The 72,089-nt window shown below is 32.9% G+C and overlaps 2 protein-coding genes across 2 annotated transcripts; one reads left to right on the top strand and one right to left on the bottom strand.

Moving 5' to 3' along the window:
• The first annotated feature begins 5,584 nt into the window (after positions 1–5,584).
• On the top strand, positions 5,585–8,202 carry LOC145293810 (uncharacterized). The gene has a single exon (XM_080140455.1). It carries the CDS (start codon positions 5,716–5,718, stop codon positions 7,222–7,224), a length of 1,509 nt encoding a protein of 502 aa, XP_079996581.1. The 5' UTR covers positions 5,585–5,715; the 3' UTR covers positions 7,225–8,202.
• A 36,970-nt stretch (positions 8,203–45,172) lies between these two features.
• Positions 45,173–47,132, bottom strand: LOC145283346 (uncharacterized). Its single transcript, XM_080132274.1, has one exon. It carries the CDS (start codon positions 47,078–47,080, stop codon positions 45,620–45,622), a length of 1,461 nt encoding a protein of 486 aa, XP_079988400.1. The 5' UTR covers positions 47,081–47,132; the 3' UTR covers positions 45,173–45,619.
• Between the last annotated feature and the right edge of the window lie 24,957 nt (positions 47,133–72,089).

The following is a 72,089-nucleotide window of genomic DNA, read 5'->3' as shown; positions in this document are numbered from 1 at the left end:
GTGGTGTATTACGTGTTCAGTTATATATATATATATATATATATATATATATATATATATACACTGTTAAACTAAGTAAACCAATGATTCATGTCGCGAAATTTTATTTTAATATATCTAAAAAATAAAATCCAAAATATAGAAATTATTTACAGCATCAAAACCGCATTTACTGCAGAATATATGCATAGAAAATAAAAAAAAAATACCTTTAAAATAACGTCTCCTTTTTGGATGGTTCAGTTTTAAACCATGAAAGCATATTCTTATCCATATAAAAGAGTTATTTTACGAGTCGCTTCGATTTATAAAATTTCAGCGGTGTTAGAGTTAGTACCTCGAGTAATATATATTTTTATATATCGGATAAAATTGGTGACAAGGAAATTACAGCACAAAATCGCCATTGGTGTCTATAAGACGCGCAAATACAAAAATCTATCAAAATACACCCGTTTTTGATAAAGTATACATTTCTAAAGACAAAAAATGAGAATTTACATTGACGTTTCTATAACTCGTTTTGTATTTAGATCTTTAAAATATTCCGAATATTTACACTTTCATATATATTAAGGAAATCTGACGTGTGCTAAGTAGTATTTAACTAATTAATACACGACTACATTTAAGGCGAAAGTGACGGGTTGCGTTCCTTTTACGTATTCGAAAATTGTCGTAGTAATGCAACAGTTGCATTCCACCCTTGCGTGTATAGAAAATGTCGATCTTCTAATTCAAGATTGACGTCATTTATACCTATATATCTACTTAGTATACCAGCTGTTCGATTGTAATCATATTTAGATAATTTTACAGAGTCTTTCTGATAGATGTTGACCATGTTGCTAAATAAACCACGTAAACCCATTCTTTGGTTGTTCGAATAGGAACACTCATCGAGTAAAGATCGGGCTTTATTTTCAAAGTAGGCTTTGATTGAATCAATGTAAAGTTCCGGTTCCCCGTCACGGAGAGTTCTAAGATAAGAAGCACAGGATTTTTTATCGTTAACCTCTGTTGGCAATAGCTTAGTGCGAAATTCAATGCCAAGCACGTCATTTTTGAACAGTAGGGTTGCGAGTACCTCTTCGCAAACCAGACCATCATCGTCCGCAATATCTTCTGCAATACGGAATAGCTTTTTACAAGCCTTGCGTAATACGAAGTAGTCAGTTTCGCTCGTTAGCTGGGTGCGCTTAGATTTTTCAAATTCTAAACCAAGAGTCGTCGGGGGAATATCAATATTAGCCCGAGCAGAACTTAGACGATCAACTAACTCTGTCTGACTTTCGTCCTGATATTCAATAAACATGAAACCGATTGTCTTGGAATGTTTAGATTGAAATTTGTCGATTGGTTTAGAAGATGAACCTAGTTTGTTTATAAATGAATTCTCGCTGTCCATTGAAAGGTACCAGCCATCAAAAGCATGAATAGGGTAAGAACATACGAAATCCTCACTAAAGCAAAATTGCCCAGTGATATATTTCTGTGGGAGGTAAAAACCAGGTATTGAAAGAGACAGCAATATAGCCCGACTGATTGGCATGTCGGGTGTTGTTTTGGGGTGACAGTAAATTGTGGGCATTTTCCCAATGTAATTCACAATAATGCACATCTCCATATTAGTATTTTGATATAATTGCCAGAAAGTTAGTTTGGAATCGTAAGACTTTGTCTCAAGAAGTGCAGTAAAATTGTCCAAAATTCTTTTACCAGAATTAACACCGAAATTCTTATAAAAACATATAGAAGCGTTAGAGTGTTCGTCTTTCTCCTCCAATACGATAGCTTCCAAATGTTTGTTAAAACACTTGTAAATATCACTAGATTCAAATCCCAAGGCCAGTAAAGCAGCTATTAACGCGCCGGTGCCGACACCGGCGAATCGTTTAACATTTTCCAATACACCAATTAGTTGCAAAACTTTCACAGCACCTGAATAAGCTAATGCTCTAGCTCCTCCATTGCCAAATGCAATATTTTCTATATCATAATTTTGCAAAAATAAGTCATATGCTGATAGAAGTTTAGTACCATCGGTTTCGTATACATTCTGTTCATTCGTCTCTTTTGATGAAAGGTTACCCATAATTTTTTAACAGAATTATTTAGAATTTACACATACTTTCATTCTTTTATATATATATATATATATATATATATATATATATATATATATATATATATATATATATATATATATATGCATTGATGCTCTCTACACAACATATTTTATGGCTTATATTTTAACATTATTACAATATATACTAAGGTAATAATATTAAAACTATTTTATCCGTGAACACAAAATAAACATTTTCAGTGTTCTCACCGATGTGCATGTAAGTTTGTAAGAAATTTAGCGCAGGTTCAAATCCTAGACGAGTAATTTTTTGGTAATTACATTTTCACCCCAAACAAGTCACGTTGCCATTTTAATGTAGGGTGCTACTATCGAGGACATACGCTACAGGGAAACTATGTAGGGAATTGGGCAGCAAGATGTCGGTTCACGTTACATTGTAACTTCTGCATGCCAATACAGTTAGGGAAACAGGGACCAGAAGAGAATTCCAAAGTCTAGCGGTGTTGGGAAAGAAACTACTGGGCTAGAAGCCTCTTTTGCATCTAGGGATCTCTAAAGTGAAGTGGTGGGATTTAGATGCTTGTGTGATTTGTCGTGGGTATTTACGTCGACGGGGTACTTGCAGTTCGCCAGAGGATGTACCGTAAAAGTTCTTGTAGAACAGGCAGATTGATGCAATATTTCGTCGATGGTACAGAGGCAGAAGTTTAGATGACAGTTCAGGACCTGTCAGATTAGCAACTCTCTTTTAAACATTGTCTAGGAGCGAGAAACTAGTAGCAGATTCACCAGCCCAAATATGACAACAATGATCCATACATTGGCGAATGGTGGCCTTATAGAGGTACAGGAAACTTTCGGGTGTTAGTAGCTTTCTAGCACGGTAGAGAGAACCCCCCTGCTTCGCAACAGTCCTAGCAATACTCTCAATGTATTTGTTCCAACTCGTATTTTCTGTGAAGGTTAGCCGAGGGGTTGTACTTTCAGATAAAGAGTCATTGCCCATTACTATTGGTGGCAGGGAAGATTTCTTGTAATTAAAGCAAAAAAATTTAGTTTTGGCAGCATTGAATGTGACCATCCATTTTTGTTCACATTGCATTAAAGATCGGAGGTCATCCTCTAGTGTTTCTGCCATTTCTTTAGATATGTGTTCATTTGTTTTCCTGTCGTGTCTGTTATAGAGTGTGGTGTCACCAGCAGGGAATCGGAGTCGGAGTCGGACGTTTTAGCTGTAGTCGGAATCGGATTTCTAGAAGTACAAGAAGTCAGAGTAGGAGTCGGAAGTGTCTATCCGATTCCGATCCCTTAAGGCCAATGAATTTATTTTTTTCATGATTTTCCTGTTTGGTTTTACAAGTGTTTTTTTTTTATTATTATTACATTTTCTAACCAAACAAGGCACATTGCCACTTTTTTGTAGGAGGCTACTATCAGGGACCTTATTTGCAAGGCTACTATGTAGTGTTTAGTAGCAAGATGTATATTTGCATTACGCTTGAATTTCTGCATGTCAGTACAGTTGGGGAAAGCAGGAATCCGAAGAGAATTCCAAAGTCTAGCAGTTATGACGGAGAAGCTATTAGATTAGAACGCTTTCTTACATCTGGGGATTCCAACTGTGTAGGGATGACACTTCGCTGCTCGTCGGGGTTGTATTTTCATTGAGGTGTTACAAGAGCTTGTAGTTCATCAGAGCATCAACCATTAAAATATTTATAAAACAAGCTGAGCGATGCAATATTTCGTCGCTGGGGCAGGGGCTGAAGCTTGGATATCAGTTCAGGACCTATCAGGTTGGCAACTCTCTTTTGAACACTGTCCAGGGGCGAGAGACTAGTAACAGATGAACGAGCCCGAATGTGACAGCAGTACTCAATACATAGACGAATGGTGTCTTTGTAGAGGGGCAGGATACTTTCAGGCGTAAGTAACTTTCTAGCACGGTAGAGAGAGCCCACCTTCATCGCAGCAGCCTTGGCAATGCTCTCAATGTATTTATTCCAACTCATGTTCAGTGTGAACGTTACACCGAGGAGTTTGAACGAAGTACTTTGAGGTAATGTATTATTAGCCATAGCTATTGGAGGTTGATAAGGTTTCATGTAGTTATTAAACGAAACGAGCTTTGTTTTGCAGCTTTGAACGTTACCATCTACGTGCTTGCTATATAGCGTGGTGTCATCGGCAAATATATTAATGTCAGAGAGAATTATATGAGGTAAGGATCGAGCCATGCGGTACACATGCATTTATATCATATTATTTTGGCCTACGTGGAAAACGTGGATTCTTCTCTCATTTAAAAAGGATTTAATTATGTTAAGCAATCGTCCAGTAATACCATAGATTTTATATTCATGAGAAGGCCATCGTGCCATACCCTGTCAAAAGCCTTAGATATATATATGACAACTGCCCTCCCTTCCCCTGCCTCATCCAGCGCTTAGTATATACGTTCAGAGATTACAGTTAGAATATCTGCAGTAGAACGGGCTTGTCTGAATCCTTATTTATGGTCAAACAGAAGTTTAGTAGCTGTAAGGCAGTGGACTAGAGCTTTATTAATTAAAGACTCAAATATTTTAGCGACAGGCGGGTGGAAGTTAATTGGGCAATAATTTAATTGGTCAGTTCGTAAGTCCTGGTAACTTACATCTAAAATTTCAATTTTTAAACCCACCACTGGCGGAGGAGTTAGATATAATTTTCTGGTTAATCTTTAAAGTTTGAGCTCTTGGCAGACGAATTTTTGCTCAAAAAGATCAAGACGCTGGCCACATATCTGAATAGCTTTTATGTAAAATTTTTAATGTTTAGACTCAAAATTGATGCATAGTTTGCTTGAGATGACAAAGGACAATTATGCTCAACTTTGAAAGTTGCAGCCAAATTTTCGGTCAAAACCGATTAAAAAGCTTTCCATTCGTTTCAATAAGCCTTATGTAAAATTTCATGTGGGTAGACCAAATATTGACTGAGTAATTTGGTGAAACCGCAGAGTGCAAATTTCTTTTATATTCGACCCCTAATTTGGACTCCTAACATTTATTGTTTTGGGGTATAATTCAATTTAATAGGTTTATCCATGTCCAAATAATCTCTATCTACTATTTCAAGTAATTAGACCCAAAATTGGCGGAAGGATTTGTTAGAGTTTCCGAAGGTAAAATCGTTGACTTTCGAGATCTTGACGAAAATGCCTGACTGAAAACTGACTAAAAATATTTCCCAAACCTTAATCCACCTCACGTAAAATCTCGTCTCTGTAGACTGAGTAGTAAGGTAGGAAAATATACACACACACAAACGCATACAATTTCACTCATATATAAATATAGATCAGCAATATTTACAGAGGTGATGAAATGTTTCATTCGATTACTATTCTTTATTTACTAAATTAAGTTTCAGATAAAATGTTGTACACCCCACAGTTACAAATCGTATGTTCCTTCTTAGTTTATATATATATAGCTCTCGATGCATAGTCAATATGCCGACCTTGGCTTTACTCTAGTAACCGGGTGGTGGACAAAAAACAAAATTGCGTATTATTAATTTTAAAATTTATAACTATTCCAGAAGTAAATAATTTTTTCGTAAAGCTGGTTTCTTTCGAGATGGGGCAATGTGCGTCAAAGAAGAATTTTGAGGATGATATTGATTTTGATACAACGGCCGGATTGTTACCAATCGAAGGATTAAAATGCAGTAATCTGGGCATAGAGAACTTAATATTTGGTGACGGCGGTGCAAAAGCCTTCGCTTACGTCGGTGCGTTGAAAGTGTTAGAACGTCTTCATATACTAAAAAAGATACGTCGTTTTGTTGGCGTCGGATCAGGTTCGCTAATCGCCGCGACATTGGCGATCGGCTTGAAGATCCGTACTGTGCAAGTATTCTTTCAAGAATGCTTAGAAACGCTCGATCTACAGGAGTATGTTAAGAAGAATAAAAACCGTATGCTCATAGACAGTCAGTATGGAATATTGTCCGGGGAAAATCTTATTTACCGTTTCGAAGATCTTCTTAAATCGCACTCTTTCTCTGTGGATCTAACATTTGGAGAGCTTTATAAACGAACAGGCCGAGAACTTTGTCTTATAGTATCAAACGTTAACTATAAAACAATTGAATACTTTCACCCCAAAACAACACCTGACTTCAGAATAGCGAATGCATTACTGATGTCCTTGTGTATACCTGGAATATTCTCACCGTATAAACACGATTTCGGTCAAGATGAATGCTATTATTTATCCGGCAATCTAATCTGCTCTTATCCTCTAAGCGTTTATGATGGGCCCTGGCTATCAATGGAACAAGGTAACGATTTACCACCAAAAAAACCTACATCCAGAAGACTATATCGGTCTGATAGTTTGGGTATGAAAAACGAGAAAAGTTTGGGACTTATTGCCTTTGATAAGCTCCAAGAGAGTAATTATCCAGAACTTCGTGACCGACTGTCTAAATACCAAGCAGATACAAGTACTCCTCGCACTCTACTAGGCGTAAAGTATCGGGAAAGTCTTGAAAAGTTGCAGGAAAGAGAACGTCAATATCTTCTAGTTCGTGAAGGTGGTTTTAAAATAATGAGATTAGCCGGAGAAATCGACAGAGATATTCTCAGAGAAAGAGAATTTGCACACATGATAATGACGAGAGATTCGATAACAAGAGAAGAGATCAATGCTGTGTTCTGCGCGGAGATAAATACGGAGGCCGAATGTGCACACGCCCTCAAAAAAATGAACAAATTCTACGACGAGCTGCACAAATCGGATCTATCAGCTCGAATAGAGGAACTGATACTATCAAAGTTAAGACAGCACTATGGCTCTGATAGAACAACGGTCACAAGTTTACACACGTTCTTTGGTGCTCTTACAAATACAGCACAAAGCTCGACTTTTGAGCTCGGTAAGGATGACTTCGAAAGAACAATAGGAATTCTGAGCAAATACGTATGCTGCTACAATGCAGCTCTTGAGGATGACGACCTCAGATATTTGTACAAACAGGGTTGGAACGCTACAGTAGCGTACGTCCTACACAAGAAAGACCAGCAAAGACGTACCGCATATTTAGAAAGAACAACTTCAGAGACAGCTACGACCAGCCTTTAATTTTTCATTTGTTAACTTGTTTTTTTTTGTTTATTGTTTTTTTTTACATAACTAATTTCTTTGAACTTATCGTTTTCCTCTGACAATGTCAATATATTGTCAGCTCTAATTTATTCTAACACTTTGAAACTAAATCGTTCCGCGTTGTACAATTAGTAATAGCCATATCTATTTTTGAATGCTTGAGTAGATTCCATAGTGACTTAAGAAACCTGGCGAAAGTAACACATTGTAACATTATGCAAATCCCCTTGCAGCGATATCTAATGCTGATTTCCTTTTTTCTTTTTCAAAAGAAAACTTTAACTATATTAATTTGATATAACCGAGAAATATGAATTCTCATTTCTGCAGACTTACAACAAAAATGATTTTAAATATGTCCAGGAAAACGATATAAATCGTTGGAACTACTAGTAGCTTTTATTTCCAACGTATCCTACACTACTTGAAATCAGGCCTAATTATCTATCCCAACAAGCACTGCATTTAAAATCTTGTCACCCTAGTTTTTTCTTTGATCAACTACTCGTTATTTGATTATATGCGCAGTAATTGTAATTTTTGCATTTATAACTTAGTCTATGCATTCAATTTACTGATTGTGTGCCTGTATTTAAAGGATTGTTCATGTAATTTAAGCGTTTTGTTTTTTATAAGCTTATCTAACAAATATTCCAAAATGACGGAACCTATAGTTTCTACTCTGAAGAAAATGCCGTAAGCCTATTAAAAATGTTCTTCATAAAATATTTACTATTCATAAAACATTAACATTTAAAATGTTATAGCCTTACGTTGGTTAACCGTAATATTTTGAAACTATGTTCCAGTCTTATCCTTTCTTTTCAATACAAATTTATATTTCGGTAAAAAATGTTATTGTCCGATGTCAAAACTTAGCCTGGTCTGGTAAGGCACTATTAAGTTTGACTTTCTAATATACAATAAAGTTAATTGACGTTTGCTTCCCTAAGACTTTTTCCTATATATTTAATTACAGAAATACGTCCATAAATACTCCTCGATTATCGGATGATTGCTTGATAGAAAAGACGATCCATCAATTGATGTAATCTCGGTCCTTTATGTCAATGTTTAACATTTTAATCGTCGCCCTTTATATCTTATGCTATCTATGGATTTGGATTCTGTCACTCGGTTCAACTCTTAAAGATTAAGGAAAGACATATAAAAATAGAATATTCCACAAGAACCAGATGAAAAGAAGAAAATTGAAGGAAATGCCATGGTCAGTTAAATTGATTCGGAGAACTCCTTATCGCAGGCTTACCTGCTAGCTAACTACATTTTAAAGTCCTATGTAAACATTATATTGCCCCCCAAGTAATGTACCTTACCTAATTTCTACTATACGTTTCCCCTTCCTTACTTATATGCACACATAACCCCTTATAACAGACCTTGACTAATTTTATTCCTTCAAGGTTCGAAACAAGAATATATGGTGCCGTAACGAATGCTATTTGGATTTTAAATGTATTTGGATTTATCATACCAATGCCTTTTAATTTGGATTCTTTTTCGATTCGTATCGCCAGACACTCTATTACTTTTTGTCAAACTGAAAATTGTTGAACAGTAAAAATCTACCAAATTCCAAAAGGATATATTTAATGTGTTAATGTGATCTCGTTTTGCAAACCATAGCCGGGTAATAGCTTATTTACTTTGTATTTCTATAATCTTCCGCGTAAGGATCGAGGGTTTCAATCAAAATTATTAAAGATGCATGCTTGCACAATACTCGATGATGTTGGCATCAACTTATGAAGCCGTTAACCCATTTAGAAGTAATTTTCTCTTACTACTTATCACATTATATCGGCTATATTTTATTAAAATTTTCATCTAGCATTACATTTCGCATTTAGCCTAATGTAGAACCAACACGGATACTGTCATACCTTCAGTCGTTTAATTTTGTTTTTATAATAGTTTCTGCTGCGTAATGTGAAAAATAACTACTTACTGACCTAAAATGCAGCAAACATAATTTTGTATTCTATACCTTAAACTCATCATTCACTTCCGTAACTTTTTTTTTTACAAAATAGCAAACTAAGCATCATAAATGAATGTTTAAAAATAACACGAATTATAAACTACTGGATTTCAAACTATCAAATATATGTATATGCCGTAAAAATAGGCAGCTCAATTTTTTTGTTTTTGTATAAAATATTTCCAGCAGAAAAGTTTTTTTTTTTTTTTTTTTTTTTAAATGATTTAATTCGGTATTTAATAACTCGAAAATAGTTCGTATTTTCTAAACAAAAAATAACCTTCGGTAAGAATATATTTTTTTATTTGTTAAAATGTAAAGTATATCCTATATATTTTTTTCTCTTGTTTATCAATTCTTTTTGTAATACAATTAAAGTTTGTGCTCCTATTTTTCTTTCCGGTGTTTGATTTAATTCGAAGTGTGAACTATATATTTATTGCTAGACTTTGTGAAAACCTTTTATCTTAAAAACTGAATGCCTGTAATAATGCAAATTGTTATCAGATCGTTCCAAGATACTCGATGCGAAATGGATATAAGTAATTAAGTTTGGAAATAAGTTTCCCCTGTATAAGTTAATGGTTTAATGATCAGTATGGAGGGAGGCTAAACAGACGTATCGGAAAAAATCTTTCAATAGATAAAGTAATGTTTTTTTTGTTTTTTTTCGAAATTGAATCTTCCGATTTAACAAGATGTTGTATTGACCGAATCATTTTCTATAATACCACTATGATTCGTAGTACTCTAATTCCACAGTTCGACTCGTAATATCAATACATATCGAAACATTAAAAGCGTCATATTTGAGCTTAGATGTCTCCTGCTGAAGTTGTATATAAGCTATGGTTTAGTAATGCAATGCATCGGTATTAATTAAAAATTCTAGGTTACAACTTTGAAACCCGTTTCTTTTTACTATTTAGAAGCAATAGAGGGGCGAAGTGTTACTTTAGATTTTGTATTCGCAAGTAATGTTTAATATATATAAATATACTAATATATAATAATATATATAAATAGACTAATATATAATAATATATTCACATGTTGTTCCATCCCAATACACATCGCTGTGTGTACCCAAGGAATAAGTTCCGAGTATTTCTTTGTCTTCAACCGAGGTGCTTCTTAACGTGTCTTGTTGGTACCGACAAATAGAATAGTGAACCTACGAAAAATGAAACTGAGGATGTTTTTATTTTATTTTAAAAAAAAAAATTTTTCGAGACGTCTGGAATCGAAATTAATACGTTCTTCTAGAAGTAGGAGTGTAATGCGGTAGATACTTTGAATGTGCTTGAAAAATGAATACATTGATACCAAATTGCAGCGATCAGGCGGAGTACAGAGCTCGGTAGACAGTGCCGGATCGATTAATTTAAAAACTAATTTTAATATCAGGATCGATAGACAAACATGAATAGATGTCAAAACGATTCATGAATTGGCGAACGCTTGTCCAATATGCATTGGCGGGTGGGAACCACTAGCATTTACATTTAAAAATTTTATAATTTTGAAGCCTGCCGCAATAGTGGATATAAATAAATCCCTACCCTATGTTAAACGCTTTATCATAGTATCAAAGAAGTAAACGTTTTTATATAGACAGCAGAATTCAAAAATAAATGAATATCAACTTATTTCGCATGCTCGTTCTAACAGAAATAACTTTATTCTAGGCTCCAGAATGTAATATATCAAATTCTGAACCAGTTAGCTTTCCGAGTTTTTTTTAAAGTTTTTTTTACCTGAAATGTGTTATTTTCTATTTAGTAAAGCTAATATATTCGTTTTACTTTTAAAGGTTGCTAGACGATCGTCTAAAAAAAATAAAATAGCCCGTTTACTTTTCAACTATAATATTAAATCCTTTCTTTTCGGCTATCGCAAATTATATGTGCACACTACTTTAGGACTGAAATCAAATGATATTTAATTAAAAATGAGAATATTGGCATACCCTATATACACACTATATAGACGAATGTTAATTATAACTTATTCCTTACAATAAGGCTATATTTTCGCGTAAATCTAAGAGCTATTAAAATTAGACATAGAGAAATCTGTTAATCGTAAATAATATCGCACAATACGATGTTTACTTTAAAACATAACTGCATGTTGGGAATTGTAGTTGCAATAGTATAAAGCGCAAGGTATAAACGGTGCGAGAAAAGGTCTATTTGATGGGGAAGGTAATAACATCTAAGCGATGTATTTGACAGGGGCACGTTACTTTGAAATACTGACAAAAGTACAAGTATTAGTAATTGCAGTGGGGAAACATGGGCTACACTTGACCGGCAATGCGCGACATATTTGTTTACGCTAATATTGTACACTTACATACAGGAAGCTGTCGCTTTTTAAAGTGACTAACTAGATATCGCAAAAACACTGATTTGTCTGGTTTATAAACTTCTCGGGTATTCGTAGGGAAGGATGTTTTTAGACGCAATAGAAAGTCTAATATCTGAAGTAACCTTGGTAATATCCTTAATGCATTTATCTTTATGTATGCAGTGTAGAATTGGTTTGTCTAATTCTTCAAATAACGGAATATGTGTTGAGTTTTAGTTACATATTTTATTTTAGTTAATTTTGAACGCAACCTACACTACTCATGATCCATTAACGTTGAGTTTTAAAGAATTGTTTACGTCAATATTTTATTTGTATAATATTTAAAGGTTTTTAAATTATACTTTTTATATAAATTTTTTCGCAAATATAGTATGCATATCGTGAAGAAAATTATGAGCATAAAATAAAATATTCCTATGAAATATCAGATTATGAAAACATGTAAGATTCCGTTGCTTTTATATTACTTACACAATTTATTTCAGATTTCAGCGTCTTTATACTTAATGGTTGATCACCTTGTATGGGTATTTCTATCTTTAATCAATTTGTATGGTCATCCGTAATACCATATCTGAAATGCGCCCTGCATACAAAAACGCAATAAGAGTAATAATTGCGAAACGTAAATCATAAAATATTTAAATATCTGTGAAATCATTTCATAAGATATAACGTAATATTGACTAAAATAATTCAAAAGAATGAACGAGAAAATAAAGTTGCCAAATGAAGGAGTTTACATAAAATGTGAACAAAATATAAACTGTTACAGCTGCTTGTTTTTTTTTTAAATATTTATATAAGGATATTCTTTTTCAGAACTATTTGATTATTAATATTTTAACATTTTCTAATGCTAGGACACAGTCGAAATTGTTACGTTGTATTTCTGTTCAGCATGCTTCAAAAGAATTCTGACGAATTACTCAATGGATCGAAGTTAATCACTTACGCGACACTGCGATCCAGCCTTAACATTTAGCATATTTAAACGAAAGGGTATATTTTTAATAAACATCTAACTGAACATTTTTGGGGTTCTTCGTTCAATGAGTATATTTAATTCCTTAAAAGCAAATATGTAATATTTACATAAGTTACATGTATTTTCACATACCTCAACTCTTAAAATATCAGTTCAATTGAGGAATCCAGTGAGAAATAAGGCACATTTAAATTCATAAAATAATAACTGGGGCCTCGATGAATGTTATCCATTCAAATCAGGCATTAACAGTATACGCGATTTTTATAAACTATTTGAAAATTTAAACGCCATAAGCCTCGTCAGCACTGTTTGGTTTACATTTAAAATATCACTTGCTGTATAAAGAAGGAATTCGACCCCCCTGGCAAAAGTAAACGAAATCTACCATCAGATTGCTCCTTCTGAGTTATCATATGATCCCGTTGTTGTGAAATTACAATCACCTAGAAATTCCTATCCAATTTGTCTTACCAACTTCGAATATAGGCTCATTACGTTTTTTTTTTTTATATCTGGCAAATGTATCATAATGCGAAGCTGCATACAATAACAATTAGTTACGAAAAACCTAATCATTTTAAAATGCGAATAAAAAGACGCGTACTAATAAAACTCTTATATATTATGTGTGTGTTAGTGTATCAGTACCAAGATTCAGTTTACGACATAAGCAATAAGAAGGATAAACACTGAAAATATTAGTGAGATTAAAGGACTGGCCAAAGTCACCCCACAGGACATAGACCTGTGGGATGATTTGGCCATTAAAGCAGTGCATAAAAAAATTAAATTGGCTATTTTAGTTTGACAAGATATTAAATATTTTAACTGTTATTTACCTATATTAACTCGGCATGACCTTTTGTGTTTTACACAGAAAAATGCAAACATCCTATCGACTTATACAATGAAGAAACCGCTACAGCTTAGCTCCCCTCTTAAAGTGTTTGGTATCGAGAAATATTTGTGAACAGTACACATGTTCTAGAAGTCTTATGTTAGCAGGAACAGCAACATAACTACCACTGCCATTGTGCGTTGTTCACAAAGCAAAACAGTTTTGGTCAACATAGACCGAAGGTAGACTAGACAATGCTCGCTATGATTGGACTACATCACTTTCCAATATGTGTTTGACTCTTTAGCACTTACATACTGCATAAAGCTACAAGGAATAAAGCCCCTCATTGGTGAAAACACGTCATCATACTTAATGGTAAGGCATTCTTATCAATGTGAATGGAACAGAATTCAGTGCATTCTCTTTCCACAAAATGTAAGATCTGTATCAGCGGATTGATGACAAAGAATCTCAAAGCATTAAAAAAAAAAAAACTTGTTCCTAAAACTTTTGAAAAACCTCATGGAAGAGGAACTAAAAATCAAAGATCTTGTGGCAGTGTTAAGGAAATGTAGAATATTTCCTCTGGATGAGAGTCAAGTTCTTAAACGCAGTCGACAATTTCAATCTGATCCGTCAGAGTCAATTAGTTAGGCCCTAAGACGTTTACTTTAAGACAAAAATTGGAGCATCCCACAACAAGCAGAAAAAAAATTGAGATTGCTCTGGAAAAGAGCATTTCAACAATACCGGAAGCAACACCAGCGAATAACAGAACTGCTCAAGCTGTCCCGCCTGACAGCAAGTCTCTAGACCCAGATATTTTGAGGATTCATATAGTGCTGGCTACCAGTACTCTAGCAGCAGATTTCTTATGATTGCTTCCACTTCAGATGCTGATACAGATTATTCTACTAGACATTCAGACGAATGGACATGCTAAACCAAAAGAGAGATTAAACAATTTCAAACTTTTTGAGTAGAAAATGATTGGTAGTATAGCAGTATATATCCCATGTCAAATTCGTGCAGATTCAATAAAGTCTGTGGTGTATTAATAAATATGAATTTCTGGAGCATTCTATTTCAAAATATATACTAAAATCAATGTGTATCACATCGTTTTACTGTTGGATAGGCCAACGTATGCACGCCAGGGTGACTTTTTACACCTAAAATATCTGCCAACAATTACTAAGTATATCATATTTGAAAAAACACATGTGTACTACGTGTTTTTGCCATTTTTTTTTATAATACAACATCTGAAGCAATTTTGTGTGTACCTTATTTAAAAAGATTACAAGCATAGTGTGCCTTATTTGGACCAAAGCCACCTCAGATTACGGTACCGAGTTCCGTTTTTACCTTTTCCTATTATAAATATTATTATGTCATTTACTTACTTTCTCTAATTACTTGGATCTCTCTCTTTCTATATACAGCTCATTGAAAATCATAAGAAATAGTCTGAACTATAAAAAAGAAACATTATATTTAAAAATCTGGTGCTTCGGTGTAATATATATATATAGTGCCCCCCAAAAAAAAACAAAGCAAAATGGAGGCCATCTAGAACATATGCTGTGGAACGGAGAAAAATAGGCCAAAGACCCTAGTGACTTGATGTGATGTTTTAATATAATAAACTAGTTATGACCAAAGTTTCATTTCAGTCGGACAAAACACTAAGAAACGGGGCCTGATTAGAGCTGGGGCCCGTTTCTGGGGTCACCTTGTATATATATGTATATATATATATATATATATATATATATATATATATATATATATATATATGCACTCTCAGAAGACGAGACAAAATAGAGATAAGACGCGTAAAAAAACGAAAGAACATTGATGCTCAAAATAATAAAATGTGTCTAAAGACCATATTATTTAAAAGAGCAATGTTGTAAATAAGAGTGAGAGTCCAATTCCATGCAGTAATTAAGAGCAAAATATTAGAATATAAATCTCTATAAAAAAAACGAGGACTCAAAATACGAAATGCCAAGAAACCTTGCTGCAAACGAATGCAATAAGTTATAATCGATCGGAAAACTCTGGAGAAAAATGGCATAATAATATAATGACTGATTCGGAATATCAATTCTGCATTGGAGAAAAGATTTGCCAGTAAAAAAAATATATAATACAAATAATGCACCATACCTATACTTTAATGTATTTTAGATTATTTGTAAACGTAGATAATAGCTTGACGTGCGGGGAATTGTTTAGATCGATGGAAGGAAGGGAGTATACATGAAACCGAAAAAGAAATAGATATAAACAGGATATTAAAAACTATTCACTAAGAAAAAAAACAAAGATATATTAGAGTAGATTTCCTGATACGATCAAAGTTACCAATTAAAATTTAAGGGCGAAATTTAGAATGCTTACGATTACAAGTCAGAGGAATCATTTTAACAGAATTTACCGGAAAAAAGTATTTATTATTTTCCTCTTTATTTTTATATTTTTCCCTTTTCTTCACTTAATCATTGAAATAGATAGAAACCTTTAGGAAAAGTATGTTAATTATGCAGTACTGAAACGTGTCCTTAACCAGCTCGATTAATCTGCCCTCTCTGCCGAATTTTAACAGTAATAATAATGTATAATTTGTAGAATATTACGTTGTCAAGGACTACCTTGTTGAAAAAAGTAAGGTCGCACAAGCGTAGAGAAGACTAACAATTTTAGAGGTGTTGCTGCCACCCAGACCGTCAAACCTGTTTTGTCATATCCGTGGAAAAGTATGTAAATCAGAAAGCTGTTTGACGCGTAACTCATGGATGCATAATATGGTGATTTTAAAAGGATAACACATACTGGCAAGTTACTACACCGCATCTGTGAATTATTATGCAAGCGTTTAGCTAAGTTGAATATCACTCAACTTTCACATGCACGCTCATCATCAAGCAGAAATGATACCAAATTTCTGTCAAGCAGTAACAACCATGGTATGAATATATGCACACACACAAGCTCACACACACACACACACACATATATATATATGTATGTATATATATATATATATATATATATATACATATATATATATATGTGTGTGTCTGTTGGTTTTGTGCGTTTTGTTTGTTTTTGTTTTCCATACTTCTTTAATGCATACAATTATAAATACGAAAGTGAATTTTTACCTGAATTAACCATGTGCCATCTTTATATGCTACCGTTTCAGTTTCAAACGTTCTAACGGTAAATACTTCTGGTGTAACACATTTTGAAATATAGCCTATATAATTTATCCCATTAGTTACGTCAACATTTTCCTCACTATGAGCGCGTTGGATATCAATACTAAGAATACGTGTGTTTAAATAATGTTTTATGGACATCAGTCTGAATATTATTTATACCAGAATTAACAACTATAAAATTAATGCAGCTAGAATAAATACTCATCAACTTATAACAACGTTACAATTAAAGATACTAATACTAACAGAATCAGAAATCAGAATAAAAAAATAAAGTAAAATCACAGACCTATTATAATCCTTATCGATGGCAAAATGGAACTAAGAGAAAATCAAGAGAGAGGGTTGTATGTGTGGAGTGGAGTAGAGGGGAGATGGCTGGATGGCATAAACAATTGAATTAGATTTAGTAGTATGAATATATGTGGATAACATTCTCAGATTAATTTACAATATTAAGATTATTAAATTAAGACGATGTAAGCCCATTTAACGGTAAAAAGTCCCTGTTAATATAAATGAGTTTAAAAAGATGTTAGTAAATATGTATTAATTATAAACCACAAAGCAAATTGGGAAAAATAAAGATAAAAATAGTATACATAGCATTATAACACTTAAGTTAAATAATATGTTACACATTTTAACAAGGAAGTACTCATAGCTAAATACTAAATAATTATTAATAGGAAAAAATATGAGGAATAATTGATCAGGAACTATAAAAAAATATAATATGTGACGTAACACGACGAATTACGTATTAAATATAAAATTATTTAGAATATGTTAGCAAACAAGGAAGAAGTTAATGACTTCAGATTTAGTCAAATAAAATACCATTGAAGTAGAAAACAAGGTGAATAAGATTATGTGACATTGATTATACAATACTTACCTCCCTTTAACTGACATTAAGATTTGGATAGAAAAAATAATACGTTTACTTATTATAATTAAAATTTAAAAACTAAACACACTCAACTTAAGTTAACAGAAAAATTCATAATTTTAATGCATAAGCCAAATCATATTTTGTCTAGTGACGATCCTTACAATTTTCTGGAATTAATTTAAATTACACTATTAACGAAGCATTCGAAGGATGTTAACAAAATCAAGGAAAAAAAGAACATGAAGTCTTGATTGATTGAGATTGTCGGACTGACTTCCTCATCTTGGTTGTTATTGTCACAACGTTTCGGCCGTTTTGCCCTCCGGCCATCATCAGGTGTTTTGTAACGAACTGGGGAACCGTTTATTAGGAGTCTCGAACCCAACTCTTTATCATTATTACGGGGGTACTGTGTTCGTACTCCAGCTAGGCTCTGGGACATAGTTGTTGATTCTCTGTTTTGAATATTACTTTTCACTGCCTTGGTTCAGGATTGAACTCAGCGCCTTTGGGTGACTGTAAACTTTGATACAACGTCTAGGAACACTAGGCCATATGTCATTAGGGCAATTCTTAGTTGTTGTTTTTTGTTAATGTTAAACCTATGTTGTTACCCAAGGTGTTCTGTCTCTATCAGAGGTGTCCAAATTGCATTCAGTTCTATGCTTGGTTTGCTCAGTAGGTTGTCATGTCCGGGAATGTGAGCTGTTTCTTTAAGTTTTCTCACTTTCCAGTGGGTGTCTCTGTTTATTATTTTTACTTCATCCCATAGTGGGAGATGCCCCCCTCTCCATCCATGCGTGGTTGGCTATACCCGATTTTCCGTCTCCCCTTTAGATACTGTTTGTCGGTGTTCTTCCACCCTTACTTTAAGGGGGCGGCTTGTTTCACCCTTGGAAACCTTTCTACAACTGCAGGGGATGGAGTATATGCAGTTCCTGGTCATGTTCTCCTCCATGCGGAGCTTCACTCGTACCAGGTATCGTCTGAGTGTACAGATTGTTGTATGTCGCATAGCGTGTGTAAGATACACGAGGAAATGCTGGGGGTTAGCGGCTGTGGGCGTAAAGGGTAGAACTAGCTGCAAAATATTGGCAAAGAGTTCGGTTATGGCTGATTTTGACGAGATTATCTCAGGCCCATTTATCAGAGAGGTGGTAGCACTCTCTATATAGGGATGGCCCGTACACGCCTATATACGCCTACAAAACAAAACTATCCAAATCTCAACTAAAATCAACTTATAAGTTTCAAAAGGCACATATTCTTACAAAGAAGCGTCTTACGAATCCAGCGAGTGTCAGAACGTCGGTTAAAATGTCAAAAGAGAGCAAAAAAAAAGGGTACAAAAATGGGCAATTGTTCTTCTTTCTTCTTTCTTCTTCTGCTTTCTTCTTTCTTTTGAGACGATGTATCTCGGTGTACGAACGGTCTCTGACAACAGTTCAAGCATCAATCGACTGCTCTTTACACGGATAAGTGCAGTGCCCCATCGCTTTTTAGCTAACTCCATAATTAAATAAGATTACGTGCAATAACAAGATTTAAACACTATATATCCAATGTAGACATACCACTTCGAACACGGAACTTCTCTCAAAAGGGGCAGCTCCAAATAATACACCGGATGCTCACAGACGTTCCAGTTTGGCAGTGGCCTATATTTCTTGGACGCTGAATATTTGAGGTGAACGTTAAGGTTTTATCTTTAAACAGTAACCCACCAGCGTTAATGAAACCACGAAATCTTTATCTCAGTTAATCAAAATTTTTATAAGAGTAACCTATCAGCAAGTACGACGTCAAAAAAACATGTTATAAAAACAAATAATTCTTCAGATTTTTGACTGAAAATATGTACAAAATGTCAATGCTGTGAGCAGGATTCGAACCTACGTTAGCGCGGCCACAACGTGGGCGTCCTAACCTCTAGACGATCACGGCTAACACTGACGTCTGTCGCTCTTGGCAGAAAGACACATGACTACTATCAAACTATTGAAAAATAAGGAGGGAACTTGAAATTCTCACGCATGCGCAAAAATACACTTTAGCAACCATTATTAAATGCAGCTGAATCTCTTCGCTCGCTAAGAAAAGTAGATCAGACCAGTTCTTCTAAGAACTAACCAACCGCCAAAGGAAATAAGTTAAATTAACCGCAAAAGAAACTGCAAGAAAGTCATCTTCTAAGAACTCACTGGAAGCTGACCAAAAAGAATCAAAATGCAAGCCCTAGCCACAAAAATAACTAGATATTGTGGCTACTATACACAATCTACTAATAAAAACAAGTAAGTTTTCTAAAATAAACTACAATAAATTAACCAAGTAACCTCACACTGTCACTGATTAGGATTTTTATATAAAGGTAACAACTACACTATTGGTGTATATACCGTTCCACACTTTAACTATTGGTGACGGGGCAGTATCTCAATTCTACGAGAGTTGTCTTGCTATAAGATAAGTGATATTATAGTAAGATACACATAAGTTTTATATGTTTACATTTAATAAAAATGCCAAAGTCAGCACGTTGTAAAAAAGCTCAGAGAAATATAGACTATGAAAAAAACAAAGTCAAGGTATTATCTGAGCAAAAAGAATACTATCAGAAAAATACTGAAATAATAAAAATTAAGTATCATGCAAATCCTGAGGCAAATAAGGTTGCGTCACGTGCTGACTCAAAAGCACGGTATAACAGGGATTTCGAGGGAAAAAAGCTGACTCACGTGCTCTTTATTACAAAGAACCAGAAAAAAAGAAGGCTGCCTCACGTACTGACTCAAAAGCACGGTATAACAGGGATCCCAAGGGGAAAAACGCTGGCTCATGCACAAACTATTATAAATATAAATATCAAACACTGCCAAATCTTTGCCAAAACGCCAAAGAATGAACCAAGAAAAATTTAATAGTGAAGGTATGAACATTTTAGAACTTTATATACTCTAACTGTTTTATCAGAGAGGCGGTAGCACTCTCTATGTAATATAGAACCGATGGAGGACAAAGAGGCAACTCATAAGGCCCAAAACCCAAAGACCTAAAACCCAGCAGGAAGCGACCTGCTACTAATGGAGACGGCAATGAGCCGCCTCCTAAAAAAGACACTACTATCATGAATGTAAGTTTAAAAATAAGAATGTAAGTAAAAATACTAATTAACAAGAATAAAAACGCATTGGAAATGCAAAAGGCTATAGGGATGGCATGCCAAAAAGTATACAAACAAGATAGCTATGAATGGCTAGGCACATGGAAATAGAATTGCATTCAAAGTATAGCCCTATAGCTTTTTACATCCGTAATGATGGCACGGAATGAAGATTGGAGAAAAGCTATAGGGTTATACTTTGGATGCAAGTCTATTTCTATGTGCCTAGCCATTCATAGATATCTTGTTTGTATACTTTTTGGCATACCATCCCTATATCCTTTTGCATTTCCGATGCTTTTTTTTTCTTGTGATATTTGGGATAGAGCTCCCACTTCTGGTCAGGATTCTGTTTGCTATTTGCCAAAACTGATGGTAGCAAGCCACTGGTCAGCTACATCGGTCTAGACGGACTGCGAAGACAACTCTCTCGCCTTCTTTATTACTTTTTTACAGCGGTTGCTGGCGGCCCTTAAAGCGGTTTTCATCTTCGAAAAAAAATAGCATGGCATGTAGATTGAATGAGCCGTGTAGGTTGTCCATTATTGTGATTTGCTGATTTTTTAAGTGAATGTCTCATGAGTTCATTTTTTGCAGACCTGTAAACAGTGTTGTAATGTTATTTTAATGGTTAAACATTGAATGTAGTTAATGAAAAACTAAGAAAACTTTACCTTTGGATCTTGGAAAATTACATACATCTGCTCGGAACTCCGATGGAAACACAATCATTAAGCTTAGATCTTTACACAATTTTTAAAATTCAGATATATATTTTAAATTAGACATTTTTTTATTATAAAAATGTTTAAGCCACTACGGTTTTTTAACTCAACATCCGGTTTACGTCTTCTGGTTGTGTAGGCGTATATAAAAAATAAACAACACGACAATGAAAGGTATTGTTTTACCGTGTACGTTTCATCGTGTCAATTTTTTTCGCGTTTAAATGATCCGAATAAAGAATTGTTAAGATATTCTGAATTTTGTTTTTACATCCTTCATTTCTGTATTACGTTTAAGTGGTTTTAACGCAATTTTCTTACAAATAAATCTACATCAACCTGTTGACAACCATGAGAGCATTTGATAACGGTGATTTACCCACCGGCCTTACTTTTTAAAAGTTTTTGTCCATATTTTAATACACCTTTCCGAAAACACATTCATGTATCTTCTACACTACCAACATAAATAAATCATCCAAAAAGATGTTGTTTTTTTTAATTTGCGTTACAAATAAATAATAAAGGCAACAATAAAACACATTGATGTATTGTGTACGTATTCAGCGTCGCAATTGTTTTTTTATCGCGTTTAAATTAAAAGATGTATCAAAATTTCAATTTAACTTTACGTATTATGGTATCTGTTTAGTGCACATTCATCAATAAGTATGGCACACCAGTTATAATTCTATAGCTCTAAGTTTTTTTTTATGAATAAACAGTTATAAACAGGACGACTCAGACGAATCTATCTATATTCTTTTTTTCATTTTAATATACTTTTATAGAAATGTTTCTGTTATGACAGGAAAAAAACATTTTTTTTTACGTCACAAGTTCATACATTAATTCCATAGCTAATATAACATTCTTACCCTGCGGGTCACGGGTAGTCCAGTATTTATATATATATATATATATATATATATATATATATATATATATATATATATATATATATATATATATATATATATATATATATATATTATATATAATAGTTTATCCGTTTACATTTATTGTATATTAGATACTAGCATAGATATCTGGTATCGCCCGAGTTGACATGAAGTTCGGTATGGACTCAGCTTCTATTTTAAATATATTGAGCACTTTTCCCATTGCACCCCCTACAATTTAAAAAGTAAAACACAAGTATCATTCCCCAAAAATCAACGTGAAACCTCTTCACAACATATCCCGACAGAATTGATAAAAAGAGAAGGTATTCCCCGGATATTGAGCAATTTTTGTTTCCCTTACGCTGAACCGCTTTCTTACCAAAACAATAATAAATTAATCGAACCAACTTTTTATTTCAATCGAACTAGCATCGAGTACTCGTAAGACTGAAAAAGAAATTAGTCGTAGGAGCCGGATTCCAACATCAAATGGGAAAGTTCGTAAAAATGAAAACAGATACCAGCAAACTCGTTTGTCTACACAGCCACTAGTGTTTATGCAATAATAGCGCTGCAAAATATGTTTTTAAAACATAGTTATAGTTGATTACGAGTGCGTGATTTGCGAAAACAGCTACGCAAAAAATTGACATCTCTTACAAACCTGAGCCTCTTGAATAGCACATACTTTATCTTTATTTTTAATTTTCACATATAAGGCAGCCGCAGAGTTGCTCATTAGATGGTGTCGGTTTCGACTCCATCTAACGCACACAAACATTTCAATGAATAGCGTGTGTATAATATACCAGCATGGATAGCCAGCGTTTTTCAAATCCATATTATTTCAATTTTGAGAAACTTGCTGTACTAAGGATATTTAGTACTTTCTCATTATGTTACGCCAATTTTATCATCGGCAAAGTAAATGGTTACACAATAATTTCAAAAATAAAATTATACGATAATTTTACTTTAAAATCGATGAAAACAGAACACTGTAATAGCATAAAAGAGAAGTACGGTACAACTCCACCACCTCTAACTTAGCGTCAGTTTTTGCATCCCGAGACGGTCGAAAATTTTGCATCCCCCCGGAGAGATATAATCATCTGTGTTGCCCCCCGCCTGCTACCATATAATTCTATGTGGTTACTTTTTCGCCATCCCCCGCTTACTGCTGACATATGACAACCTGTTAAAACCTTCAAAATTCTAAAAAGCCCTCAAAATATTAATTGTCATCGAACAAGTATAAACACAATTTCCTTCAGATTAATATTTAGATAATTCCCCTTGTTAATATGAATTCAATTTAAGAATTTCTTTAAAATAATTTGAATAATAATGTGTGTAAAAATTAATGTAAAATGGAATTATGCAAACGTTAATATAAAACAAAAGTCATCAATGTTTTTCAAAACAAAATCGTATAATTCAAATTATAAAAAAATGTTAATTTAAATTTATGGTCTACACACACAAATAAAGGAATACGTTTTAATTAGAACATTTAGACACATTTAAAATGTTATGAAATTATGAAATCATTTTTATTTACTTTTTTGTTGTTGGTAGAGTCCGAAATTTCGCAAAAAAAAATGGCCGTATAAAAAAGATGTACTTTACTTTTCTTGTCTGTTCATAATTGTATTATTAAGAGGTCAAGACTCTCGAAGAGAAAAACGTCTTATATCGGCGCCTTTTGAAATCATTATGTGTAATTGCTCGATTTAACGCAAAATTTTAGAAATAGAAACTAACATATTTTAGAAAATATGTGTTTATAAATTTACATAAGAACATTCGAAATTATGAAAAAGTTAAGAAATGGAAAAATAAAATTGATTTACATTTTATTGTTGTTGTTTCCGAATTTTCACAAACAAAACGCCTGTATCAAGTACAGGATAGTCCAATGTAATTTTCTTTTCTTTTTCTTCGTAATGTTATTATTAAGAGGTTGAGCTACTGGAAGAGAAAATACGGTTCGTATCCGTACGTTTGGAAATTCCTGTGTGTAGTCGCTCGGTGTAACTGCGATATTTAAGAAAGTTGTTGTTTTTATAGTGTTTCAATGCTTTGTAAAAAACTTTAAGTTTTAAGGAATTTATTTATGAATTAAAAATAAGGTTATGAATTTATTATCTGTGAGGAAACTATCGCAACTCATCAAGTGGGTGTGATATTTACAAACATATTTTCGTTCTTTTTTCGGACAATTTTATCAATAACTCTATCAAAATAAACTCTATCGAAAGTTCCATCTCTATGGAGAGGATTGACAAGTCTGTAAGCTTTGTCTGGATCATTTTTGATCGAAATTATTTTTTATGAGTTTCAGTTTTGAGAAAGAACGCTCCCAAGAAACAACGCTAATTGGTAGGGTCAAGAAAATGCGCACAGAATTACAATATTAAGGACGGAATCCCCAAAGGAGTACCTCTGTATAAATTTCAAAAGTTCAAGAGATTCATTGAGTGTTGTCTTTTTCCTGAAGGTTTCAAAAAATACTGTGATCTCCTCATTTCGGCAAGAGTTTATCATCGCCAACTTCACCAAGCAATAATTAAAGATGCATCTGATCTTGTGGTTTCATATTCTTCTCCTGTGAGCTTTTTTGGGGCAATTTTTTTAGCACATGATTTACAACATCTGGTCGACTACTCGATATGGGTTCTGTGGTCCGCTTGATAAACTCGCCAACTGAATCAAGACGCCCAAGCAAATGTCGATGCAAAAAAGGATGACAATAACCGATCCAATATGCCAAGAATGTTACAGAGTGAACTGCTACAGAAGCGGCATGTACAGAAGCTAAAATTAATAAATTGTTAGTGCAGAGCACAAATAGAACTTTAGGGTTCATTTTGGAGATTCATTTCTGCACACCAGATCGATGGCGTGCCATAATAGCAGCATTGCCGAATTTTTCGCCAATACAGTCACAAATCGGAACCCCATCGTTTTCCAGTTCTCTCAAAATAAGTTTAGAAATGTTCTCCTCACTTTACCTTTTGTCTCGATGAAGCGATGGAACAGCTTTTCCATCTTTACTTTATTTTCAACTAGCGGGGGTACCCGGCGTTGCCAGAGTGTTTGTTTCCGGGACGGGGGGGTTAAAAATGCTATGGTAGGTAAGTAGGAAGGATCAAACCCGGAGTCATTAGTAAAAGTAGGAAAATAAAGTGTGAAAAAAAAACAAAAAAAACATCTGCAACGTTAACAGTTCGGCCACCAAGAAAAGTCCATCTCAGTTGTTTAGGAAAAAAAAACCGACTACGGTAGGTCGGCGCGAACGTGAAAATATAATGTGAATTGTCCAGCACGCTAACCACTACGCCACAGGGTACTGTAGCTTCGTTTAGTGATTTTAAATAACTTCACATGAAAGAACTACGAAGCCAAACCAGTGTTCTCTTCTCAACTGTTCCTTGTGAACGATCCCCAAACGGTGTTAAGTGGTGGCAGGGGGAGGAGGAATTTATTAGAGAGAAAATATTTTACCACTTCCATTGATCTTAATCGATTTTGGCCGTGACTTATGAGCAGAAAAAGTATAGAAATCTAATATTATCGAGGAATTAAAAGGAAAACATTCGAGAAAAATATTTTACCCTCTCCACCTTATAAATGCGCCTCTCACATCAAGTTAATTTTTTCTTTCCGAAAATATATGTATGCATGAGAAGGTTTTAGAGTAATTCGGAAAAAACGCAAAAACAAATTACAAATTAAATATTTAGACATTAAAAAAAAAATCGGAATCGGAACCGGGAACCGTATCGGATCGGGAATTTAAGACAGAATCGGAATCGGGAAAAATTGCAATCGTCCAATCACTATTATACACATACATACACACATATCTGTACACACACACGCGCGCTCACACACACACAAACACACACACACATATATATATATATATATATATACACCTTTCGTATCGCAAAAAAAAACACACACAAACTAATTAATGTAAAAACTAATAAAATGTCAAATGAATGAAAACCACTAAAAATCACTTTTTAAATTTTAATTTATTTAATTAATTTAGAAAATGTAAACACCGGGGGATTAATTTTGGCAAGCAAAGAAACTTAAGTATCTGCTGAATAAATATAAATTGAAGACAGACTTTAAGACCATTCTGTATGACGAAATCAATTTTAACAAGATTTAAGTTCCTCTCACAGAAATATACATATTTTTAAACATTTATACTTGTTTTAAATCAAGTAATCGATTTTTTAAAGTTAGGTACGCGTTCTAAGGAGATTTGTCTTGTACTACCTTTTACAATTATTATATTACTAAAAACAAGGTAAAAAAAAAATTAAAATCGTATTACCAGAATTAATCTATTATAATAAATTTCGGTCTAATCATAAATACGTAAGTGATTATACAATCTTGTTAATAGTTTGAAAAAGAAATCAATTAGTCTGTGATTGTTCGAAACTTCGTAGAAATTGGGCAGTATTAAAACTATCAAATCGAAAGCCACTTAGATAATATTTGAGGTGTAGGGCGTATTTCTATTTAAAATTTTATTTCCTGATTAAATTTTAATTGTTTTGTTAGCTTTAATGTATTTTTATATATTTTCCATTTTCTAATTTTATCCTTTCAAAATGGCGCCCCTGATATGGACCGCTCGTAAAATAGGATCACATTCCCACAACTCCAAAAGTTCCAATTTTTCTCAACCTTTTCTGTATGAAATTTTAAATATTTTTAAGCTTTTATTTATTTTCGTTTATGTTTTCATTTTTAACATCTTAGAATGTCCCTCCCTGGTATGTGCCCCTTGAACAATGCGGCCAATTGTGTCCGATTCCCATAAATCTAAATGTTCCAAATTTTACAAATATTCCGGTAGGGAATTTTAGATACGTTTGTTAGTTGTTATAGTTTTTATTTATTTTCATATATTATTTCATATTTTTATCACCTCAAAATGCCGGCTGCGCTTACATGGGGCGCTCGTAAATAGGAAGACCTTTTTTTTACTCCTATACCTCCAAAAGTTCCGATTTTTCAACCTTTCCGTTAAAGAAAAATCCGATGTGTTTTATAGGTTTTATTTATTTTTCTGTTTTCAATTTTTAACTTCTAAAAATGCCGCCCAAAGCGACATTTGGGATTTATGTAATAGATTATACCAACCGAATGTATTTGTATACCATTGCTCAAAAAGCCTCTTCTATACATAAGAAATGGCACGTATTTTATAATTATTTTAAGATATGTGTGTTCATCTATCTCTTATCTGAAAATATTGGTTTAATGTAGTAGTAGTTTCGAAAACTGACAATGATATATATATATGTATATATATATATATATATATATATATATATATATATATACAGACTAATTTTTAATCTTTCTATGTAGGACAGTACACGAACGTTTTAAGCATCTTATTTCTACATTTGATATGTATTTCCTGTAATGTCAAATATATATTTAGGGGTATTTAGCAGATAAACCAACAACGACTTCAGCGAAAACAAAATATATCCTTTTTCCCATAGGCGTCACCACTTATCAAAGCCGATAGACCACTCAAGGATAAGGGTTAAAGAGTGTAGAGTAATCAAAAGGACAATATAGTAATCGATAGTAATGGAAGTTCGGTAAATTTGTTAAGTTAAGTGGAACGGCTCATCAGAACTTGTTCATGGGTGACTTGAAGACAACCATATTATAGACAGCTGGAAAGCAGGAAAACGGAAGGCAATTCCACAGGCGTGCAGTTCAAAGAAAGAAGCTTTGATCATGGAAGCTATGTTTAGGTTTAGGCACAGATAAAGAGTGGGGAACATTATTGATAATCGAGTGTTTCTTGTGAAAGTTTGGCGAGGGGGGACCATGGATTGAAGCTCAGTCGAACACTTTCCATGAAAATAACGATACATCAGAGACAAACTCGCAACATCTCTTCTGTGAGATAGAGGTTGCAGGATAAAGAAACGGACATCTCTCACCAGGCCATGAAGTCTATTTTGAAACCTATCAATGCAGGGCAAGTCTTTTCTAGCAGCTCATGCCCATAGGTGGCAACAGTATTCCATCCTTGGACGTATCTGGCTCTTATATATAAAGAGAATTGCATCAGTAGTGAGATATCTACTGGATCGATAGAAAGATCCGACCATTTTTCCAGCGGGCTTGGCAACAGATTTGATGTACGTAATTCATTTAAGATCAGGAGTAACGATCAAGCCCAGAAGCCTGTCAAAACGTGAGGTCTCCCCAAGACGAGAGCCATTGATTTTAATTTATGCCTGATGGGGATCAGTACGTTGATGATGTAAAGATACAATAAATGTTAATTTTATACCTACCTACCACTTTGGTTTGGCTTTCAAGTAGTTTTGCTCTTTATCCAATCTAAATAAAAATCCAGTTTTTCCGAGCAGATTAAACAAAAAACATTTTAAAAAATGGCGGCATCTTTTTCTTAGGAAGACGCAAGGTTCATGTGGACTCCAAGTTTTATAGTTGCTTTGAATTGTAATGGTAATCTTTTTTTACGGGATTACCAAGCATAAACATCCTCGCCTCTCTATACCAAGAAACGGTTTAGAAATAAGAACGCCAACCTCCGCATCTTAAAAAACCCAAAAATTAGCAATACACACTCCAATATCAGAATGTAAATAACGGCTTTCTAGGTTGAAGGGAGTTTTGCTTTTATTTCTTGTATATTTCTGTTCGGATAGTTCTTTGTGAGCTTCCGTACTAAATTACCCATTTTTTTATTATTTGACTTCCCCAAATGACTCAAGCATATATATATATATATATATATATATATATATATATATATATATATATATATATACATATATATATATATATATATATATATATGTTATATATATTTATATATATATATATATATATATATATATATATAACATATGCAAATAATAAAGGTCGAATAACTCATAACTATATAAAATGGTTCCTTTTTGTGTGCGTAATTACGGAACGGGCACCATTAGTTTTTCAAGATGGGTAATGAAATGTCTACAGCGGACGCAACGGTTCCATTGGACGAGAATTCAGTCTCAGGTCTTGTGCCCCTTGACCAAATACCATCTAAATGTTTGATAATTGAGAACTTAGTGTTTTCCTGCGGCGGTGTTAATGTCTATGCTTATGCTGGGGCAGTACGTTTTCTTGAAAAATCTCAGCTTCTTAAAAGAATACACCGTTTTTCAGGTGCCGGTGCGGGTGCTATTGTTGCGTCCCTGTTAGCACTAGGCTACAATTCTCAGGCCCTGCAAGAATTATTCGATACAGCTTTTGACAGTTTAACTACGGATGGACTGAACAGCGACCAAGATCTCCTAGATAAAATCTTTAATTCTTTCGGGTGCAACACTGGATCCAACTTTCTAGACTGGTTCGCGAAAGTTCTAGAAAAAAAGTCCTACGAAGCTGATCTTACATTTTTTACACTTTACAAGGAAACAAAGAAAGAACTGTGTATCGTCTTAACTAATATCGACAAAGCTCGATATGAATATTTCCATCCGAAGACAACACCCGATTTTTCTATACGTCGAGCTCTGCTCGCGTCCATCGCGATACCGGGCATATTCACTCCCCTTAAATTTGGCCTCGGAAACGAAGAATATCATTATGTTCATGGTGGTTTAATGAACAAATTTCCAATAAATTCGTTTGACGGATGGTGGTTATCGATGGAAAAAGAGAATGCATTTGTTCGTAAATGCGAGCGTCCGTCAACATTGGATATTACTCACTCGTCATTTTGTACACGGACTGCAAGGACTCTTGGGTTCTTTCTGATTGATAAGTACGAAGAGAAAAAATATAACGAATTTTTGGATCGACTCCGACATTGTGGGGCAGATATGGCGATCCCGGCCAGCCATTCTGGAGAAAGCTACAAAACCCATTTGAACGAGCGATTGTATATTTCAAGGAGTTATAACCAGTTACGTGGAGTCTGCTTACAATTGATGGATGTCGCCAAGAGTTGTTCAAATGATAGCGGTCTGATATGTATAGAAGATCTTGCAGAGAAAATCACTTCTGATAAATATTTTAGCGAGAGAGAACGTCTATTAATCTCGCCAGAATGTGGCCAAGCAAAGGATACATGCTTGGCTTTTCTAACAGGCCTTACCGTAGATAGTAATTTAACCTCAAGAGAATTGATGTCTTTTTTAAAACGAAGAGTCTTGGTTCTGATGGAGAAGTATCCTTGCTTTTCAACAGCTGTTACAGACCTGCGCAGTTATTTCCGATCCGTTTTTGAGGTACAACAGAAGTCTGGACAGAATATTACCCACGCCGACTACAACAGAACTGTAGGTATCTTCTGCGGTCATGTTAGTAGCAGTGACCGGCTCGCTGCAGTTGATCGTACGTTCTTATATCGACAAGGATGGAATGCTACGGCTGTTCATCTTCAAGATATCGGCGTTCCTAAAGTGTAATTTTTCTATGTACACCCTTGTTTTAAGTTGGAAACAACTTTGTTAAATATTACATTTCAACTGTAATTTTTCTCTTTAGATAAATTTTCAGTTGTGAAATTAACTTATGCAGGCAAAATATCCTGTACTTTAACCGTCTGTCAGTTTTTTGTCTTTGTAGCATTCTAAATCTTACAGTATATTTAGAATTTGTTAAACCTTACACGGAAAGATGGTTTACTTTGAAATGCCAAGTTAAGTAGATTATAATTAGGAATTCTAATTCTGATATTAGCATTAATACTATGCGCAGATCTTTTTGTAAAATTGTTTGTTTCTTAATATATCAAATATAATTTGTATAAGACAATTATGGTGGTATCCAGCCAATAGCACTGCAGTTATCTGACCAAACTATTGTCTATTGCTTCCATGTATTTATGCACACTTTATCGTAATACTCCTATTTGTAAGTTTCTATATAAACTTGAGGTACCAGTAAATCAGGTTCTCACAACATGAATTCAATTCGTACATGTTAAATTTTACTTATTTAATTCAATAAAATACTTCAGAAAATCTCTGCACGTAATGTTTTTTTATGTAAAAAGTATACACTAATCATAAAGCATTAAATGTGTTTGAAGTCGTAGAGGGTTTTTATATACTACTTATGTTATTAAAATGGTATTGTCTATTTGAATTCTAATATTAAAGGTTAACTGTTTTCATACACTAACACAATCTTGTGAAATGTACGATGCATTTTTGTCCTTGCAGTAAAATGGCGGCAATTGACACTTTATGATCTGAATTTCCGGTTAATGCAATCTTCGATTTTTCTTAATTGTAAACATTTTGAAATAAACGTTTCTGTTATGGTAGACGCAATGACTTATTTTCGCCTACAATAAAACTAGAACGTCAACCTTATTTACGTAAAAATGTGTATTATGATTCTGATCCAATCGATTATTATCCTTACACTTGAATAGGTGTAAGTGCGCTGGTTGATAACAGGAATAATTATCTTAAAGAAGCTGGGATAAGTCTAGCTTACAGTACAGAATATCTATACACCTCTACCCACGTTTAATAGGTTTCTAAATTAACTCGAGATAATACGTTTGAGAACCTTCAAAATTTAAGGTAGTCAATCAGCGTATTTTTACAATTTTCATCAACTGATCATGATTCATAATTGATACTTGGTATGTGTTTCAGATCGGTTGTGCAACACACCACTGGGTTATTAGGGAGGCTTCCTATAATTAAGATTGCATGTCTTTTTTTATTTTTGTCAATCCCGTTAACCTTAAACTAGACTTTAAATTCACAAATATAATTTATGAATGCAGGCACTAGAAAATACACATGAATAAAGTAAGCTCGCAAAACAGAATATCTCTGCAAACAATAACTTGCTTGTCCGCTTTTAAATATTTTCGGTACTTCTGAACTTATTGAACAGTGGCGAACCAATGTTATTTTGAAAGCTATCCTAAACATCGGGGAATAGGCGGGTGGTTTGCTATTAACTGTCTACTAACAATTTAATGAAATATATCGGAAGACTTAAACTTCTCCAAAAAATAATAGCGGGGTTCAATAAGTGCGTAAGCAACATATTTTAATATTGTTTGCTCTATTCATTAAAATGTAAACTTATATCTTTGAAATGCTACGGGTGAGCATGTTTTCTTTAACGTTTATTTCATTTAATTTTAAACTAAATGTAAATATTGGCTAATCAATATGAATTAAAATTTAATTCAATATTTTGCATCTAAATTTAATGTGGAAAACCTGTACCGTTCTAAAACGTTTTGGTTAAGTTCTTTTCTTTCCCAATTTTTTTTTTATTGCATTATAATGTAACTTTAAAGTAAAATGTATAAGAATGTCTTTAGACATACTAACTTCTTTGGGCGTCCATATATTGACAGTGATTTAATAATCCTTATAAAATGCACATAAATTTAAGTGATTTAATAAACCGTTTGTGGTGATTCCATAAACGGTCTGTTCTAGTATTGATTGTATTGTCTGATTGCAAAAACGTTTTAAAGCCTAAGATTATGAATATATCTTTATTTTATTTACAAAGATAAATAGTGAGGTAATCTTAACGTATCTTGTCATTTTAATAAAGTGTTCTCACCTCTGGGTAAAACCGAGTTGTCATTAATGTTATTGATTCACATACTTATAGAACCTAAATATACACGTTGATGGAAATTTACGTCATTCAAATAGCCAAGAATTGTATTTAATTCTGGAATGTGCGGCTGGCAGTCCCCATGATTTCAAAGTAAAACCTGATCGAATAAATGCGATAACTATTTTATTAGTTACAAGGTTTTCGCAGCAGATATTTGCAAGTATATTAACAAGTACAAATTATAATCGATAATACAACCTTCAAAAATAAATAATTATCCCAACCTATAGCTGAGAGAACGGAAAATATATTTTTGTAGATAAATTAGCACAGAATTCCATATAGATTTAATTAGAGTTACTACGAATAGAAGTATTCATTGTTGTCTCCATAGTTTAAATCTTAATAATCCTTATCTCGATTATATGCGGATTTAACAAGCAAGCATTGTTCAAATGGCAACGTCTTTATTGCACTCGTTATTATTGAAAATAAACTAATTACTTAATTGCTTGTATATGTACTAAAAATTAAACAATAATTCGAAAGCATGTTGTACTAAACCACTTTATATTTGATGCCGTTATTTATAACTCGTACCGGAAGCCCGGCATTGCCTAATTGTAAAATGTTTTATTATAATCACTTCCTGCAGACTTTGTATGTTCTATTACAGGACCGGTTTTCCATATTGTATCTAATATAGAACTACTTTCAAGAGATTAAATAATGAATAAGGTGCTATCGGCTAGAATTGAAAATCAAATTAATCTGCGCTCCAGCCGCATTCCTACCGTATGTGTTGTATATAGTGAGAAATCTTTTGATTATACTCATTTAAACTATTAATATATTAGATAATGCGCAAATATAATGTCGGACATCTGAACTGAACTATCTTATTTCAACTTACCGGCATGTTTCTGGAAAGATTATTCCATAAACCTTTTGGAATCTATTTTTTTTCTTATCGCATTTTCACCACAAACAAGGCACATTGCCACTATGTTGTAGATAGCTAATATCGGGGGCATAGCCATTAGACATATTGTGTAGGAAGTTGGCAGCACGATGCGGGTCACGCTGCACTTGAACTTTTGTATGTCAGTACAGTTGGAAGAAGTCACCCTGAAGGGAATTAAATTCTAGGTTTTGGAGTAGAAGGCTCTCTTACATTTAGGGGTCTCTGCTGTGAAGAGGTGGGATTAAGCTTTTTGTCTGGGGTATTTACCTCGAGGGGACACAAGTGATTGCAGTTCGTCAGAGCATTCGCCGTTAAAGTACCTGTAGAACAGGCAGAGGGACGCAATATTTTGTCGATAGGACAGAATTGAAGTTTTTATGACAGTTCGGGACCAATCATATTGGCAACTCTCTTTTGAACGTTGTCCAGTAGCGAGAGAGTAGTGACAGATGCACTAGCCCAAATATGACAATAATACTCCATACATGGGCGAATAGTGGCCTTATAGAGATATAGGATACTTTCGGGCTTTAGTATCATTCTAGCACGGTAGAAAGAACCTACCTTTTTCGCAGCGGTCCGGGCGATACTCTCAAAATAATTGTTCAATCTCGTGTTTCCTGTGAGAGTTAGGCCGAGGAGTAAAAGATGTACTTCCAGAAAGTCATTGGGCATTGCTATTGGTGGTAGAGAAGGTTTCTTGTAATTATTGAAGGAAAGTAATTTAGTTTTGGCAGCATTGAATGTTACCAGCCATTTATGCCCCTATTCAACTACAGATCAGAGGTCATCCTCTAGTGTGTCTGCCATTTCCTTAGATGTGTTCATTTGTTTTCCTGTCGTGTCTGTCATAAAGCGTGGTGTCGTCAGCATATATACCCATTGACAGGCAATTTTATCAGGGAGGTAATTTATGAATATTAGGAATAACAGCGGTCCAATGATAGACTCCTGAGGCACTCCCACATTTATATCATTGTTTGGAAACTGGTTAGAAACGTAACCATCTGTGATAGGGAATTGGATATCCAGAAGTTCTGTTGTGATACCAGCTGCGTCTGTGTGAGTAGAAAATCCAAGGCAATTGCTGGGGTGGACATTGAAGTCACCAAATACATGCACTTGTGGGTTAGTGTGTCAGGAAAGGGAATTTTGCCTCTATTAATATAACGCGACCAAGAATTGCATGTAATTATTTAGTTTATTTTGTCTTAAGACGAGACATAGGAAAATATTTGTTCTTTCTTTTAAGTTTTTTCCGAATAAAATATAAAGTAGAATATCCTGCATTTGTACGTCGAATATTTCAACTTATGCACAGATCTATGGTTGCAACGTGTATCTATGTAAACGTATTGGTTATCATAGCGTATTAAGCCGAAGACTTGGCATTTGTTTCTCAGATATTTTCCTAGTGCATAATTTCTGTAACTACGAGTGTTCACACGAGATATTACCTTTTTTTTGTCGAACGAACTGAAATCTAATTTTGATACCCACGTCGTCACACCCTGTCCTTATATCTTACACTTCAGTAAGCTCATATATATATATTATGTGTGTGGGTAACAGCATTTTAACTTTCATTATTTCTTCAATGTTTAAAGTTTTATAAATACAAAAGTATTTTATATACACGTATTTATGTGATATGAGGAAGAATATAGCACAGTAGGTAGATCACTGGATGTAAGCACTTTTTGAATCTCTCCTCGTAACATATCGATATGAGATTCAAAAAGTGGGATATTATGGCTTACATCCAGTGATATAGATCAGAGGTGAAAAGTTACGCCAACTTTTTTTTTTATTTTTTTAAGGTGGTCACCACTTATAAACGCCCGGAAGTTACTCGGGGTTTAGGGTTATTGCGCTTACACTGGGTTACATTTAGAATTTGATAAAGTGTATACTTAAGGGGGCGGTTCCCAAAAAAATTTGTTTAAGTTGGACTTTAAGACATCCAAATTGTAGTCAGGTGGGAAACAGTTCCACAGGCGGGCACGTCTAAGAAAGACGCTTTGTTCATGGAATCTACATTTTGGTTTTGGCACAGATTAAGAGTGGGGAAAGTTTTGACAGTAGTTTCAGCTATACGCGTGTTTTTCGTGAAAGATTGGCGAGCCGGGACCAGGGATTGAAGCTCAGACGAGCACCTGCCATGGAAGAAATGATAAAACAAAACAGACTCGCAACGTCTCTTCTGTGGGAGAGAGGTTACAGGGAAGATAAAAGGGCATCCCCCATTAAACCACTAAGTCTGTTGCACTCTGTCAAGGCAAGATAGTGTCTTTAGCAGCTCCTGTCCAGATATGGCAACAGTATTCGATTTTTGAACGTACTTTGCTTTTATATAAGTAGAGAATTGCATCAGCAGTGAGATATCTTCTGGAGCGGTCGAAGAATCCTACCATTTTTCCAGCGAACTTTGTAATAGACTTGGTGTACGTGTACCATTTCAGGTCAGGAGTAAAGGTCAAGCGCAGAAGCTTATCAAAGCAGGGAGCTTCTCCTAGTCGAGAGCCATCCATTTTAATTGAGGCCTGGTGGGGATCAGAGCGTTGATGATGTAAAGCTAGAAACTAAGTTTTAGATGCATTTAAATAACCTGCAACCTCTTCACCCACTATACCATGCGCTCGAGATCAGAGGAGGAAGAATAAGAGAGAACTTTGTCATTTACATCCTTTGATGTGTTGTCATAGATGGTCGTATCATCACCATATATGTCAATGAATGATTTAATTATGGATTTTGGGAGATCATTGATGCAGACCATGAAGAGATTTGGGTCCAGGATGAACACCTGAGGGACTCCAGCCTAATACTGAGGGTCTCTGATTTCTGCTCATCAACCACTACTCTTATGAGCCTATCAGAGAGAAATGATTTAATTATCGAGAAAACAGTTCCAGTTATACCGTAGCTGGAAATCTTGTGAAGTAAGCCCTTATGCCATACTTTATCGAAGGCTTTTGATATGTCAAGAGCAATTGCCCTAGAAAAGAACGTCTTTGTCAAGAGATTCACTAATCCTATGAGATATAAACGTTACCACATCTTCTGTAGGTCAAGTAGACCGGGAACCATATTGTATGCCACTAAGAAGGTTATTTCTGCTTTGGTAGTTGGCTACTTCTCCATTTAATTCCAGCAACTTACTCATGACACACAGGAGACTTATTAGTCTGTACTGAGAGGGGGGGGCGACTTATCACCTTAATTTTTAATACATGGCATACTGATGAGGTGTTCCAGTGTGTTGGGAAGCACTTCTCTTTAAGGCAACGCTTAAAGAGTTTTGTAAGTATTGGGGGGAAAGTTCTCGTTGAAGTTTTTTCAGCACTATAATTGGAATGCCGTCAGGGCCAGTTGCTTTACTGGAATCAAGGTTCTTGATTAGCTTAGCGACCTCACACATATATATTTGTATGTTGCATAGCGTGTTGTCTGTTATAGGTCGAAACACGTGGAGTTGATGGCCTTCGTCGTGTAGGGTAGAATTAGCGGCAAAGTTCTTGGCAAATAGTTTGGGTTTGACTGATGCTGACGAGACTACTTCAGGTCCATTGATGATAGTTGGTATAGAACGCACGGTTCTGTTCAAGATCCTGTTTGCAATTTGACAAAACTGGTGAGAACCAAGCCGCTGCTCAGCAACTTTGGATTAAACGGACTGGACATATAGCTCTCTTGCATTTTTATTACTCTTTTACAGTGGTTGCTGGCAGTCGTGAAAGCAGCTCTATTCACAGTGCATCTGGTACGTTGGTAGCTATAGAAAAAGTGATTTCTGTGCGCGATGGCAGCAGCACATTCTGTGGAGAACCATAGCTGTTAGGTTTTTGTTGGAATTTTTTAGATGGTATGAACCAATCTATGCCTAGAATTAACCATTCGGTTAAGTCTAATACTATGCAGGACCTCTACTCTTAAAACTATTTTTAGCCGCGTGCAAACGACTTTATGTCGCTCCGTCGGTACACACTTTTGTTCTTGGCCTTATATATATATATATATATATATATATATATATATATATATATATATATATATATTATTCCTTAATTAGAATTCATTTTGGAGGTGAGCATTATATATATATATATATATATATATATATATTAATTTATTTTTATTTCGTACTATTAGTCTCATCTTTATTAGTTGTTATTTTTCCTCTTTTATTGGAGTGTTTATTCACAACGTTTCGGCCAACTAATTACTCTGGACTTCGTCAGGTGGTAACCGCGACGGATAGGAACTTCGAATCTCCTAACTGCATTCTCAGCCATCCGTAGTTGTTGTCGTCTCACTACATTTTTGGCCAATTAACCTCTGGCACGCTTTGGGTGGGATTGAAACCGCTATCTTCAGACAATGCTCATCTGGAACCGTAGAGATTCAACGTCTCTATCAACTGCGCCACGGGCCCCGAAGGGCGATCAAGGTTGGATTCTTTGATCTTATAAATCCACGTTTATTTATTATCTGATCTTCCATAGTCGGGTCCGTACCGATTAGTGTGTGTATATGTATGTGTGTGTGTGTATATATATATATATAATCCCTTAATTGGAATTCATTTTGGAGATGAGCAATATATATATATATATGTGTGTGTGTGTATTAATTTATTTTTATTTCGGACTATTAGTCTAATCTTTATTAGTTGTTGTTTTTCCTCTTTTATTGGAGTGTTTATTCACAACGTTTCGGCCAACTAATTCCTCTGACCTTCGTAATGTGGTGAGACGACAACAACTACGGAGTGCAGTGATGGCTGAAAATGCAGTTAGGAGATTCGAAGTTCCTATCCGTCGCGGTTACCACCTGACGAAGGCCAGAGGAATTAGTTGGCCGAAACGTTGTGAATAAACAATCCAATAAAACATGAAAAACAACAACTAATAAAGATGAGACTAAAAGTCCGAAATAAAAATAAATTAATATTGGCCTTTCTTGTTAAGATAAAAGGTCTGTTGTTAACAGATGTTGTTCTTAGCTTTTGGCCAAGATCAAATGTAGTACCTGTTCCGCCAGATACTGCAAGCAAAGACCATATGTGGGGGAAACCCCATATATAAAACCTTGATCAATGTAGGGGCAACCTTTCATACTAGTTGTCACTATCCAATTCCCCTACTTCCCGGGGAGTTGGTCCCCATTTCTCCTTCACTCCTCACATTAAAAATCGGCCTTGTGCCTAATTTGCTCGGTGGGGGAGAAAATAAATACCAATTCCACATATAAGACCTTGGCAATGTAGGGGCAACCCATCATGCCAATTGTCACTATCTATCTCCCCGGGGAGTTTATCCCCATTTCCCCTTCAGTCTCTACATTAAAAATCGGCTTTGTGCCCAATTTAATCGGTGGGGGAGAAAATAAATACCCATGAATACCCTTTTTCTTCGCCTTTTGGCCAATATCAAAGTGTAGTATCTGTTCTTACATGCTGTACTTATGTTTGTAACTTTTTGATATAAAATTGGGGAATACTTTTCTGTAATAATTTAATGTAAAATTATCACCCACTTTTAAACCAGTCAGTCTCAAAGCCATTGAAGTCATTCTCGAGATCATTCAAGTTGTTTTTGAAGGATTCCAGTTTTTTTTTAGCATTAAAGTTATTCTTAAGTGCATTCAGTTCATCCTTAAGTTCATTAAACTTATTCGAAGTCATTTTCTTTTTATTTAGTTAAGTCATTTCAGCCCATTTTTCGGTCATTTTGGTTCATCTTTAAGAATTCCATGTCAATCCTACATGAATGCATTCATTACACGAGACTAATGCCTATCGGCCTTGTTTTAAATTCATCTTACTTCTAAGAAATGCATACATGCTCGTTAGCTTTGGTTTTGTGTTATTTATTTAGCGTCTTTGTCTTTTTTCAAAGCTTATCCTGACTGAAGCTTAAATTCGTAATCCCCCTCGTTATAGGCACTGTTTCACTCTTATGTTTCAAGTAAACTAGCGAAAAAAAAAAAAAAAAAAAAGGCTATGCAAAGTAAATACCAGATGTTTCAGAAATCTTGACTTATTTTTTCCTACATTAGAAGATACGACTTTCTGTAAAATACTAAACATCTACAATTACTATAAACTCGCTTGTACTGAAAATGCTTCCTTGCTATCCATAACACACCACGAAATATAGTTTGCTTTACTTTCAATCATATCTGTACCTGAAATATACATTGATCTTAGATACGCCACTAACTATTTTTTTAATAATAGACAGTGCTTAGTGCCTGCGCTAATTTACTGTGTTTAACTACGCATTCCGACGCGCCATGTACTAATATTTTCTCATTACGGTACAAACACTCCTCTCTTGCGTGATACGTATATGCAATATATTATAAAAGTGCTTCGGCGAAATTTAGTCACACATTTTCGATTAGAAACAGTCGACGCATCTGTCTTGTATATTAAGATCAGCAAATTTACATTAATAAAGTATTGAACCAGAATTAAATGAGCTCAGCTTTATATTTTGCTTGAAAAAACAAAGTTATATTAGTATTAAAAAGGGTCATATACGAAAGATATACAAAACAAAATGGTTCACATCTTGATATTAGCAAAACAAAAAGAAAAATAGAGAGTAGACTCGTTAAACATACGTCGAATGTGTATTTTTAATGTTTTTTTTATTTTACTCAAACATGACCTCCAGTATAACAGCAATTCTGTTATCTATCTAAAAATATAACTTATACTGATTTATTAAATACCTTACAAATAATTAGGAAATTACCTTGCACGAGTACTTGCATTTAACTTTTAATTGAATCACTCAATTTTACATACACCGGGTAGAACAATTGTACATTTTGATATTATGTCTGAAATAATATAACTAAGGTTTTGGTCTGCAGACATTTAATTTGATGTATTGAGTATTCACGTGGAAAAAAATCGGTATTCATCCAGTAAATGGTTGATGAAAGATCAGAATTTAACCATTTTGAAATGATGGGCATCGTAAGTTTAGTTTAAAAGAATGCACACGATTGACTCGTTCACATGACATTCATCATGTTGACTATGCAAGATTCAAAAGCACATTAAAAGATAGTGTCAAATCGACCTAATAGTTATTGAACAAATTACTCGTTTTCTTATAGTTTTTGTTTCGATTATGACCGAAAAAGTGAAATGTTTAGAAAGAAAATACAAAAACTTGCATGCTTAGTTTTTGTAGGAATTAAACTATGTTAATGCATATTTTATGAACGGGATGTTCTTGTGGCCTGCTAATATATTTATATACAATTCTTTGCATCTCAAAACTCAAAGTCGCAGCTATATTGACGCTATATTTTAATATTAGTCAAAATATTTGTTTTTTTCTCAGTTATTATACAGTTATTTAGTAATTAAACAAGACCATTGTTGCATGAAATCTTGAAAGTTGGTAAATTAGGATAACAGTCTAAATACGGAATAAACAGCGACATGGAAGAGTTATATATATATATATATATATATATATATATATATATATATATAGAGAGAGAGAGAGAGAGATTTCAACGTTTAAAGCATCTACAGGCCTCATGATAGTATAGTCCAAGCATTAATGAAGCTTACAAAATTTTACGACTTTTACAGTTAAGGAACTATATATTGACAGTGATTCAACAGGACATAAAACCTACTGGAGTATTAATAATGATGGGTTTCCTGAACCGACGCAGCTCATCTGAAAAAGGCAAAGGTCAATACGAGTCTTTGTGATAATCGGTTCATGAGAAAAAAGTGCCGTGACTTTTCTACATCACAAAAAAAAAAAAAAATCGATTTAAATTGATTTTACTATTTTCATAAAATATTCCAATAGGTATGTGCGATTAATATACTAAACGTCTTAATATGGATAATTCTGTTCTATCATTTAAATATTAATTTCATTATTTGCGCTTAACAAAAACAAACATATGCAGATTAGCGTATAATTAGATCTTTAGCATCTGCATTCGAATTCAAATATTAGAAAATATTTTCGAAGAAAAAAAAACAACAACCTGTATTAAGTTAAAGCATACAAAATATTATCGTAACTTAAACTTTACATGTAGTTTATGTATGTATAACAATGCTAAAGTATTAATAACATTAATACTAAGAAAAACACCCAAAAAAACTTCCTTTACATGACTAAACTGACCAGCAATGTATTACCAAAATGACAAACTTGCTTATAGTTACCATCGGATTTATATTAAGCACTTGGATGCCAATTCTGTATCAAGTAATCGAGTGTTTCGATGTTTTATTAGATTAACATGGAATTGTATCACTTGTTTAGAATGTAAATATAATTAGAAGAGCAAAAGATTAGCGATGCAAAAAGTATGTTATCAGAACCAGGCGATTAGAGTAGAGTCGAAATTCATATCCTATTTAAAAAATTTAAAAAAAAAAACATTAATTAAAAAGTTATTTTCATTTAAATTTTAAAAATATTTAAACACCGTAAATTCGAATGCTCTACGAGTGTTAAAATGTTAATTTCAAGGCTATTTTTTTACATGGTTAGTATTTAACAGATTGAAGTATTCAGTAAAATCAGTTTAAAGTGTTCGCACAATTGAATGTTGCTCGAAAATCTGATGGCATAGGACCAATAAATTGCAAAAGCACATTAGAATATTTTTACATGTTTTCAAAAAAATAAAAAATAAATAAATATAGGGATACCTCATAAGTATAACGTATAAGAGAACTAGTCTTATCGAAAATACTGAGCAGATTTAAAATTTACTGCTTATTCAACGAAGATTTAACATTAATACAATGTTCCGCAAATATTTCTGGAGATGTGTAATTTTATTAACTTGAGATCTATTTCGTTCAACTAAGTTTTAAATATGCACCAGTTGCCGGAGTCAATCTCGTAAAAACTTTGACTCTTCTAAATTTTTGAGTGTAAAGTTTAGTGCTGGTGATATAGGAATACAAGTAAGGAACATTCCAAATCGCATATACCTTAGAAATGCCAGCGAGATTATTGCTAAAGAAAAAAATAGTGCTGATGAACGTCCCGGATTGAAGATGAAAAATATGGGAACGTCTTTTTTTTTCGGGTTATAAAGGCGCCAAAGCACTTAGAATACCTACTGTATAATTCATCCAAATAAACTAAAATAGTCTTACAGAATAATGAATAAGTTTAATAAAATAGCTTACAAATTAAGTTCTTGGGTCAACATTATAATAGCTGGCGCATATTTCTGACATATGAGAAGATTGTAATTGTATTACTGTTTCCCCATCTTTTAATAAATAAGTTTTATTTGTAGTTTTGAGTGACTGTAACCACTGCCCATTAGAGGTAGCACTGGCTTGATAAACTGAGGAAACCTCATTTATATCATAATAAAAACACATTTTAAATGTTTCATTTTCAATGTAATGGGAGAGATTGGTAAAAGCTTTAAAATTAAATGCCTAGCATCTATCCCCAGACAACATTGGCATAGATATCTATCTACAGCGTGGATTTCAAAACTTAGATCATTTACGTCGATATAAATTAGCAAACAGATTTAAATATCCTAATATTTAAATTCACCTTACACGTCTAATTTCAATTAATATGCAAGTGTTTCTCTCCCGGCCGGCAGATGTCTTGTATAAACGAGGCAAATTCAAAAATCTAGCATATATGTTTGGAGGTCATTTTTGGCAGCTTTCTGATTTAGTCTGTCTGCGAAAACTTTGTACCATACAAATATCAAATGAACAGTTTTCTAATTGGCTTCTATACAAGGTAACGGATTATTCAGCCCAAATCCCATTGCAGTAAACTCAATTTTAGTGTTTCACGCAATGCTGTCAGTCATCTCTAGGATAATTGTAATTTCTAAATATTAGTTTATTTTATTTTAGGCCGTATGTGTAAACTACAATACGCCGACATGCATATATATATATATATATATATATATATATATATATATATATATATATATATATATAACGACACTACGTGCTCAGTTGCAAATTGTTAATATCTCGCACGTGATATTTTACAGTTGTACATCAGTTTGGTGAAGAGCCATACGCATGCTTTATACAGGTCCACACCTACACAAACGGTAGATAATCTATACTATAGTAAAATATCAACCCGTCAAAATGATTAATTGCAACGTTTTACACAGATAGGAGATATGTGTTAAAACTATAAAATGAATGATGTTTACAAGTTTATCAAGACCAGATAGGGCTAACAAATGATCAGCCGTAACAGTAATATCTGAAGATATGCCACATTGTAGAACCCTCGTAATACAAAAAAACTAATCCGTGGATATAAATTATGTTTGAAGGAAAATATCTTATTTTGCCCGCGTATACGAAGTTTGTTAGGATTTCTTTTAAGGCAGAATTTTTAACTTGACTAAAAGACGAGTCAGGAATATCAGAAATAAATTTAATTTCAAAATTACGCGAAACTTCGAAAGTGACGACACCTCGTAAATGCTTGAACATAATCAAAATTGGCATAGTCTACACAACCAAAATGCCTCACTCGCCCCAATAGAATGCATCGCCTTAAATAGCAGAATTTTACTTAAATCAAAAATTAAATTTTATATACTATATATTTAAAACTACGCTTTACGTAAGGAAAAAAAAATGATCAATCTCCCACAAATTCTTTTATTCATTTTATTAATATTTTAGAGCTGCATTGCTTATGTCAATAGTCCTTCTGTAGAAGAGGTCGTTTCTATAAAGAACTAACCGTTAATCCTATATTAACATCTTCGTAAAGTTGGGAAATAGAGATTTGAGAAATTAACGCAGTTCCCATACGTTTTTTTGATAGGGAAAAATTCCCTACTCTATCATCAGATAGACATTGCTGCTTGTTTTATGGATAGATATTAGGAATTATTGTATTTTGGACGGGATTTGTGTACCACTTTGTTAATTATATAAGAAAGAACCTGCATTTAATACTCGTGCAGAATATGTTAGTTATATGCCAAAGTCATGTTTGTCGGTCATCTCAGCATAGAAAAATGCTGGCAAATTCTCAGATGCTATAGATTTAAATTGCAAACCCTAAAGCGAATTTAATGTTCACTAAATAAACATTTGTGTATATGAATGAAATCAGGCAAATGAGTTTATTCAGAAACGACCTAAAGTCTAAGTTATACATCTTAAGATCTATCCTGCAAACGATAATATTACTAGGCTTAAATAGGTGCAAGTGCATCGAATATAGTCGAATGACGGATAAATACCCAGATAAAAATCGTAAGAAAAAATAAGTTACGATTACGATATTATCACAACAAATGATTCTAAAAGTCAAGTGATGTGTGATACATTTCCGTCAGTCTTCGAGATTATAATTCAGCAGTTTAAATTCGCTGACTTTTTACAAACAAGATACGCCTAAAATAGTTAAAACAGTGCTATAGGCATTTAAAAAATTGCAGATTCAAATCTGCATTAAATTCAGTGTTTTGGGGCGGTATGCAAATTTCGAAATAGCTGATATAGAAATATTTAAAATAGCAGTTCTTTGAATGTTACGAATCCTTACACGTATATGGACTTTTATGCATTTTAAAAGATGTTACGAATATGGCAGCGATAAGAAACAGCAAATAAACATTTCTATATTCGATAGGTTTCGGCTGCAATTCGTTCTTGAAAATAGGCAACAGTTGCATTCCAGCTTTGTTTGTAAAGATATACTTCGTCGGCATATTCTAAATTTGTATCATTGCTACCGATGTGCCCTCCAAGTATGCCAATAGTTCTGGGATAATCAGAGGTTTTAACTTCCAAAGAAGCCGTCTGAGCAATGTAAGATAGGGCGCTAAATAAAGTATGCAAGTCGTTCACATGGAGATTCTTTGTATTAATACAGTTGTCGATACTCTCGATCGTCTTAGGACGCAGTAACTTCCGTAGCGTAAAAGCGCGAAGGACTTTATTTTCAGTGGCAAGTTCGCACATCAAATAAACGCAGTCGATATCTGGATTGTTGGGGTGTGGGCGAGCTAGCTCCGTTTTATAGCATGGATCATGAAACACGAACTTAGCAAGGTTGTCTATAGAAGCAGACCGTTTATCTCTATTGTTCACTAAATCCAGGATTCTGAAGTAAGCCATTCGCAATCTGAAGAACCTATCCTGCCCAGTTCTCATATTAATTAAGTGTTCATTAAATGTATCTCCAAGGAACGTATTAGGAATGGCTATATTGGAACCAGCGTCAGTGAGGCGTTTAACGAACACTTTGTAATCAGTCTCAATAGTTTTATCGATAAGTACTAAGCCAAGACTCTGCGGTTTCTTGGGCTCAAACGCGTGGTCAAGAGTGAGGACTTCGCTTGCCTTCTTCATTCTCAACGGCATATAATTATTCGGTTTCATAGAAAGCCACCAGCCGTCGTAAGAATTGATGGGGTAAGAACATATTAGGCTACCATTTGTATATATCGACTGCGTCTCACCGAACTTGTATTTAGATGGATGAAATATGCCAGGTATTGAGAGTGAAGTGAACACCGCGTCAGCGATTAATATATCCGGAGTGGTCTTTGCGTGGAAATATTCCACACACATTTTGTTAACGTTTGTTACAACGATGCACAGTTCTTTGCCAGTTTTTCGGTACATTTTCTCGAAGGTTACTTCGGATAAAGCGGTTTTTGATTCCAGGAGACGATTTAACCATTTTCGAAACAGCTCACCGTTGTTCCAACCAAGGTTTTCGACGAATCCGGGAAAGAGGTAAGCGTATCCCTCCCGATCGTCAATGATCAAATTCTCCAAAAGTTCGGCGTATAATTCCTGTACTTTTTCACAATCATAACCAACAGCTAAGAGTGCTGCCGCCACTGCACTTGTTCCGACCCCCGTAAAACGCAGAAGTCTTTGGAACACTCCAATTTCTTCTAGGACTTTTACAGACCCGGCGAAGGCAAAACATTTAGGGCCACCACCGGAAAGTATGAGGTTTTCTATGTTAAAGTAACGGCCCTTAATTTTGGTAAGGGGTAAAAGATCCGACCCATAGAATCGATCTGGCGATATGTGCACAGACGCTTTCTTCAATTCGTTACCCATTGCCGGTCAGCTGAACACCAGTTATCTTATCTTCCTATTACGAGTATACTTTTTTTATTTATATAACAAAGCTAATAAATTAGCAAGGATCACTTGAATTCCATTGCTTAGGGTTGTTTAAGACTGTCCTGATCACCCCTACTTTGCTCTTTAGGTGTTAAGGCATCGCTATTCTCTATATTACTTGGGGGCGTAGGCATGTTTACCCATGACAATTTATATATATATATATATATATATATATATATATATATATATATATATATATGTGTGTGTGTGTGTGTGTTTGTGGGTGTGGGTGCGTGCGAATGTGTATATATATATATATATATATATATATATATATATATATATATATATAATGATGAAAATAGAAATAGTATTCCGACAAAATAGAGATGAACACATAATACGGTTTGTTCCTTTATATATATATATATATATATATATATATATATATATATATATATATATATATATATACTACCAAAAGTACCTGTCATTTACTGGGTTCAAAAACAGCCTACAGAAAATTGACTCTGATTTATGAAAGTATGATAGCTCATGAAAAGGAAGGGGTGTAAAGACATAGCTTTGAATTCGGGGGTATCAAAACCAAAGCAAAATATGATGAAAGTAAAAATAAAATATATAAACCCCATAATTTATTATACCATACCTGTTCACACTGAAACACTTATCAAAATATTCCGTGGATCTATATTAAAACACCTTGTTAAGCTTTGTGACATATTTCCATTCTATGGAGGTCAGGTGCGAACGAACACCCCATAATTTTATTATACAATATTTCTTGAAACTGAAACATAATAATCAAAGTATACTTACGTAGATAGATATTAAAAGTCGTTATTAAAGTGTGTGCCTATTTCCATTCTATGGAGGACAGGTGCGAACGTGGACCTCACAAATTTATAATACCATCCCTATTTAAGTAAAAACATAATTATCAAAGTATTCTTATGTACATCTATATCAAATGTGTTTTGTTTTTTTTCATTTAATTTTTTTTTATTCCCATACTTTGTGGTCCAGGCGCGAACGAAGAGCCCCACAATTTAAATGAACTACTGTTCTGCCACATAAAACATACCCATTCGTTATTCGCGATACATCTTCTATCATTACATGTAATCAGTTCTTTTTTTTTTTAATAGTCAACCATATAGGAGCCTATTCGTGACCAGACACATACACGGTATTTATTTCCCCCCCCCTCCGAGCAAATTAGGCACAAAGCCGATTTTTAATGTGAGAAGTGAAGGGGAAATTGGGACCAACTCCCCGGGGAGTAGGGGGCCTGGATAGTGACGATTGGTATGAAGGGTTGCCCCTACAGTGACCAAGGTCTTATCTGTGGGGTCGCCCCAACATAGGGTCTTTGCCTGCAGTATCTGCCGGAACAGATACTACACTTTGAGGTATTTATTTGCTCCCCCACTGAGCAAATTAGGCACAAGGCCGATTTTTAATGTGAGGAGTGAAGGGGAAATGGGGACCAACTCCCCGGGGAGTAGGATAGTGACAATTGGTATGAAGGGTTGCCCCTACATTGACCAAGGTCTTATATGTGAGGTTGCCCACACATATGGTCTTTGCTTGCAGTATCTGTCGGAACAGATGGTATTTATTTATTTGCTCTCCCACTGAGCAAATTAGGCACAATGCCGTTTTTAATGTGAGGTTAAAACCAGCTCCCCTAAAAGTAGGCAGAAAGGGGGCACTCTGGTTACCAAAAATAATAATTGTCCCAGTATAGAGGGTTTCCCCTCCATTGACTGGTACAAATTATCTTAAGTGCAGCATCTGCCGGAACAGATGGTATTTATTTGCTCCCCCACCGAGCAAATTAGGCACAAGGCCGATTTTTAAAGTGAGGCGTGAAGGGGAAATGGGGACCAACTCCCCGGGGAGTAGGGGAGCTGGATAGTGACAATTGGTATGAAGGGTTGCCCCTACATTGACCAAGGTCTTATATGTGGAGTTGCCCCCACATATGGTCTTTGCTTGCAGTATCTGCCGGAACAGATGGTGTTTATTTGCTCCCCCACCGAGCAAATTAGGCACAAGGCCGATTTTTAATGTGAGGAGTGAAGGGAGGGGGAAGGGAAAAAGGGGACCAGCTCCCGAGAGGTGGGAAATGGGAGCTGGTTAATGGTCAGGCATGTGGGGTTGCCCCCACATCTTGTCTTTGCTAGTCATAGCTAGTCATAGCTAGTCATAGCTTGCAGTATCTGCCGGAACAGATGGTATTTATTTGCTCCCCCACCGAGCAAATTAGGCACAAGGCCAATTTTTAATGTGAGGAGTGAAGGGAGGGGGAAGGGAAAAGGGGACCAGCTCCCGAGAGGTGGGAAATGGGAGCTGGTTAAAGGTCAGGCATGTGGGGTTGCCCCCACATCTGGTCTTTGCTAGTCATAGCTAGTCATAGCTTGCAGTATCTGCCGGAACAGATACTACACTTTGATCTTGGCCCGAAGGCCATACACACACACACATTTAGCTTTATATTATAGACATACATAAAATTACAGGTGGCCCGTTCGGTCAGTGTATGTTTAAGGTAGCTTTAGGATAACGAGTATACCGAATTGATATATACAAGTTCAGATGTATAAACAGAATTATTATATAAAGCGCGAAAATGTAATGCGGTCTCGAAAACAAGCATACTGAGCAGTGACAACATCAGAAACTTTTGCGCCCGCAAACAACATTGAATGCACTCGCGCATGAAAACAAACATAAGTGAGAACAATACGGAATACCTTAGATAATAAAGTCTTAACATCATTACCATTAGATAAATGCCAAAACTTGTATGTATCTGAGAGGAGAATAATCCGTTGAAAAAATACTATAAGAAAAAATACAAGAAAGAATCGCTCATTGTACATGTCCACATAGTTTGTGTGTGTGCGTGTGTGTGTGTGGGTGTGTGTGTGTGTTAGGGAGACAGAGGAGGCGTGTTAACAACCATAAGAATGAAATAATAATAGTAATTAATTCATCCAGTAATATTAAACGGTGAAACATTTTCAAATAAAAGTTTAAAAAGCGTTAGCACCCCCCTACACACATGCTTTGGAGGTGTTTTATGTAGTTTTAAAAAATTGAAACTCTGCCATCATCCCTAAGTCATTATTTCTTGAAAATAATATTTACGATTAAATGTCTCGCAATGTCGCTAAGAAGTGGGACCTAATATCTCGTTAAATTTATATAGGAAAATGATCCCCAACTCTACAATGTTATTTCTTAATTAATCGAAAAAAAAAAAACAACTTTTATATTATCATTGGTTGTTTTGGTTTTACGGCATATCAACCTTTTTCTGGTTATTTAAAGCCAATGGTTTGGAAGAAATTATTTTTAATAGAATTTTTTTTTCAAGTCGGTTTCTATTTAACTCATAGTTGAGACACTAACAGAGAGTACTACTCCGGGTCAGAACGGACCTGGGAGCAATGACAATTAAAGTGTGGCTCCACACTCCTCTATACCGGCAAGCTGAGGGGTCGATATAATTTGATTTTTTTTTAAAACAATTCGAACTTACAGTGAGTAATACAATTAAATTAACCGTAAAAAAGCATTAATCGCGGACAGGAAACACGTATATTTATTTCTTTATGGAAAACTTGTTTAATCGCGGACAACATAGGTTTATAAAATATTTAAATCCACCTGAACGATCAACACATCTTTATATTTTTCTTTTCGTCATTTTCAAATATTATTGCGGATTATAATCGATTGCATAGTAAGATGTCAGGTCATAAAAAATTGAAGAAAATATTAATGTTTAAAGATTCGGATTAAGTTCGCATAAAATGTACACGTAAATCGATTGACAATTGTCAGAACTGAAGTGCAGTCTGGATTTTATATTGGCTTCTCCAGCCCTCTCCCACCATTATTATTGCATGCTTCTTTTTATTTTGCGCGTTTTCCTGCTGAGAAAAGTTCGGTCTGTCCCTTTCCGCCATTATTAGTTTTTAATTCAATACTTTTTTTTAAACGGGATTTTGCATTTAACACTGTGCTAATTTTTAATCGTATTTTCAAGTCAAATTCAAGTTTTAGGGTATCATTTTTATTAAATTGTTAAGAGAAAAACACCTACGCTCCCGTGTTAAATGGTAGATTCCTAAATAATAACGTTATTATTTCAGCGCGAGTCATTAAATACTAATGTACATTTTAAAGTAATTACACATGAATTCACATAAAAGCAGGCAGGCTGGGGTGTAATAGGTTAAAATAATTTTTAAAAAATACAGTGATCCTTGTACATAAAATACAAATATTAAAGTGTATCCCAAAAATTCAATGGTGAAACTTTCTTTTGTTCACGTTTTCACTGGAGAAAAATAATATAGATTAATTATCTCCCTTGATTTTAAAAATATGGCGAGGATTCCAGCAATATTTTGCGTATTGCTGAAAATAATTTATTTTATTAAATACAAACGACAATATATATTGCCAATTTCTTTTCGAGGTGCGGGGTGGCATATATTTTCTTACATTTAAGTTTACTTTAAGTGTTATAAGATATGTTATCGCATCAGAATTTAATCAAACGTTTACAATGGTCACACATTCTCTTAAGTCCCCTTTTGTAACCACCATTACATTATTTACATGTATGTAAAGACATTGTAATAAAAATGTAGAGTGATATTCATATTTGCTCATATTTTTTACAATAAGCTAATGTGACATGATTGTTATCACATTAATGATTCGGAGAGAAGTATATGTTAGTGGTTTATGTTTTTTTCTTTTTTGTAAATTATTTGGATTTTATTACTTCTTTTCTAATGTTAACTGGATTTTGGAAGCGTTTAACCTAGGTCACCGCCAACCTACTGTGTATTTTATTGAACGAGGGCATCTTTCTGTGAATCCGGGAATCTGCACAAAACTTCTGACAGCACTATATATTTAATCCACGTTTAGTCAGCCATGACAGAGTTGAACCTCTATGTAATTTTGAGTGTCGCACGATCTGTTTATTGAAGGTTCAGCCTGTGGGCGAGTGTAGATAACTTCCAAATGTTTAAGTGCTTTTTTCACGACACCCAATATAGTCAAAGATATTCAAATCGCACAAATCATTAATCGTCGCTTAAACCCCTAGTTGGTAAGAATGCACGCGATTGTTGTTGAGTTAGAATTATTAGATTATATTTTCACACACAAAAAATGAAATTCTAGTATGCTTAACTTAGGAAATCTCTATAAGAATCAGGAAGACTTTTTAAACAGTTTGAAATATATGTGGACCACATGTAGTGTAACTTACTGTTTTAATATATTAAAGTATAAAAAATCAATTCTTAGCAGTAAACACTTTATCAAGGGCAAATGATGATTAGCGGCTGATTACCGTCAGATAGATTGTGAGACAACAACACAATGATCAGTAATAATTGAACTTGAGCAAACAAGATTTTGTTTACGTAAGAGTAGAAACGAACGATGTTATATTAAACTATGTCTCAGTATTGTATTCAACTCACAAATAGTTTTCGGAAATAAAATGTTTATATGGACGCAAACGCTGGGCGAAAACATGTGTTTGCTTGTCTTATTATTTTCCAATCGGTTACCGGCGAACGCCCGCTTTCCTTGAGTTCCCAGTATTTGTTTGCTAACGTTGTTTTCATACGGTGTTGTTTTTATTGTTGAATCCACTTTTGTGGTCATAATATCGAGTTTTGAAATCTAAAGAAGACATACCTACGTAATATTTATTATTATTCGGTTTCCCTCGCAAGTATTGTGACTTGGTAAACTATGCTTTTGGTTCGACATTTATTCTGAAGTAGGCAAAGTCTGCGGTATCTACAGTTGGTCGTAATTAATATTTTTATTTTTATTTCTAGCATGGTTGTTGTTGTCCGGAGTTGGTGTATTATTATTATTATTATTATTATTATTATTATTATTATTATTATTATTATTATTATTATTATTATTAATATCATTATTATTTATATTATTATTATTTCTGCTAGTTATATATGGGTATTTTGTGTTAGTTTTATTTTTGTCATGGTGTCCACTTTTTATTGTTTATTTTGTTATTGTTTGCATTGATTGTATTTACTTTTTTTTATTATATGCTTTAATTATAATCTCTAAATTTTCGCAGCAGCTGTAGAATAACTTTAGTGTATTTTTATTGAAAATTTTGTGTAAGGGGTTGGTTGCGGGAAAGTTTGTTTCGATAAGATCTAAATATATCTTGCCAAGTTTTATTTTTAACATTTGATTGTATTGGGGCTGTATACCAGATTATATCCCTTTTCTTCTATTTTTAATTTTATTATAGTTATTAGTGTTTTATTGCTTGTATTTGATATCAATATTTTTGGTATCCACTAAAGTTAGGGCCGGTTCATAGATATTGGTTGATCCGTTAAATGCATTTTCATCGCTTGCATTATTGCTGAGTTTACGTACGATCGAGTTAGGTATCTATTTTATAATTGATGGTGGGTAATTGGAATAAGGGTTTACGTATATTGGAATAGCGTTATTTTTAAGTAGGGTGCATATATGTGTTTTTTCTAAATTAACCGTGACGTCCAGGAAGTTTTTTTTATTTTTATATTCGTTAACACGTCTACCTTTAGGAAAACTTTTTCCATTTCCTTGGGTATGAAAAAAACAAAACAAACACTCCTTACCTAGAATTAAAACACGTCATGCCACTAGATATCCAGGCTAAATAGAGCATACAGAAAGAACCAGGACAACCAGAGGTACAATGGGATGTTGTCCTGTAAGTGCATGTCCATTAGCTGATAGAAAGTGTGCGGTGGATACGAGAAAGCTGATTGGCTAACCATAATCCCAAGAGAAGGTTAGTATATAAGAACGACAGACAACGCAAAAAATGCGCGCATAAGCCTAAACAATTCTAGAGTGGATAGAACGCGGAATATTCAGTGTAGCTTAATCAACATCTATATTTCACAAATTACTATATATATATATATATATATATATATATATATATATATATATATATATATATATATATATATATATTGCATACATTACGTGGGTACAAAAATAATATCGTTTATACAAATTCAACTATATAGAAAAATACATTATTTTTCGAAAAATGAACATATATATACCGTTTAAGCGTATATCAATATAATGTTTAAGCATATATATATATATATATATATATATATATATATATATATATATATATATATATATATATATATATATATATATATGTATACAATGTTTAAGCTCAGTGTCCAACTTGTTAAACACACATATACATGCAGACACACGCACACATACTTATATATATATATATATAAGAGGGGGTTAGTTTGCTTGAAGCATTGTATAGTATGTAGTTAAATTGAATTGTAGAAGGCGGTACAACGCAGAAGTAACAGAAAGACACAGGCTGAAGCAGGTGAGAAATTTATTAATACAACTTATAAATACATGTGTACATATTCATATTTAATACACGCAGTATATTTATATTTGCACAGATGTAACCTGGGAAAGTCGGTCTGGTGGTATGTCCGTGTAATATAATATTCTGAGGAAGATCTCTTCGTCAGATATTTACTTGAATTTGACAAACGTGTTATTGTAAGCAGTAACTGTACCGCAGCAAATAATTGCTCGGGACTTGTGGTTAGGTTTTTTTTTCTCTATGCTTATTTTATATTTCTAAATTATTTATGTTATATTATATTTTATTTTATTCATTTATTTATTCATTTTTTATAGTAGTTTTCTTTGGTTCAGACATGTTGTTGTAAACAATAAATAGTAACAGTATCGGGCTAAATAACTGTCCGGACATTGTTGGTGGCTTTTTTATTTAATGTGCTTGAGTTTGTTTGTCTTGTTTTACTTATTTTTATTTTTATTTATGTTATTTATTTATTTGTTTTTTTATAGTAGTTTATGTTTACATTAAGGAGATTTAATTAACAAAGTTATTTGTTGTTTGTGTTTCTGCATTATGTTTGGTGGTGGTGGACGTAGACTTAGAACAAGTCGGTTGGTCAAGGGAGACTACTCGATGGGTTGTTCTAAGGGGGATAATCGTTACCGATGTTTCTTCTCAGATGTATAACGTTGCAGTACTTTTTGTGTGTGTATTTATTTGCTTATTTATTTTATTTTAGTGATATTGTTCTCATTCTGGGGGTGTTTTATTTAATTCGTTATGTAGTGTATATATACGCATTTATGGATTATTGTATGTTTAATTCAATTACCAATTCACTATAATTATTTATTTATATATGCAATGTGTTATGACGAAGTGGTTAAAGTTATTTCGAGTGTTTTATTAATGTGTTTTAATATAATGTATTTATTTATGTGAGTTTCCTTGGATTTCTATTTTTGGTGTATTATGTCTTATTGTTATTTGCGGTTAATATAGTTAGGTTTATTCGGAGAAATCAATTGGGTTATATTGGGGCATATAAGCTTATAAATTTGCATGAGTCATATACATGTAGTCATGTAGCTCTCTTGCTCGCACTATCTAATTCATATATCTTAGCCTTGCTATTTGATTGGGGAATATTGTTATTATAATTAATGTGTAAATAAATAAATAAAATTAAATATAATATAACATAAATAATTTAGAAATATAAAATAAAAATTGAGAAAAAAAAACCTCTAACAATATACTAGCCACAAGTCCCGGGCAATGATTTACTGCGGTATAGTTACTGCTTACAACAACGCGTTTGTCAAAGTCAAGTAAATATCTGACGAAGAGATCTTTCTCGAATATTATATTACACGGACATACCACCAAACCGACTTTCCCAGGTAACCACAGTGCAAATATAAATACACTGCGTATATTTAATATGAATATGTAAACATGTATTTATAAGTTGTATCAATAAATTTCTCACCTGCTTCAGCCTGTGTCTTTTCGTTACTTCTACATTGCACCTCCTTCTACTATTCCATTTAACTATATATATATATATATATATATATATATATATATATATATATATATATATATATATATATACTTGTTTATTGTTATATAAACATGCTCACATCCCGCTGCTACAAATAGCCACTTGTTTCAATCAAACAACAGATATCATCAGGCAGCGACTTGACTATTCAAAAGTTCAATGAATAATGGATTTTTATTTTAGGTAGGAACTCTTTAGAAGTTGGAGTTAAAAAACTTAAAACACAGGACTTTAATTAAATAAAAAAGTAAAAAGGGAGAGGCAATTTAAATAAAGTTAAAAAATTACAATGGGGAGAGAGTGATTGAGAAGAGAAAAAAAAGGAATAGAGACAGAAATAGAGAAAGAAAATATAGAGAAAACAAAATAGAGAGAAAAAGAAGAGAGAATATATATATATATATATATATATATATATATATATATATATATATACATATACATATATATACATATATATATATATATATACATACACATACATACACATACACATATATACATGATATGGAGAAGAAAAAAAGAAGAGAAAAAAGAAATAAATGGTTATAATAAAGAGAATAAGAACTAGAAGGAAAAGGAAAGAATAATGAGATCTAGTTAAATAGGGAAAGAGAGAAAGTAAAAATTTGACAGTATATAGAAAAAGAAAAAGAAAAAAGAAAAAAACCTGCGTGTCAACCAATTTATGAACAATTATACAATTCAGTAATGAAACATATTATTACAAATACATACAGAAGATACAATCCAAGCGTCAGAAATGAACGTGTCAAAAAAGGCAGTGAATGTATTCGGCTAGCATATTTATCCTCTTACATACGTCCACGAGTAAAATCAACGCAATTCAAACATACGTCCACCATTAATTAGGCCCTTTATGCTAAATGATATAAGTTTAAAGTTTTCGCGTTTTTATTAGATAAATATATGAATAAAAGAAGAAAATAATGATAAAACAATATTAAAATTATTATTAATAACAATAAACATAATAGTGATAATAATAATAATAATAATAATAATAATAATTATAATAATAAAAACAGAATAAAATTAATATTTATTATCTTTTTAATATAACATATTTAGCCATAAGAGGGGATTAAATAAATTAAATAGGTCCAATAATTATAAATAAAAAACTACTAATATTTATGTATATAAAAAAAGAATACAATACAAATATATATATATATACACACACACACACATATATATACCCAAATATACACACACATACACACACATATATATATACATATATATATATATATATATATACATATACATGCACATAAGTAAAGGTGTAACTATACTATTAAGTTGGAAGTTTAAGCTATTTAAGTATAGATATAAAGTCATATTAAATCACAAAATAATACATTCAATACTAGATTACTAAAAACACAGATACAAGTACACTTACCTATAAATATATTCAGGCAAAAGAAGTAATTAAATCAACGAAATACTCAAAAATAGCGACGCACAGGTAGATAGTACCCAAATTAAAAATAAGATACATATGTATATACTCACAGAGAACCAACCGACATACTAATAAGCACATATATACATATATATATATATATATATATATATATATATATATATATATATACATACATATATATATACATATATATATATATACATATATATATATATAATCTTATGTATACACATACATACAAAAAATACACAAACATATGCACACAATCATATACTAATAAACAACAACGCACACACACATATATACACACACATAAATATGTATTATTTACATAAATTATATATATAGAAATACATAAGAATACAAATAATTTGGCAAGGGTACAGATAGATGCATACACACATAGAAACATACAAATGGATTGAATAAACATGGGAGGGTATACCAAATAATATAGAAATATATAGATCTAAGTACACACGGTCATAAAATAAATACATAGACACATACATATACACATAGACACACAGGTATATAAGATAGGAGAAGTAAAGAATGAAATCAGGAGAGGAGAAAGTATATTAATAGAATATTAATAAATTATAGAAATCAGTGACAATTTTTAATTTATTTAAATTTTATATCTAAACTGAATTACTTAAAAGATGGGTTTTATAATGTTTGCAATTAATTGAATTTTCGTGCTTCTTATTTAATAATTTATCTCTTTCTCTAAAAGTAAGTATAAATAATTTCTCATAAAGACATAGGTAGCAAGGCGAGTTTAAAGATGAACAGGTTTTCGCTTTCTTTAAAATTTTCCAATTTACTATTGGGGAGTAACCTTGCTCTATTAGTTCATTGTAATATTTAGACAAGGAAGTTCTATTTTTGTACTCATTATTTTCAAAAGAGCACTTGTGACCGGTAAACCTTTCTTTAAAATTGTTATTTGTCATTCCTATGTAATATTTCTTTTCATTCGGATTTTCCTTAGTAGAAATAGTTGCTTGGTACACTACAGAAGTAATTTGACAATTTCCTTTAAGAGGGCATTTTGATGTAATTCTACAGTTACAACTTTCGGTAGCAATGGGTGTGCTATTTTTGTTTAATATTTTGTTATTATGTTTTTTAATTATTTTTTCAAGGTTTTCATTACAGCTATAACTAAGTTTTATTGTATTTTTATTGAAAATTTTATGTAGTATATTATTAATAGGGAAGTGCTTTTTAATTAAGTTTAAGAATGTCATTCCTAGATTTGTTTTAAGTTTCAGATTTAATAGTCAAGTCGCTGCCTGATGATATCTGTTGTTTGATTGAAACAAGTGGCTATTTGTAGCAGCGGGATGTGAGCATGTTTATATAACAATACACAAGTATTATCAGCTCTTTTTATGTAGCACTATCTAACAACCTCGTTGAATTCATTAGTCCATTACTTTTGAATATAAAAAAACCCCGAGTATCGTCGCTCCATTACTGTTGAGCACTATTATACGCTGGATTTGTTTTTACCTAAACATGGAGAAAATCAACTTCCAAACATCCCTGAAAAATATTCCTACCACCACCAATCGGAATTACCAGATGACCCTCCTTCTAAAAACTGAGGAGCTACTTAGGAGAATGAAGTGGAAAGCTTTTTTCTTCCTGAGAAATTCAAATGACAACAAGAATAAGGATTACCATGGTTTCAAAAATCGAGATTCGGCACCACATATCGACCAATTGGATGCTTTTGAAGCAGACATTATGGATCTTATTAGAGGCCTGTCTTTCCATAGGAAAAAGAATCATTTTCAAAAACAGTTGGATTTTACCAATAAGAAAATCAACACCTCGGATTACCTTTACGTTAAAGCAGATAAAACGCAAAATTTCTACAAACTAACTACACATGAATATAACAAGCTTATTAAAGAAAATATTACAAAAAATTACAAAAAATCAAATATAGATATTTGCAAAAAAATTGACAAGGATAGTAAAGAAATAACTGACAGACTTAAAATTAGTAATAGAGTGGGAATTTTACAAAAAAAAAACAGTCATATATTTTGCTTAAAGACCATAAGATAAATTTTGACAATAAACCTACAACTAGATTAATTAATCCTACGAAACCCGAAAGTGGTAAATTAAGTAAAAATATACTAGAAATGGTTAACTATCAAATTAAATCAACATATAAGCTAAATCTATGGATTAACACAGCGGATACCATTAAATGGTTTTCCAATATACATAATAAAAAGAATTGTACTTTCTTACAATTCGATATTGTGAATTACTATCCCTCCATATCTAAGGAACTATTCGAAGAGGTGATGGAGTTTGCTAAACTCCTGTCTGATATAAAAGACACTGAAATTGAAATTATACGGACATGTAGAAATACTACATTAATTAGTGGAAATGATCAGTGGTTGAAAAAAGATCAAAATGACCTGTTTGACATTTCCATAGGGTCTTTGGATTCGGCTGAAATGACAGACTTAGTAGGTCTATTCATACTATACAACTTAACCAAAGACATCAATGTCATGGATATAGGCTTGTATCGTGATGATGGACTGATGATCATCAAGGAATCCAACGGCCCTAAATGTGAAAGAACCAAAAAGATTATCTTAAATGAATTCCGTAGAATTAAATTAAAAGTGGATATTATATCAGATGTTAAAACTGTAAATTTTTTGGATGTGAACTTTGATTTAAGGAAAGGCATCTACCAACCATATAGGAAGGAAAACTCAAACCCAATTTATGTACACCCCCTATCAAATCACCCAAAATCTATCATTAGGCATATCCCCAAATCCATTAGTAAAAGAATCAGTGACAAGTCTTCCAACCTTGAAACATTTAATAAACATAAATATTTCTATAACAGGGCCCTTAAGGATAGTGGATGCAAAAACACCCAAATTGAGTTCATAGAACCAACACACCCAAACACAAATACAAATAGAAACCGTAAGAGAAAAATCCTGTGGTACAATCCCCCTTTTAATCTGAAACTTAAAACAAATCTAGGAATGAAATTCTTAAACTTAATTAAAAAGCACTTCCCTATTAATAATATACTACATAAAATTTTCAATAAAAATACAATAAAACTTAGTTATAGCTGTAATGAAAACCTTGAAAAAATAATTAAAAAACATAATAACAAAATATTAAACAAAAATAGCACACCCATTGCTACCGAAAGTTGTAACTGTAGAATTACATCAAAATGCCCTCTTAAAGGAAATTGTCAAATTACTTCTGTAGTGTACCAAGCAACTATTTCTACTAAGGAAAATCCGAATGAAAAAAAAATATTACATAGGAATGACAAATAACAATTTTAAAGAAAGATTTACCGGTCACAAGTGCTCTTTTGAAAATAATGAGTACAAAAATAGAACTTCCTTGTCTAAATATTACAATGAACTAATAGAGCAAGGTTACTCCCCAATAGTAAATTGGAAAATTTTAAAGAAAGCGAAAACCTGTTCATCTTTAAACTCGCCTTGCTACCTATGTCTTTATGAGAAATTATTTATACTTACTTTTAGAGAAAGAGATAAATTATTAAATAAGAAACACGAAAATTCAATTAATTGCAAACATTATAAAACCCATCTTTTAAGTAATTCAGTTTAGATATAAAATTTAAATAAATTAAAAATTGTCACTGATTTCTATAATTTATTAATATTCTATTAATATACTTTCTCCTCTCCTGATTTCATTCTTTACTTCTCCTATCTTATATACCTGTGTGTCTATGTGTATATGTATGTGTCTATGTATTTATTTTATGACCGTGTGTACTTAGATCTATATATTTCTATATTATTTGGTATACCCTCCCATGTTTATTCAATCCATTTGTATGTTTCTATGTGTGTATGCATCTATCTGCACCCTTGCCAAATTATTTGTATTCTTATGTATTTCTATATATATAATTTATGTAAATTATACATATTTATGTGTGTGTATATATGTGTGTGTGCGTTGTTGTTTATTAGTATATGATTGTGTGCATATGTTTGTGTATTTTTGTATGTGTGTATACATAAGATTATATATATATGTATATATATTTATATGTATATATATATATATATATATATGTGTATATATATATATATATATATATATATATATATATATATATATATATATGTATATATGTGCTTATTAGTATGTCGGTTGGTTCTCTGTGAGTATATACATATGTATCTTATTTTTAATTTGGGTACTATCTACCCGTGCGTCGCTATTTTTGAGTATTTCGTTGATTTAATTACTTCTTTTGCCTGAATATATTTATAGGTAAGTGTACTTGTATCTGTGTTATTAGTAATCTGGTATTTAATGTATTATTTTGTGATTTAATATGACTTTATATCTATACTTAAATAGCTTAAACTTCCAACTTAATAGTATAGTTACACCTTTACTTATGTGCATGTATATGTATATATATATATATATGTATATATATATATGTGTGTGTATGTGTGTGTATATTTGGGTATATATATATGTGTGTGTGTATATATATATTTGTATTGTATTCTTTTTTTATATACATAAATATTAGTAGTTTTTTATTTATAATTATTGGACCTATTTAATTTATTTAACCCCCTCTTATGGCTAAATATGTTATATTAAAAAGATAATAAATATTAATTTTATTCTGTTTTTATTATTATAATTATTATTATTATTATTATTATTATTATTATTATCACTATTATGTTTATTGTTATTAATAATAATTTTAATATTGTTTTATCATTATTTTCTTCTTTTATTCATATATTTATCTAATAAAAACGCGAAAACTTTAAACTTATATCATTTAGCATAAAGGGCCTAATTAATGGTAGACGTATGTTTGAATTGCGTTGATTTTACTCGTGGACGTATGTAAGAGGATAAATATGCTAGCCGAATACATTCACTGCCTTTTTTGACACGTTCATTTCTGACGCTTGGATTGTATCTTCTGTTTGTATTAGTAATAATATGTTTCATTACTGAATTGTATAATTGTTCATAAATTGGTTGACACGCAGGTTTTTTCATTTTTTCTTTTTCTTTTTCTATATACTGTCAAATTCTTACTTTCTCTCTTTCCCTATTTAACTAGATCTCATTATTCTTTCCTTTTCCTTCTAGTTCTTATTCTCTTTATTATAACCATTTATTTCTTTTTTCTCTTCTTTTTTTCTTCTCCATATCATGTATATATGTGTATATGTATGTATGCGTATGTATATATATATATGTATATATATGTATATGTATATATATATATATATTTTTTTTTTCTCTCTTCTTTTTCTTTCTATTTTGTTTTCTCTATATTTTCTTTCTCTATTTCTGTCTCTATTCCTTTTTTTTTCTCTTCTCAATCACTCTCTCCCCATTGTAATTTTTTAACTTTATTTAAATTGCCTCTCCCTTTTTACTTTTTTATTTAATTAAAGTCCTGTGTTTTAAGTTTTTTAACTCCAACTTCTAAAGAGTTCCTACCTAAAATAAAAATCCATTATTCATTGAACTTTTGAATAGTCAAGTCGCTGCCTGATGACATCTGTTGTTTGATTGAAACAAGTGGCTATTTGTAGCAGCGGGATGTGAGCATGTTTATATAACAATAAACAAGTATTATCAGCTCTTTTTATTGAGCACTATCTAACAACCTCGTTGAATTCATTAGTCCATTACTTTTGAATATAAAAAAAACCCCGAGTATATATATATATATATATATATATATATATATATATATATATATATATATATATATATATATATATTACTAGCAGAAGTACCTGTCGTTAACGGGGTTAACAAACAGCGTACAGAAAATGAACTCTAATCGATGAAATGATGATAGGTTGTGAAAATGATGGGGTTGTAAAGAGATACGTTTTTATACTCCAAAATGTTTCCCTCAGCAAAATATGATGAACGTAAAGGTAATTTTCCGGAAAATAATTTTTTTTTATATCAATGTGCTTTCATTCGTAGCCAAGAGTGACCAACAAATTGATGTTTCCTTACAAGGAGAAAATTGTGATAATCGATAACAACTACCTTTATCGTGGAAAAGTTCATTGGTTTGTGTTTTGAAGTAGTGTGTAACAATTGATTTTTTATTCACGAACCGGTTTAAAAAAAGATCAAAATGGCATCGACTTTAAAAGGGAAAATCCCCTTGTCAGTTTGAAGAAGGGATACCTGATCATTAAGTGTTAACAATTTTAGAGAGTTTTTTCAACGTAAGGAATATTTATGAACATATTTTAATGTTTTCCGTTATTTAGTGCTTGAAGAATATTCGATTATGGCATGTGTAGTTTATATAAAAAGTCACTTTAGTAGTTATCGGCTCAAATTGTGTTTTAATTTCGGTACGTATAAATTATTTGAAGTAACGAGCATTAAAAACTGTTCCAAAACAAAAACAAACATGAACTGAACTTTTATTGGCTATGCTAGTATTTATTTCTGGTATATTTCTTTTTTTTTTTTTTTGAGTATTCGTTTGTTGGCTTTTCTGCTAACACACACTTACTTACTAATATCGACGATATATCGAAAAACAAAGAAACAAAAACAGTATTTAAAAATAAGTAAGCTTTACTTACTTTAGTAAATACTCTGAAACAGCAAAATGGGATATTAAAAAAGTAAGTACGTAATTATTTTATTTTTTTTAAGCAAAGAATCGATATAAATATTAATAAGAAGAAAATGGCGCCCTTTCAAACAAGACAGTGCCGTTTAAATTACATTATTGATCGGTTTAGTACTGCGCCGTCAGATTCAGGGTTGTACTATTGTATGGATATGATCAAGCAGAAAGGGTTGTAATCAATGTAATTTTGTCTACTACACTGGCTAAAAAGCTTAAACATATATGTAAATAAAAATAAAAAAAGTTTATGTATTTTTTTTTAAAAAGACACGTAATCACGTGAACAGTATTTTTCCTTTTTTTGATACGATAACAAGTAACGTACTTATTTTTTTATTATTTATCTATTTTAGAAAGAGTGCCACGTGCAGGTGGAGAAGGAAACCCAGAGTTATACAAAATTTGTGTCGAGAATTGTCTAAAGTTCCGAATTTCTTTTAGCTTTCACATTAATAAGAACGTGAATTTATGAGGTGAATTTATTCGACAAATAAGATTTAAATAAAAAATAAATATAATCTAACGTGAATTAAGATTAAAGTTAAGGTGTTATTGTGAACACTCATTCCTTTTAAAAAACCTTGTTAAAATTTGTGAAATATTTCCATTCTATGGAGGTCAGGACCGAACAAACACGCCATAATTTTATTATACCATATTTCCTCAAATTGAAACATATTTATCAAAGTATACTTACGCTAATAGATAAGAAAAGTTTTTGGTAAAGTTTGTGCCACATTTCCATGGAGTACAGGCGCCAAAACACACCCCACATTTTTTTTATTATACCGTCATTATTTAAGTTAAAACATACTTATCAAAGTATTCTCATGTATATCTATGATAAAAACCCTTGTAAACGTTTTTTTTTCATTTTTTATTTCCATACTTTGGGTGCCAGGCGCGAACGCAGACTCCACAATATTTACGAACCACAATTCTGCCAGATAGAACATACCGATTCCTGATCTGCGATACATCTTCTAGCATTATATGTAATCAGTTTTTTTTAGATAGTCAATCATATACGAGCCTATCCGCGCCCAGGCACACACCCATACGTTCAGCTTTATATTATTATAGATATACACACAAACACAAGCACACACACACGCACACACACACACACATATATATATATATATATTATATATATATATATATATATATATATATATATATATATATATATATATATATATATATTTACACTGGCAGTGAAATCAACGTTTTATGATTTAATTAGGGAAACATTTTCTCACCGTGCCACACCTTTGTCTTCAAAATATGTACAATCATCGTTTTACTTAAATCGTGTTTATTCTTGTACTTTTTATGGACCGAGGCAAAGCTTTATATGCCTTCGGACATTGACTTCCACTGTAATACATTTAGTCTACATTGTACATCAATAATAACTTTCTCATTAATGCATATACTGACATTTTAAAAGTCAATTAGAAAATATAAGACAAGCCGCTTATAAATCACTAGTGAAATACCTCACAGACACACGTATCCATGTCAATAAAACACCATTGATAGATAAATAGAAATATGTACCGGGTTTTACAGGTAATAGTTCGTGTTCGACAGTATACATCTAGAAAAGGTTTAAGATTACATCAGCGGAAATAACGTTCGAATAACATTCAACGTTCGAGTCATTAGACTAAATAATAATAATAATAAGATTTACCTATCTTAATATCTTTGATAAATAACAAGTGAAGTGTGTATAGTTCTCCGAGAGTTAAAAGTGATCGAGGCATGAGTAAATAACTTTGGTCAGCACTTATCCCCCCTCATAGTGTCGTAAACGTCCCTAGAGGATATCAAATCCATGAGAAACTAAAGAAACTGCACAGTGTTAAGTCTTAACATATGTGCAATTTATTTCTTTACCACGGAAAAAAAATGACTAAGCCCATCAGTAGTCCAACCCCACCCCCAGATTTTGGCCCAAAAGTTTTCAAGGCCTTAATACATTTAAAACTGAGTTCAACACCATGCAAACCTGCTAATATGACATATATAGAAAAGTTTGGGCAAATATGGTAAAAAAAAGTCTTAGAAATGGAATAGTTTTATTAACCCTATAAGAACCCTGATCTATAGGAAAGTATAGGTCAAGCAAATTATAGAGAAATCAATTAGTTAATAAGCTACGAAATTTTCATAAAAATCGAAGCCATAATTATTTCTAATAAGCACAGAAGTGTCAATTTTAGTAATGTTAACCTGAAAGGCACCGCTAGCGAGGCGACCGGAGTTTTATACGACAATCTTTGCTGTTACTTTTTTACTCATACTATGTTAAATGTTTGTGCAAGATTTAAAAATATCCGAGGCGTAGTTGTTCAGAAGAGTGTAGACAGACGAACGGATTAACGGACACGGGTAAATTTACACGTCAACTCTCCTTTTGTTGGGAGATTAAAAACTCTTCATAGTTCGCAAAACACGGCAAGTAGTTATGAGAGCACCGTTGTGCAGTTTAAATGTAGAGTTTCGTTTAAGAAAACGCAACTACAACCAACAAAGGCATAATATTTTATATATATAATTTTAAACACCGCGTCCAGTTTACTATTTAAATTACGAATAGTGCATGGTGTTATATAAAAAAAAATGCATATTGCCTAGATTAAAAATTATACTTAGTAATTTAAGTATATAATGGAAGCTTTAATTCTGATGTGTGCGAACAAGGAAATTACAGAAACGCTTAGAAAAGTTTCTATAGTTTAATAATAATCATTATCATGCAGTCCTTAATGCTTGACGAAGAATAGTTGGGGACTCAGTGTTTTATCCCTCGGTGTTGGCGTAGTGTCACGCCATCACCACAGTACTTTATATATTGGCTTCAAACTTGCTTGATTAGCTCACGTGCAATATCTCTTGCCCATCAGATACCCTCTGAACCTCTAATGTTCATGCCCATTCGAGCAAACCCGTTACGACTGGTAGCAGAAGAGGACGCAGCTTCTGGTCAAAAGTAATCCCAGCGAGGTAGACAATCGGCCTATCGTGTCTGCTACTACGCCTTTCCCTTCTGAATGATGTTTCAAAGCATCCTAAGGTATTCTGAAAGGCACTAGTAGGATTTGAATTCAACGTTCTCATATCTTAGCCTTTTAATCTTATAAGGCACACCAGGCAGCTGTGTTTGATTTGGGGGCTAGTTCCCCTAGTATTAGCCCAAACAATTTCACTCACAAGATAGTGAGGTAGAGGTGGGTAGTGTGGCAAGGTATGCCCACACATCAGTGGGCCATAACGCACTACCTCTGGGGCCCGTCCTTCTCCGAGAACTCCTACAAGTTTAGCTTGGGGCCGCAAAGGCACCCAGTTACCGTGTGTAGCCAACGTGGAGCCACTGTAGGAGACTTGATAATTGAAAGACTATGCATTGGCAGGGAAGACTTATGCATAGCTGCTCCCTTTTCACCATGAGGTAAACCAGCGGTGTAAGCTGTAAGCGAGAAGGTAAGTAAGCATGAATTTAACACTAACACACTAGACGCATCATATCCCGCTTGCCGGATAAATAACCCAAAAACACAAACACATCTTAATAGTAATATCTTTATGAACATTAAACAAAACTCACAATCGTTTTCTTGTGTTTAAAGATCTACTTCTCATCAGGTTAAATACAGAACAAGGAAAATTCTGATATATGTGAAGAGAAACGAGGAATATGGAGTGTTTTATCAGAAAGTATACTAACAGTCAAGTCTTATTTACGGATTAATCTATATTGTATCCACTGCTAGAAGAATATATTTCCGGAATTTACCCAAACAAAATCTTGCAACACATGAAAACAAAGATTTGATCTAGTTTATTCATACAACGTATAGACTAACTGACATTATAACAGTTTCAGAATGTGATATGGGGATAAGAAGAGAAATATAGTTAAATATGATAACCAAATCCATCTAAACGAACGCGCTGCAGCTATTGGGGTAACATTTGTATTAATATTTTTGACACTGCTGCACTGAAACTAACTGACCTCTGGAACTACTTTAAGACGGAATATATCATTTTTTATGAGGGTTTGAATGTCTCAGCTTTCAACTTTTATTACTATCGCCCGACGGATTTACAGATAAATAAAAAAAAATGGAAGAATATTTCCAAAGCATGAAAAATGATATAAAACATATGAAGCAATAAAATATTGTCGACAAAGCGAAAAAAGAATACAAACAATTCTTCAAGATCGACAACATAAAATTTCCAAAATAAACGAAAGTTAAAACATCATTCCATAAGCAACGTAACAAATAAACGCGGTTTCGAGTTTTACAAAGTAATATCGGCTTAAACTAAAAATCATACCGACTTAATTTCATATATATATATATATATATATATATATATATATATATATATATATATATATACACGTATGTGTGTGTATGTATATGCCTGCATTGTATGTATATGTTTATGTGTGTGTGTCTGTCCACGTATGCACACACACACCCATATATATATATATATATATATATATATATATATATATATATATATATATCTATATATATATATATATATATATAATTTGAGGTTCCTATGTTCCAAAGGAAGGGTAATCAGTGAAATATAACGAGGATCATACAAGAGTGCTCAATACAGATGTAGAGCAGATTAACTTCGTCTTTACATAAACAGTAGTCTGTTGCAACAAACTACTGCTTATGTAAAGACGAATATATATGCATATATATACATATATGTATATATATATATATATATATATATATATATATATATATATATATATATATATATATATATATATATATATATATATATATATGCAATTCTTGGTTCGTTCAAATTGATACAACAATATTTTACCAATTTATTTGAAATTTTCACATCGCCAATTATTAAAATATTAAATAAAATAAACATTTTTTCGTAAGCCGTTAGTGCGAACCTGTTTTGTTGATAGAACTTAACTTCCGGTTCAATTTATTTCACACACCACGATTTGACGAAACGAATTAGAAGATTTCATTTTCTGTTTACTCGATAAGTAAAAAAAAAAATAATTCATTTGTTTATCTTACAAATTTTTAAATTTAAACATTGTATCTTTATTATATACAGCAAAAACATAGAAGTGTGTCGCTTTCTTTTTGAGTCGAAGTGTTTTTTTTTTTTTTTTTTTGATATAAGAAAATATTAACTTTTGTTATAATTAACACTATAAATTGTTTGGTAAAAATACAGTTTTTTTTTCCAAGAAATTTTACTGAATTGCAACGTGCTTAAATAATATTTGGTGCTAATGCAGAGGGTGGTCCGCGCTATTTTTTAAATCGTATTTCCACGTTTAATTAAAGTTTTATTATGTTTTTTTATTCAATTGTTAGGTTAAAATACAGATTAGGTACAAAACACCCTCCCCTCCCCATGTAACAAATGGCTTTTTTAAATAATAACGTTAATGTTTCAGCACGGATCACTCTCTGCATAATTACCGTACTTTCACCTAACAATTTAATAAACAAAACATGGTACTTATGCGGAGAAAGAACCGTGCTAAAATAATAACGTTATTTAGGTTAATAATGACTTTCTAAATAACGTTATTATTTGCATCTATTCGATACTTTCACCTAACAATTTAATAAACAAAAAAATAGGTAGTACGTATGCATAGAAAATACCGTGTTGAAATAATGTTATTTAGAAATACATTCTTTACATGGGGACGATATTTTGTAACTAATTTGCCCTTTCACTTAATAATTTAAAAACAAAACATGGTACTAATGCAGAGAAGCTACCCTGCTGAAATAATGACGTTATTAATTAGGAAGCCATTCTTAACATGGGAATAGAGGTGTTTTGTAAATATTCTGGACTTTCACCTAACAATTTAATAAACAAAAGTTAAACTTAAACAGACAAGGAACAGTACTGAAGCATTAACATTATTTAGAAAGTTATTCTAAACATGGGGAAGGAGAATGTTTTCTAACTATTCTGTACTTCGGTGCTAATGCAGAGAGTGATTCGCGCTATTTTTTAAATCGTATTTCCACGTTTAATTTAAGTTTTATGATAGTTTTTTCAAATCAATTATAAGGTTAAAGTACAGAATAAATACAAACCCCCTCCCCATGTTAAGAATGGCTTTTTAACATTATTAGTTCAGCACGGATCGCTCTCTGCATGAATACCAATTAATGTTTTGTTGTTTGCTTTTTTACCGTATTTTGGGGGTTTTGTAAGAAAACATTTTTTAAAAATTGAAAGTACACGGTTTTTTTTTTTTTTACAGAAGTTGCTTTTATATAAAAAATAAGAATGCTTTTATTTATTAAAGAATTTTGGTACTTGTGCAATTTTTGAGGCGTGCTGAAATAATAATGTTATTATTTTAAAAAGCCATTCTTAGCATGGGGAGAAGAGGGTGTTTTGTACCTATTCTGTACTTTAATCTTATAATTGAATAACAAAACGATACATTTTTAGATTAGGTCCACCTCCAACATTTTCTTTCAAATGACGACTTTTGTAGGTTTTCGATTTTGCTGAATACGCAAATCGCATTGAAATTTAGCAGAAATAAGTAGTTATCGAGATATAAAAAGTTGTATAATGCATTGTAATCTCTGTCGGCTATCTTTTTTTTACACGCTTGCGCGCATCATAAACAAATCTACGCACGTAACAAAGGTGGCCGCCAAAGACTACAATGAATAAAACAACTAATTATAATTTTATAACTACTTATTTCTGCAAAATTTCAATGCGATTTCCGTATTCAGCATATTCGGAAACCTCTAAAAGTTGTCATTTAAACACAATTGTGGAGATGGACCTAATCTAAAAAAAATACCAAACTTACTAAAACTTTAATCAAACTTGGAAATAAGATTTTAAAAAAATAGCGCGGGGCAGTAAGTGCATTAGCACCCATTAATCGACTAACGTGACCTTATTGCCAAATAAGCACCGGCTACAATGTTGAACGCGCCGTTCACGTTGTTGTTTAATTCAAGTTAGATTCAACATTCACAATATCTTTATATATTTTATAATTTCACAATATCTTTTTTAATAATAAATTGTTATTTAAAAGCACAGAATAGTTACAAAATACAATCCCCTCTCTATGGTAGGAATGGCTGAAAATATTAGGTAATCATGTAGAGAGTGATCCGTGCTGAAATAATAACCTTATTATTTAAAAAGCCATTCTTAACATGGGGAGGGGAGAGGGTGTCATACCTATTCTGTACTTTAACCTTATAATTGAATTTAAAAAAACATATCATAAAACTTTAATTAAACTTGGAAATACGATTAAAAATAATTGCGCGGATCAGTAAGTTTATTAGCATCAGGAGTTGTTAGAAAAGTTTCCACCAAGAAAACGATTCTTTTTTTTTTTTTTTTTTTTGCTATTCTTACCAAGGGGTAGGGATGGTGTTTTGTCAGTATTCTGTGCTTTCAACTAACAATTTATTAAAAAACAAAATGTAAATTTTCACATTAGGTCCACCTCCACAATTTTTAACATGGGTAGGTTGGGAATGTTTATTCTGAAAGCCGCTCTTAACTTTTATTCCAAAAGCCGTTTTTAAAAGACGAAAGACAGGTAAAAGTTTGAAACACGTGGTTAAGTATGGGTGTTGTTTATTCCGAAAGTTGTCCTTAATATGGGGAGGTTAGGAGTGTGTATTCATGGACGTCAGTGAATTTTAGTGCATAGTACAGGTCTTTATATCTCGAAAACTACTAATTGCCTCTGCAAAT

Source organism: Euprymna scolopes, chromosome 1 (genome assembly GCF_053919585.1).
Source record: "Euprymna scolopes isolate OS-2025 chromosome 1, ASM5391958v1, whole genome shotgun sequence".
NCBI lineage: Eukaryota > Metazoa > Mollusca > Cephalopoda > Sepiida > Sepiolidae > Euprymna > Euprymna scolopes.
The sequence above is the reverse complement of the archived record's forward strand: the minus strand, read 5'-3'. Positions and strand labels throughout refer to the sequence as shown.

What these genes read in the sequence shown, in the direction of transcription:
- LOC145293810 (XM_080140455.1), top strand. Translation starts at nt 5,716, where the DNA reads ATGGGGCAATGTGCGTCAAAGAAGAATTTTGAGGATGATATTGATTTT.
- LOC145283346 (XM_080132274.1), bottom strand. Translation starts at nt 47,080, where the DNA reads ATGGGTAACGAATTGAAGAAAGCGTCTGTGCACATATCGCCAGATCGA.